Source organism: Sparus aurata, chromosome 1 (assembly GCF_900880675.1).
Source record: "Sparus aurata chromosome 1, fSpaAur1.1, whole genome shotgun sequence".
NCBI lineage: Eukaryota > Metazoa > Chordata > Actinopteri > Spariformes > Sparidae > Sparus > Sparus aurata.
Window position 1 is genome coordinate 28,070,912 of NC_044187.1, and position 53,517 is coordinate 28,124,428.

The following is a 53,517-nucleotide window of genomic DNA, read 5'->3' on the forward strand; positions in this document are numbered from 1 at the left end:
GCTGCCTCCAGTGGTTTATGTTCTCTGTTATATGTAAATACAAGAATGAGCAGGGAGGCGTTTTACAGAGAGATTTTAGATCGATCACAGCACACATACTTTATTGAACATGTGTGCGTGACCAGTACATGATAAATCCTCTGACAACATATTCAATTCAGCGCAGCAACACACGAATGAGTCATTACGATTTCATGTTGCAGTCATCTCCGGTGGAAACCTGCTGATGTTGATTGATAGTGAGTCCACTGATTTTCTCTGTACTCAAACATGATGTGGAATAACTGCACACAGATATGCACTGAGTCATTTCTTTGTCACTTTTTTCAGCCAACGTTGAAAACATTGTCAGGGAAACATTTTAACTTTGGATGTCAGTAATGTGTCGAAGGTGTGTAAGCGATGACTATCCCGAAACACTAATGTCGCTCTTATATGTTGAATTGACACAATTTATGTGATGACACTCTCTTGCTGACATAATTCAGTTTAATTCGATCCACAGAGACACACGAGACACATCAATTCGGCTTTTTATATAAAACGTTTTGCGTTCTCTCACAGCATTGTTTGCTTTGTGAGCCTCCTGACAACTGCAACATTTCAAATAAGAGGACAGGTACAATCATGTTCAGTGAAACAAGAGTCTTTTCTCAAGATAATTAGTGGGAAAACTTTTCATTTATCAGTCACCTGGACTGCGAGCAAAAACACCGAACAACAGCACATCCCTCCAACCAACCATCTTTGTCTTTATCGTATTCACTTTCATCAATATTTACAGCTTCTCATGCTCACTCTTACACTTCAAACAGAATATTTGTTTGCACCATCCTTGCTCTAAAGGTTCATTAGGAATCCCTTTGTGAAGAATCCCCGCTGGCTCCAGTGAGACTGAAATCGATCACATTTGGAAAATACCACCAAACTGAACCTCGTCCATCTTTGAACCGAATCCTAACTTTTTAAAACATGCTAATTTTCTCAATCCAGTGATGATGTAAGTGGTTCTGCGGGCACATTTTTTTCCCACAATTTTTTAAGAGTCACAACCCCCACAAAAATGACTTGTTTCACAATCAGAATTTTTGCCATTTGGTCCAATAAAATGTGTAAAGTCTGGTCACTAAACCAGAAGTTAGTCGTGCTCATACTCGGCACAACAGGAAAGATCCCAGTATTTTCATAGCTGGGAAGTCCAGCTTTTTTGATGTTCAGCTCAAAATGCCACTGAACAGCTTTCATAGAAATAAATGGGGCTTTGCCTCCAATACTGTGTCCAGATTTAATATAATGTCTTTGCCCTGGACACTGTCACATCCTGGTGCTAGCCAGCCATCATGGGTACAAAGCAGGTATATCTTCGGCCTGTGACTCCTGTTTGCACATATCCAGGAGGTGTGGACATACTGTGCACTTCTAATACCATATATACACTTAAATATTGTCTCACCCATATTTCTCCATTGTTCTTATAACATTCAGTCAAGAAAATCTGTTTAAAAAAGGCAAATGATGGAGTTAGTACACAGCAGTGGTTCTCAAACTTCATTAGACCACAAACTCCCCATTTGATGGTTTTGTACCCAGGGTCCCCCATCTGATACAATTTTCCTTTTAGATGTATTTTTTTTTTTTTAAAGAAAGTCCCACAAGTTATTTTCTTACTCATGGATGGAAAGTGAAAATATATATATATATATATATATATATATTTTTTTTAGCTGGTCAGCCCTCTGAACCCCCTTCAGGTCCCTGGACCCCACTTTGAGAAACCACTGAACGAGACAAAGAGGGAGAGCAGGGATGTGCATTAAAGAATGGATATGGTGCCTGATGTACCCAATTGATGTAAAACTCATCCCGGTATATAATGTGTCTCTCGTTTGGCTTTGTTCATTTGAAACCAAGAATAACTTAAACACAACAGCACAGTCTTTCTGATCAAAGCAGCCGACCTCTGCAGCGGTCTCTGTTCAGTCACTCAGTTCTGCCGTCATCCTGGTCTCCATGAGCCAGACAACAAGAGTCACGCATGCTGAAGTCCACTTTCAGTTCATAAACCCCGCCACCCCACCAAAAAAAAAACTGGAAAAACGTACAAAATTTGACACCAAGAGGTTTTTTGTAAGAGAGTACCACAAATGAGCGACCATTGCTGCAAACAGACACACCACAAGCTTGACTCACATTGGCAACAGCAGCATAGATTGAAAGATATGTGTAGGGTCAGTGGTTAAATAGCAGTCCTCCAAATGCGCGCGCGCACACACACACACACATCACATTTAACACATGACATTTAACACATTTAATCATTCCTGATGTCTGAAGTCAATAAGCGCTTTTTGCTCAAGGTCCAAAAAACAATAAATATTCATTTGCACCTGGGCAGATTACTGTGTTTTCCTGCAGTGTTATACGGTGGTGATCTGTTTGGGTCACCTCCTCATTGTCTTCACACATATGCCGTCTCATTGACGCATGATAAACACTGATCCGAAAACCATGATAAGCACAATCAGTGAGAGTTTTCGTGATGAGGGCCCAGAGGACACTGTTCTCAGACATTAGTCTCCTCTCCTTCTGGAGGGTGTGAGCGACACTGCGCCTTCTCTTCCAGACAAACGTCCTCTGTGGCGGTGCTAATGTGACTGGCGGTGACTCTGCGTGGCAGGAAAGAAAACTGCAGGGTGTGCCTGCTCTTGGCGGGCTGGCCTTTCCCCGTCCCGTTGCTGTAGGAGACAACCAGTCGGCGGTTTTCCTCAGGTGCCGCGGAGCAAGAGGGTGCCCTGTCAGCTTTGTTGAGGCGAGGCGAGTCGCCGCTAGGGTCGCTGGTGTTGTTGTCATGGGGATAGGGCAGATTACCAGTGGCTATGCTGCCACTCTTGATGTGCGGCGTGTGGCTGTGGGTATGGCGGTACTCCTCATCAATGTCCTTACCCAGCTTCCACCGCTTCCACTTTTTCAACATCTCGGACTGCACCTGAGGGATGGCAGATAGAAGAGAGACGCTTGAAGGTTAGTGATAAAGATTAAGTAAGACACCGAGCACTTCATCAGATCTACGTCTCTTGCCAAAGACTACATTTCAAGATTTAGAGATTAGCAGAAGGATAACATTGTGTCCGTCCCACTTTGTAGACAGAAGAATCAGTGGAACTAGAACAAAGATAGAGCTTTTAGAGATATAAGAGGGACGACAATTTATCTTCTCTGTGAAGGGAGAGGAAGAAACTGCAACAATGGCAGAGATTAAAACAAGTTGGTGCTCAACATGAGTGCACACCTCTTACCTCTTTGTTGACAAAGCAGTACAGGATGGCAACCAGCAGGCCCTAAAACAGAATGTAGAGTTTCAGTCATACTAGAAAATAAAATTTTTACTATTATTCAGTCTTTACTTTGTATTAAAGTACACAGCTTCAAACATTTAATCTTTTAATAATCAACAAATATAACTTTTGGCTTCATGCTCTAGAACTGCATTGTTGTCCAAAAAGCCAAGGCCAAATGCAAAGGACGACTCAACAGCAAAGCTTTTTTTTTATTTATTTATTTTTTTTAGAATAACTCTATGGACCATTTTGATTACATTAAAGATGCACTGTGTATTTTGGAAAATACATTCAAACTCATAAATACAACATTTAAAATGTTCATATGTAAAGGTTATAATAATACAAACTAAATATTTATTTGATTTGTTTCCATAAATGAATAATGCTCGGTGCTGTAAAAATGTGTGGATTGAATATATCCAGTTTTATATGATCGGAGGTCTATTGAGAGTAGAAATGCATTTAATGATCTTGGATGCTTCAGAAAAGAGACATACAGGGAGAAACCACAGAGAAACACACTGATGTTCAAAGTGTGTGACAGACACTGATGTGTGAAAAAGTGAAAGTTGAGTAAAGTGAGGTTTCACTCCAACCTGGAAAGAGTTGAACAGCAGGTCACAGAAGAGGCGAATGAGGCGCAGCATGGAGCCTTTAGGGACTGACTCGTCGATGACAAAGGTGAAGAGGATGGCGTGAATCCCCAGCAGGGGGATGAGAGTCAGAGTCGATTTTGCTAATCTAGATCAGAGGAGAAAAGGCAACCAGGGAATGGTTGTAAAGATTAAATGTGACAGGAGACCAGACAGGTCTGTGACCTTCATGGTCATCTGGTAGAATTCAGTCGTCAACAGACTTTTTTTGACATTTTGGAGGAAAAACATAAAACTGTACAAACATACAAGAAGAAAAATACACCCATCAGCCATAACATCATAACCACCTGCCTAATATTATGTAGGTCCACCAAAAAAGCTTTGACCCATCAAGCATGGACTCCACAAGACCCCTGAAGGTGTGCTGTGGTATCTGCCACCAAGACATTAGCAGCAGATTCTTTAAGTCCTATAAATTGCGAGGTGGGGCCTCCATGGATCAGACTTGTTTGTTCAGCACATCTCCAAGATGCTTGATTGGATTGAGATCTGGGGAACTTAGAGGCTGAGTCAACACCTTGAAATCGTTGTTGTGTTCCTCAAACCAATCCTGAACCATTTTTGCACCGTGGCAAGGTCCATTATCCTGCTAAAAAAAGCCACTAGGGAATATTGTTTTCATGAAGGGGCGTACTTGGTCAGAAACATCATTTAGGGAGGTCAAGGTTTCCCAGCAGATTGTTTCCTAAAGCATCACACTGCCTCTGCCGGCTTTTCATCTTCCCAGAATGCATTCTGGTGCCATCTTTTCCTGCAGGTAAGTGATGCACAGACAACCTGCCATCCACATGATATTAAAGAAAAGGTGATTCAACAGAAGAGACAACCTTCTTCCAATGTTCTGTGGTCAAATTCTGATGCTCACATGCCGATTGTAGCTGCTTTCAGCAATGGAAAGGGTTCAGTGTGGTGCCATTGTAAGAGATAATCAATCACCTGTCAGTGATTATACTGTTATGGCTGACAGGTGTGTATTACACTTGATTATGGTCTTCAACAAAGTGAAGTTCTGAAATTAAATTCAGGGTGGTAAGACCCTCATTTCTAAGATTTTAAAGCAGCTACAGTTTAATCAGAGTTTCTTTATTAGCATTAGATTAAGGGGCGTTCACAGTGGTGAATAATTATCACGTCTTTCAGCTCATTGTCTTGAGTCCTCATTAAGTATTTTTCAGCCAAAGAAACCCAGTATGCCACCAGCCACACATTTTATTTTTCTTTCAGAGTAAGAAATACTTCCCTCACCTGAACTTGTAGTCAGTGTATCTCATCTGGTGTGCTCTTAGTTTAGACATCAGGATTTTGATAATTCGGATAAATATGACGAAGTTTATCTGGAATAAGAAGAGAAGTCAAATAAAAGCAAAATGATAATGATAACAATAACAATAATCTGCAATAGATCTTCTTTAAGTCTTGAGATGACATCATTTCTAAAAACAGACATTCCCAAAAATGTCTCGAGTCTTTCTGTGCTTTAAACTGGACACACACACACACACACACACACACACACACACATTATGAGCTAGTGCAGAACCCTCTCCAGTGACAGAGAGCATTAATTATTACAGCACTCAAGTTATAAGCGCTCCAAGTTTGGTAACATGTGTATGTTGTATTGAAAGATGTGTCTGTGTGTTTGAGTGCGCCTTTTTTTTTTCTTCTGACGTGTGAATGTGTGTGTGTGTTAGGTGGCGTTGTTTGGATTGTTGGAGGATGACATATTACGTTGCATCTGTTACACAACCATATGGCAACTATTTCTGCGATGACAATAAAGAGAGTTTTTCCACGCGGAGTGCGCACGTTGTGTGACCGACACAATCCAGGAAATGTATGGGCTCGTGAATATTTTAGTGTGTGTGTGTGCACGTACGCCTTTGCAGGAGGTCACAAAGGTTGCAACTGTTACTGTGTGCACTTGTGCTCGTAAGTGTGTCCATCCATAACGTTGTTTGTCTCTATGGGAACAAGAGGCAGGAAACACACAAGGAATTCCACATTTTTATTTGTGTGTGTGTGTGTGTGTGTGTGTGCGCGCGCGCACATGTGCGAACGCCAGAGAGAGGCTGTAGTCCAGGAAAACTTCAGTAGTTTTATGAATTGTCAGTTTAAAATCTGATTCCTACTATGAGCTGTTTCCAGTTTTATTCATGCAAAGGTTTTTTACTCATTTTTGATCGATAGAAACTCCTTCAGGCACAGTTATTGACTCAAATGAAAAACAAAACATACAGAAGACAATGTTTGCACCTGTTTACTCACACTGCTGTTTTCTTGCAGACCTCCAGGCAATTACCAAGAGATGTAGGAGGATTTTTTTGTTTTCTTTTTAATTGAACTTGTCATTGAACAGATTAGTACCTTTGCATTTACGCCTTACACCATTCGTAGGGCTGCGAACGGGTCAAACCATCTACTGTATGAGGGGCGGGGACTGTTTGCGCACACTACTAGTTTGGTGACTTTTTGGGATTTTTAAACTTGCAACAGTATGTCAAGGGCTGCAAAGATTAAAAACAGTTTAAATTTAAATTAAAAAAAAGTATATACATCATCGCCAAGGAGGTTTTGTTCTTACCCGTTGGTTGGTTGGTTTGTCAGCAGGATTACACAAAAACTACTGAATGGATTCCCGCCAAACTTGTACGGAGGATTGGAATCGACCCAAAATAAATCGCAATAACTGTTGGATCCAGAACATTTTTCTCTCACTTTCTTTAACATTGTGCTTATAGCCATTTTGGTTATTTTAGAATAATTTACGAATGGTGATGAAACAAAATCAGTGGGAATTTGGGGGCAATTGGAGAGGAACAATTTGATGCTGATCCAAATAAAAATTTGGATGTAGTGGATCTTAAATGTGTTTTATTTGATATTCAATCAGGCTTGACTGAACTAAAGGGGACTGTTGGGCCTTGGAGGAGGTACGCACTCCATCGAGGGCTCTGTTTTTCATTTCAGTCAATAACCTTGTTAATGGTCATGAATCTAAGAAAAGCAAAATTATACTATGGTGTGCCTCAAGGGTCAATTCTTGGGCCCCTTCTGTTTTTGATTTTGATTAATGATTTTGCTGTAATGTCTGAGTCTTCTCTGCCCATTTTATTTGCGGATGATACTAACTTTGCCATGCTTCACCCTGACTTTGGATGTCTAATCAGAAATGTCAATACCAAGCTGGAATACGCCTCCAGATGGTTTCAAATGAACAAGCTTTCCTTGAATGTAAACAAATCAAATTATATACTTTTTAGAAACAAAAATAAAACTTTTCCTAAGCAGGACTCAAAGCTGCAAATTAATAACACTGAAATCAAACAAGTCTCCTGTGCAAAATTTCTTGGTATATTAGTTGATGAAAGATTGTCCTTGGAAAATGTTGAGCATGTATGCAAAAAAATTATGAAGTCCTATGGCATTACCAGAAGAGTCTCTTCCTTAGTTAATCAGTCCTGTCTTATGACATTATATCACAGTTTAATTTATCCATATCTGACATACTGTAACATTGTGTGGGGTGCTTCATATTCATAATCATAATCAGCTGTTCTCAATTCAAAAAAGATTCTTGAGAATGATTTCAAATTCCACTAATCAAGCACCATCTGCACCTGTATTTAGCAAAAATAATATCTTATTTTATCAATTTTTTCTATTAATATGTTTCAAAGATGTCTTTTTATGTCTAAATTCATTCATCACAAACAAGACATTCCAGGCACTTTTCATAGGTTTTTTTTGTTATCATCAGATATTCACTCTTATTCAGTGAGAGGTCTGAAGAATTTTCATTTACCTCTTTGTCGTACCTCCAGTCATAAATCATTTATCAAATTCCATGGACCCCGACTCTGCAACTCTTTAGATAGGTCTCTTAAACTTATATCATCCTACAAAATGTTTAGGACTAGTCTGGTGAGGTATCTTCTATCCAGGCAAAATAATACTGATATCTAGTATAACTGAAATGAATTTGTAATTTTATGGATATTTTTCACTCTATGTTTATTTGTTTATTGTGTCTTTTCTTTGTTTCTTTCCCTTTTTTGCTTTTTTTCCTCTTTTCTTTTTCTATTCGTTAATCTGTTTTAGTGATTTTGTATTGGGGGGGAGGATTTTATATAAGCCCTTTAGGCTTTATTTCCTCTCCTGCACAAATATTTGCCTTTGTATTATGAAATATGATTCTGTTTTTTTTTTGTTTTGTTTTTTATCATTGTGCATATGAATAAATAAAAAATAAATTAAAAAAATCCTTATCTTCCGTTTTAAACAATAACAATGACAACAGTAAAGCATTGTATCCCAGAGCAACACACAACAAAGCAACACTCTTATCATTATTAAAACATGTCGGACTAATACATATAGTCAACATTATCTACATGCTACGTAAATGAGGTAAACACATTTTTTCAGTGTCTGATCTGCATTTCAGCACATCTCTATCTCTATTCACAGCAACATCTGCCAAGACACAGCTGGAGACACAGACACAGCTGCTATGTGTGTGTGTGCGCGCGCGTGTGAGTGCGAGTGTGTGTGGTTTTGAAGCTCGATCACATGCCAGCACACTCCTGGACTTGAATTTCCGTCATCACATTGTTCAATCGCAAACTGGCAGAAAGAGAATATGAATATGAATATGAACATAGGAGACAGACAGACACAGACAGACAGCCTTACCAGATACGCAAACAGTATAGGAAAACGGATGATCCACCAATATCCCATGTTAATGTTCCTCTCCCAGCACCTACAGGCACACACATTTTACACTGTAATTTCGAATCACGATTCAGATCTTTTCACTCTCACATATTTTAAACAGTATAATATGAATTATTTAAAGCTGTTACTGTACATCCACTGCCTCTCATTTGATGTGACCATTAAAAAAGCCGACTTACTCCTCGTTCTCAAACAGATATTTCACTGTGATCCACGGCAACACAAATATGAGGGGCGCACCTGAGAATGACAGAGGTAAGATGTGAAAGTGATCTGACCTTTGACTGAAACTTTCTCAAGTCTTTTCATCAGACTAGCGATGACATCATATATGTCACGGCTCTCCTGGCCTGCTGATCATTCAAGCCAAGAATTCATTTTGAGTGCACGCAGCAAAGTGTGAATTGCAAATGACAGTTTGCGCCACATTCATTCTTTAATCTGGTTAATATCACATCATACCTACATGATTGTATTAGCCACAATACAGCACCAAACACTGCGATCATTACTTATGATCACGAGTTTAAAATCTCGTCATCTCAAGACGAATATTTCTTCTCTCTCCTCGAACCCGATGAAGATTTGAAAGGTCTCAGCATAACTATGTCATGAAATTGCTGTCTCAGAATAGCGAGCTGAAAAAGTAATCACAGAGGCATCATTTATTCAAAATAATTAAGTTGTAACCTCAAGAAAAACAGGCCTGAAATGACAGGAATAAGCTGCTGCAGGCGTCTGAATGTTGCATGCATTATGTGACCTGAGGATTCTTACGGAATTATTCATGAGGTACAATATTGGAGCTATGAGCAGAAAGTTTAGTTTGCGTCTTAAAGCAACATTATGTAACTTTTTTTTATCTTAGAATAACAGCTTCAGAATGATGTTGATGGTGCAGTGTCTTGCATCAGGGTGGACGGTGTCTCCATCACTTGTTTCTGCACTATGTAGCTTCAGTGAGAGGGTCAGATCACAGCGTTTCAAACATGTTTACTTCAACATACACGTTTTCAACACATGATATTGTTATGACGTAATGAGTTTAGTTTGTAGTCAGCACCTACATTACGTCTGACAAACTTTTACAGACCTGGTAATTGTATTCAAGACCGGGTTGTTGCACTGTGCAACTGTGGGGGCGCCAAATTGCACAAAATGTCAATTTCTACGTGATGATGCTTTAACGTTTGTGTATGCGTCTTATGAAAATGTATCTAATGTAAGTGTATACCCCCTACTCTATGTATTTACTTTGAAGGGGAAGTACTGCATATATATGAAAAAAAAATATTTTCTGCATCAAAAAGGAGAAAAATCGTTATATTTATTGTTCTGCTGCGTGTATTACACATGTATTGTGTAACTAAGAAAAAAAATCTGCCACAGTGTCCCATGCACCATCTCTCACTTTCCCTGTGTCGGATGGTCCCTCAGTTTATCTGTCCACTGCCTCCCCCTATGGTTAAAAAAACATCACTTAGGTGCCATCTTGAAAGCCCCTAACGTATATAATGCATGATTAAGTGCCCTTGTTAGGGTGCCCCCCCTTATAATCCCATTTCTGTGCATTGGTGCCCTGCCACGCATTACAATAACCTGATTAGTAAGTTGCAATGATGGAGCAACATTTCATTTTGATGTTCCAGGAACAACTCTTAAGATGGCGCTATCAGATTGTGCACCCACACTCATCTCTACCTGTTGTTGTCATTTCAGAGCCTGACTGTGTTCCTGTTAATGGTACAGTCACATATATGTGAATGCGGGCGATTGACTACCGTCGGAATCCTGTTTCCTCTCCTCACCAAACAGACCAACATTCAGCAAACAAAGCCATACAACTTTTTAGTATGAACAGCTGTGCCTCTTACCCCAGCCAATGGCCAGGTAAATGTAGAAGTACTTCCTCTCGCTGAACACGGTGATGACCAGCAAGCTGTGCAGGTAGATGCCCTCCACCAGCAGCCAATAGTTGTTGGCCATCACACTGTACTGCATCATCACCATGGCACCACGGCACCACGTCACAGCCTGACAGATGACACAGAGGCGGGGGTGGTGAGGATACAAACAAAAAGCCAAGGTTACTCGGTTACTTCTCCGAAGTTACAAAACAAGTTGAAAAACGTTGTTTTAAATCAGAAGTCTGCTCAGGTCTTGGCTGTATTCCGCTTCAGCTCAGTCGAATCAACTCTGCGTCACACCTCAGCACAATACAATGCTCAAATTGACTCACAACTGCAGTGCAGAGGTCAAGGATTGCTGCCCTGCACAAGTCTCATTTCTCTTTTTTGTTCATTCTCCTTCACAGCAATTGAAGTTACAATATGATCCTAAATACAATCCCAATGTCACTAGTACTTTGGCACAAAAGCAATGAATCACATTTGCAGTACATATGATCGTTTACTGCAATTGATGCAGACACAATGTCATTTTGAAGAGATATAATGTAGATTGTTTGAGTGCAAACGTAAGCAGCTTAGCAAGAAAGGAGCGGGCGGCATTGTCTGACTGTCATTTCCAATCAAAATATTTTATAAGATGAAACTTGGTAAAAACATCAATCACTAAAAGAGATTCAAATAAAATTTGGCAGAACAGCTTCTTCTCTTAATCACAGATTTGATGTGACTAGACACACCCAATCAAAACCTAATCAATATCTTATTAAGCTATATTATGTTCTGGCTTCGTGTCCTGATTTTTAAAACTACACTGAATTGCTGGCATGGTTGTGCAACTTCTGTCATATGAGAATACAGATATTCAAGAAGGATGGACGGGTCTCTGAATATGCAATACTATGTCTGACAATTAAAGGAGCAATATGTGCATTTTTAGTTTCAGAAAATTACTAAAATTACTGTGAAGAAATACCAATTCTGGCAACATGTCAAAGACTGCAGTGTATTGTGTTTCAGAGATATCAATTAAAGTTAGCTTAGTCTGGTAGTAAACAACACTGACCCCCCCCCCCCCTTCTGCTCTGAACTCCCAGTCCAGGCAGAGTCAACTAATAGGACCACTAGTTGCACGGCTAACTGAGCTAACAAGCTAACGCCACTCAGGGTTAGCAGTAAGTAGTTGTTACTCTGGTGATGTGCTGCCCCCTATTTGTTTGGAGTTTGAATTCAGCATGTGGCCAATTCTTACATGTTGCACATTTAGTATTAATATTACAGGATCTTTACTTTCCCTCCTCCGTTTATCAAATGGTTATAATCGTGAAACTTTAAAATTTACGTAGGCCTATTGCTACAAACTGTATTTGTTGGGGGTGATTCAGGCAGCTCCTTCAGACAGAAGATGACAATGGTGAAACCAAGGAAACTTCGTCTTAGTGCCGTACCACCAGACTACAGAGCAGCTCCTTCCCTCAGAATGTGAGACTCCTCCCTCAGTTCATTCATTCTCAGCACTATGCCACTGGAAACTGATTACATTTTATGACTTATCCACCTTGGATAAGTTGGAATCAACCCTGTGACAGCCATTGAGAATAACAACAAGTATGTATAATATAGCCAGTGTTCTCGCTGATGGTCTGGTTTGCTTATGTAGGTCATAAAGAGGCAAACACTGAGACTGTTTTATAACCTGTATAAAGTTCCTCGTACATTTCGCCACAGTGTGTTTGCTCTGACCGGTATGTTGATCCAGGCTTGCGTCTGGGTGTCACCGCTGCTCCTGGGGTCCAGCGTGAGGGTCAGCAGGGCATCTTTAACGAGGATGGACACGGCTCTCAGGATGAAGGAAGCAAACAGGTTCATGTGGATGTTGTTCCTCATGCAGTGGAGCCTCCTGGTGCAGAGGGGACAGTGTGTGACAGCTTCTGACTTTTACAGTTGTGTTAACTACTCTGAATAAAAGGTATTTTTCCTGTTGCGAAAGGTAGCGTGTCGTATATCCTTTTGCGTCTGGTGCAAACTCAACAGTACACGTCTACAGTTATCTTGCTGCTTTTTCCTCAAGTTCGCTATGGCTTGTTTATGAAGTTGGTGCATTGAAGAGCTGCCAAAAATCAAATCCAATATTATGTGCATATGCAGAGCTTTTATAGCCGGCTAGGCTAGCTGACAGGCTAACCTAGCTGTTTAACAACACCTACAAAATCATCAAAAATGCTAAAAACACTTCACACACACAAAAAAACCCTGGTTAATTATTTACAATACATTCAAAGCAAACTGTGAAAATAAGATAGATTAGATATTTTAATTATGTTAGCACTGAGATGACTATACTGTAGAGTTTGGCATCGAAAGCAACAGGACGTGCGGTTGGTTAAGTGGATATATGCCACACTACATTGTGCAAGTTGAGAATTACTTTCTACTTTTTTCTCACTATCTCTAATCTTTTATAGCATGCTGGCATGGTACCCTCCTTCCCTTTGCTCATTTCTTTCCCCTCTCTCATTCTTCCTACCTTCCACCCCTTTCCACCTCCCCACCTGTTTCTTCCTCCTCCTCTTTCCCCCCTGCACTCCTCATACGTATCGTACCTGAAGGTGATGAGGATTCCCAGGGCGAGCAGCAGAGCTCCAAGGGAGAGCGAGTAGCCCACGGTATACATGATCCGTAACTGACTGAGGACACGACCGTAGTGCTGCTGCAGAACCGACAGGAAAGACAGAGTCAGTTACCTCCATGCACTGTCTTCACACACACCCCTGCACTCACACACACAGTTGATGAAATCTGGCACAAAGGATGTAAAAAGGGTCCTCAAGACTGTCTGAACAGATGGGAGAGTTCTCAAATGCAGAGCGATTTCAGACCGTGAAGTTAGAGTGTCAAGTCAGTGACAGTCTCAGTACCATCTGCCACTGCAAGCAGCTTTAAACATGCTAACAGTTATTTCACAAAGCAGGCCTGACACTCTCTCACACACACACAAACACACACACACACACACACACACACACAGCTTTATGCATAGACATGCACACACAAAGTCATTGTACTGTATACACACACCTCCCCGGGGTCGTCCTCACATTCGCTCGTATTCTTTCGCGCCCACTGGCCATCTTCAGTGCAGACTCTGTAGACCAGACCCTGCATAACTGTGCACGCAGGGACACAAATCCTGAGATGTTAATAGGATGGCATTAAAACTGTCCAAGCAACAATTTCTTTACCTCTAAAAAAAATATTCTGTGACATTATTGCATGTGAAACAAACAGATTTGATCATTTCTTTCTTTTCTTTTTTTTCTTTTTTTTATAATCTGCTAAAAAAGAGAACGGGGAATAATTTTCTTGATTATTTTTATAACACAACGTTTGGCAGCACATTAAACATAGATTAACCCACTCAACCCTGGAGCCCACTTTGTCTTTAAAGTTTGTATTTCAGACAGTTGGTCTAGGTATTGTAGCGATTATAACTGCTCTCTGTCTACCAGCATTGTCCCCGACAGTTTAAACATGCCACTCTCTGGATCCCTCTGATCCAAGTCGTTTTGGATCCCATCATTTCTATGGAAGACTTCCACTCTCTCCACAACAAACTACTACATTGCATTCACATTATTAAACTGATCTAATTCTTATGTAAATGGTGCAATTATCTTGTTTTGGATCTTATCAACTTTTATTATTTGCTTTCATTGTGAAACACTTTGTAACTTTGTTTTGAAAGATGCCACATGAACTACAATTACAGCATCTGACGTCACAGTGCATTTATCCTCTGACCGGAGTGAACGGATAATAGATGATTCACACATGATTGTCTTTGTGTAATTTAATCAATGGTAAAAGCCGGTGGAGTAAACAGAGTTAACCAGTGTCAGCTGAAAGGTCAGCCTCAGTTCTGGCAGAGGCTGACAAAGAGCGCCAGACACAGTCACAGTTTATAGCACACTCAGAAATACCTTGAGAAAGATTTGGAGATTTGGAGATTTCACAAAACAACAAACGCTTGTGGAACATTTTAGCGTAATAATTTGGTGACTTCTGAAGTTATGTAGTAAAATGTGTTGTGTGAGGTCACAGTGAAGTCGACCTCTGACCTTGGCCACCTAATTTGAATGCAAGTGGAGAAAAAAAAAATATATTCATCACTGTCTCATGGATTCCAAGCTGAATCTTCAAATGTTTCTTGGGGGGGGGGTTCACTTTACAATGCACATCAGAAGAAAAGCAGACACGGGGGAGGTGGTTTAGGACTTTCTAAAGAGAGAAAAGGAGATAACCAGGCTGCGAGTCCACAGGAGGCAGGGGAAACAAGCTCACTTTCACACCAATTCAGAGCCTCCAGTTCACCTGGAGGGCTTTGGGGAAACTCCACAGGACAGGTGGCTGCTCCCGGAGACACACTGTGAAGTATTAATATCAGTCTCAGATTGCGAGGGGAGTGATAGCTGACTAATTATTTGGCCTTCACAGCCAGTGAAAGCCAAAAGCTTTCATTCTTTCCGTGAGAATTTCAAAAAGCCATTTGATCCATTTTGGTTCAGCTTAAACAGGCACTATGTGACTTTTGGAGAAGAAATCAAAACTCAGAATTCTTACTATTCACAAGATCAATGAGGTATTAACTTTTTTTTCCATAACTGAATAATCAAGGAATTCTTGAAGGAAATATAAAGGAATATAAACAAAGTTGGACAGTATGAAGCTGTGTTGTCCTGTAGGGTCAGTTTTTTTATTCAGTTATTCAGTCGTGAAAACTAAGAGAGTCTGTTAATTTAGTTTGTGTAGGCATAAGGCATCTGTCTCTTATGATCAAAATGTCTTCCCCAAAACAACATACTGCATCTATAAAACAGATGTTTAGATCACACACCCAATATACACTCTGCACACACACACTCACACACAGACCTTTATGGTGCCATGGCAGGAACCATGGGCAGGAGACATTGACAGTAGTTCCTGGGAGTCCATCGGGCCAGCAGGCGTAGAGGTCAAAGGTCCTGTTACACACCAGCCCTGCAGCGGAGACAGCAGCTCTGTGAAATCTGCATGCTCGCCTCAGAGTAGGTCAGACTCTCTTCATTCTCCCGCGTGCATCTCGTTGTGACGTGAGCGAATGCTGGGAGGAGAGGGGCTCACCTGTGGCGGGGGGTGTGGCGTTGATGGAGTCCAGGCACTTGATTCTGTAGCTGTTCCACTTCTCCTTCACAAGCTCCAGGGAGTTGGTAGAGGAGACCTGTAGGGGGGGAGGGAAACTTCAGGTGTGGTAAATCGATGACACAGCTCAGTGTGTGTGTGTATGTGTGTGTGTGTGTGAAAAAGGGAGAGAGGTTGTGGGTCGTACCTTTGTGCAGCTGCAGAGCATAAGAAAGGACAAGAAGAGACACACCTGGGACATCCCACTGATGCTGGGAGGATGGGGGTCGGCTGGGACCAGAACACAGAGGAGACTCGACACATGAGGCGGTCTCAGCCCTATCTCACCGTGTGGCCTACAGACATGATGAGGAGACGCTTGTTAGCAGGGAGAATGTGTGTGTTTCTGTGTGTCCGTGTGTGTGTGTGTGTGTGTGTGTGTGTGTGTGTGTGTGTGTGTGTGTGTGTGTGTGTGCATGTGCGTGTGTGCGTGTGTTGGGGTTTGTTTGAAATGGAACTGAAAGAGAGACGGAGTGAAATAATGAAGACGTCAGGAATCAGATTTGCTGCACGAAAAGCGTCAATCATGGGAGCTCAACAGATGATTGGATAATGGGATTGGACAGCACAGGGAAGTGTGTCAGAGCAGAGGATAGTGCCTTGGGGGGGGGGGGGGGGGGGGGGGAGACACCACACTTACCCTCACACCTAGAATACCTTATTTAGAGGCTGTTATAGTGAACAGCTAGAGATGAGTGTGTGTTGATTCTCGAGGAGAATGCTTTTTTTCCCCCGCGGCATCAGCTGATCCGTCTTTGCCCACGAAGTTGGAGAACAAAACGAAATCTGAAACGTTTCTGCAAAAAACACCTTGACGATGGCAACATTTTTGGCTAAAACGTTTCAAATTCCATTCTGTTCCAGTCGGCTTCCCGTGATGAACACAACACGGAATGTGATTAGCGCCTTCACTTTCGAACGGTGACAGCACAAATGAAGAAGAATGTTTTGTGGTGTTACAGTGACAACATTCCTCTTTACGACTGTATGAAGCTTTTTATCAACTGAGAAGGAAATTGGAAGAAATAAGCTCCCATACACGAATAACACAAAATGCCAACTTCTACATACTGGTGCTTTAAATGTAGTGTGATGAGCAGATTTTGAAGGTTTCTCCGTGGCAGCACAACTGTAACTGCTGCTCCTTATGCTCTTTGTTGTAGGTATCCTTGACTTTAGAGACCGCCTTTAGCAAGTAGCTCAGTTGCTTATTAGCTGACAATTATTAGCTGGTTTGAATTTTCATATAACTCACTTGATCCAATTATATTAAGACAAATGACATGGCTTGATGTGCAGTGACCCTGACTGTCAGAACAGAGTGGGGGGGATGATGCAGGTGTTTAAATTTAATAAGCCACCCTGTAAGTGTTACCCTGCTGGAGCTGATGGGCTCTGGAGGGGACAGCTGGGTCAGAGTCCAGCTCTTCTGTAAGAGCAAACACCAGGAGCTGAGGAGAGTAAAGAGTTGTTGTTGGTTTTTTTATACACTTTTGGACTTAAAAAGAGAATTTTATCTGCTCTGACGCTTCTCAAGCAAACCACAGCAACGAGGCGCTGAGCTGCCGAAATCAGCTCCAGAGTGAGTTAAAATCAAATCAGTGTGCCACACTGTTGCACTCCTTATAAGGAGCCTGGGTACTGTAGTTTATGAAGTGTCAATCCTGCATACAGCGACCTGCAGTTGATACTCGCTAGAACACCAAATGTTTATTGATCCACAGCTGAAAATAGTCCCGATAATAAATGCACTATTTACTCCTAGATAAAGTCTGCCAACACCTACAGTTCCCAGCTGTTTCCACAGATTGTTGAGCCTTTCTAAAAGTGAAACCAAAAACCTTTTTTTCTGTTTTCTCCTCAGTAGGAAGAAATGGTCTTCTCAGTTGACGCTGACAATAACAAAAATAAAGAATACCAGCTGTGTCTTCCCGTATAAGGTATTCTCATGAAAAGTGATAAAATGGAGCTGCTATCACAACGATCTATCCATGTTTGTGCTCTTCTGGGTTTTGTGTTTTACGGGGAACCTATTAATAACTACAATATGCAGCCTTATGAATAAAATAATCAATTTTAAGTCTGATCATTTTTCACCCACCATGTATCTTTGGGTCGAACAGGATCTTTGTAATCTCCAGTTTATGTTATTTCATCTCCTCACCCCCCCTTGTATCGTCACATAGAGACATTTACTTGATTTTCATGGGCAGCCGGGCAGATGAGCACACGTGAGCAATAGTGTGTGTGTGTGTGTGTGTGTGTGTGTGTGTGTGTGTGTGTGTGTGTGTGTGTGTGTGCGTGTGTGTGTGTGTGTGTGCGCTCGTGTGCCACTGGGCTGCTAGCGCCTGTATGTCTGTTTTCAGTTAACCACAAGACTGGGCAGAGGGCAGCACATAATCAAAGGACTGTCTCAAACTGATAGCTTTATCGACCTTATAGGCCGGTTTTATATTACAGACACACACACACACACACACACACACACACACCAGTATGCAGTGGAATGAGGATATCCTAATGCTCATTCCAGCGTCTGTAAATCTCCACAGGCTGGAATGCACCGCAGGTTTATAAGGCGCAGCATAATTAGATGCTCTTCCGAATGTTCTGCAGCGGCTGCTTGTTGCTGCCTCCAGGTGAACTTCATCATCATGTTTGGACGTAATCTTTGTGATCTTTTCCGTGAGGGAAAACAATCGGCCTTGCCTCGAGCATTTTGTTTTCCTTTTCTTTTCACAGCAGAGTTCGCCGTATGAAAGTTATCAAGAACGATCTCTACTGTGGTGACATGTACATTTAGATGGCAACGCTTTTTACGCTCAAGTTTGAATCATTTCTCAAATGCCTTCGTAACAACTGTATAATCACTAGGTGCTCAGTTTTTCAGAGTGTTGCCTCTGTGCTTCATTAGCTATTAAAACCATCCTGCTGGCTGATTGACAGGATGCCCAAATAAATACAACTCTATACCGTGTTTTCACTGCTGCCTTGCACCAAATGACTGGGAGCAACGTGGACCAGTCACTGAAGCGCCGATGCCAGGCAACTGAGGTAAGGTGGGTCAGCCACTGTCATCGCAAAAAATGACATCGAACAAAGACAGTATACCAGGTAGGAGGAAGGGAGACATGACAGGAGAGAGGAAAGGGAGATGGGAAATTCGACTTAAGGAGACGTCTCAGTGCTACTATTACATTAGCTGATACAACTGGGCACTTAACGCTTTGGTGTAAGGTTGTTGTACTTATGAAATCCAAAAAGTCAGTGTTGGTGATTAACTGTTGTACATTCATTTGGAGATTTCATTTGATTCTTTGGATATATGTGATGACTTGTAAGTTATTTTCTATTAAAAATGTATTTTTAACCAATAGAAGAACTTCCCCTCGAATGAAATTGCGAAGTGTAGGCCCACCTCTTTTTTTTTTCGTGCTCAAGTATCGAACCACCCAGCACCAGGATACATGAAATTACATCTACTCCATTCACAAATGTTCAAGGGGAGAACAACCAAACCTTGCCCCACCCACGTATTAAATGCCTACGACGCCCATGACTTTATCACACCCATAAAAAGTAATTTAATGTATTTCATTTTTTGTTCATTCACTCCGAGGGAGACTTTTCTGTGAACTTCTGCTGTTATGGAGCAGACGCTCGCACCCTGTCCTTATTTTACATGACAATTCAGTGGAAACGGCTCAGATAATCATCATGTGATGAATGCGGCCGTATGATGCCATGCATGTTTGTGCATGAGATTAAGTAACGAGACGAGGCGAGGGATGGAGAGAGAGACATCTGCGCAGCCATGCCCGCTGATTCGCACTACCAGCACAATGAGCCCGCGTGAGTCACGATGTCTCCTTTGGGATATTCCTGAATAATGCGCTGTTCATGTAAATGAAAGCACACAAGGCACACACTCCTGTCTCTTTGTGTGTGTACGTGAGCGTGTGGTCACTGCAGCAGCTACATCTCCCCAGGGATATTTGCCTCGACAGACTGAGGTTAAGCCATTATTTGCATTGCTCATTTGCCTCTTCCTCTCTAGCACACACTCACATCCCCTTTTCCCTTCTTTTTCTCGGGGCGATGAAGAGGTGGAAGTGAAAGAGATCATGACTGACTGTGTTTTGCACTAATTATCAACAGATGAGGCCACTGCAGCCTCCTGCTCTCCTCCCATCTACTGCTGAATTAGACTTTCCGGAGAATACGGCCCTTTTATTTGATTCATTAACACACTGCAGATCCCGCCACTCTCCTTCATTCATGTCCGCGATCCCCTTCACAAGCTCAGAGTGCAGCCCTTTTCATGTTTTCCATTCTCAGTCTGTGTCCATTGTTCAGAAGTAAGAATCTCCCCTCCCACACATTTCTATGTAAGTGCACAATACATGTGTTCAGCACGGGAAACAACCCAGAGTCAGAGCAGCAAGACAGGCAGGAGGAAGTACAGCGGGAACGTCTCACAATAAATCATAAGAGAAACCAACAAGATCGACTTTTCACACATCAAGGACAGCATCCTCGAATGACTGATAATGAAGCCCCGTTATCATTAAGGTTATGCAATCCATGCTACACATCACGAGCGCCTCCCAATTATGTCGTTTGAATCGATAAGCCGTCTCCGTGTGATGAGCAGGGGGCGGTCAGGCAGCGCGTGGAGAGTATGTAGGTGGTAGCAGCGGTTGTAATGGAGCTAAACAGAGCTGTAATTATGTTGTTCCTGCCTCGCTGAGCCGCTCTGCCCCACCGGGACACTGACAGACAACTGCTCTCAAGTACAGCATCGTTTCTCTGCGTGACCTTTCTCCTCTTTATTTATTCTAATGTGTTTCTTTATGTCTTTATTTGTCGCTAACTTTCTGTCTGTTCTCTCATATGTTAGGATTTTCATTATTAGTAGTAAAATTATTAAAGGTGCACTATGTAGTTTTGGGGAAGAAATTCTAATCAGAAGAGACGGAGCAACATTGGCTGATTTGTTTTATGCCTAAACAAAGTGAATAAACAAACTGACCTTAAAGGACAACACAGTTTCAAACTGTTTTACTTTGCTTATATGTGGCGGACCCTGCCAACTTTCTAGCTTCAAACAGTGTTCTGGGACCTTATTTCCCTCTGGAAACAGCGTATTTAAGAGAAATATTGTTACCTTAATATTGTAAATCTTGGAGTTTGAATTTCTTGTCCAAAAAGCCACAAAGTGCCCCATTACTGTCCGAGCTCCTCGCTGAATTCACACAAAGTATGAGAGAGACAAAAGCATGTCAGTGCGGTGAAAGCTTGTTTTCCTAAGAAACCAAAAAATTATTTTTGGTTGTTTTTTGCTATTTTTTCTCCATAGTTTGCACTACAGATATTTTTAACTAGTCATGCAACCATCAACTCAATCAAACTGGCCAATGTAAAAAATGACTTGCACATTTTTGCACAATTTTTATGACAATCCTGAGGCTTATGGAAGGCTAGAAGGCAACACTATGGAAGCTCCGAGGGGCAAGTGAAGGTTTAATTTTCCTGTTGCTCCATTTTGTAAGTCTGATCTAACTTGTTTTCTTTCCTGTGTTCACGGCTTGAGAACTGATGGAAAGAACATTTTTGCCATAATCTTTCTAAATTCCATTTTTTGTTTATTTTTCCATCTGGGAATTTGTTTTACGTGTGAAATCAAGTGAAAAAATAATTATTATTTGTGTGGAATCAGGTGATTTATTTCTATCTTCTAAATACATAATATTCCATCCTTGACACTGGCGGCAGATTAGTGACAATTACGACACATTCCTCGCCAAAAGACATACATGACGGTAATGTTACATAAACTGAGAACACACAATAACTGTATCTTGTGTTAAGTGTGCGCACGTAAAAATAAAAAGTAAAATGAAAAAATGTATGCTTTTAGTGGAAAAAAAATTGACTTGTTTCATACATACTTTTTGCCTGAAAAAGAAAATCACCTGGTTTCACACATGCAGAAAGAAACAAAGTAAGGAATTTAAGACAATCCTGTCATAATTGTTCTTTTTTCCACCACTTCTCAAGTCATAATCTCAAGAGAGAGAAATCAGTGTAGCTCAGACTTATAAAATGGATCACCAGAAAAACTAAATTCTCCACTTGCCCCTCAGAGAGTCCGTAACAGGGCTTTGTTTTTATTCAATATTTTTAAAGAGGCAGCGGTGCTTTATGGGGACACAGTACAGCGACTCGTATTCGATTTTTCAATAAACCTCAGTAATAAGAGCAAGAGCAAGGTCAGCAAAAGCGTCCAGGTCTTGAGATATTTTTCCTTGAGATTTCTGCCTGCACCTGAATACAATGGAGGTAAGTGGGATTTAGTTTGAGACTGGAAATACCTGTGACAGTGTTGTTTGGGCAGATCAGCTGTATCTGGCTAGTGACAATCTCATGACTGTGTGTGTGCGAGTGTGTTTGTGTGTGTGTGTGCGTTCAAGCATGTGAAGCTGTGTGTTATGATTAACTGAGGTAGGTGATGGAGGTGACCCAGAATCTGCTTTCTCAGCAGATTTTACGCTTCACATATGGCGCTAAAGCCATCTTTTTTTTTTTCTCCTCATCTCTCTCCGTGTTTTGTCCTCTCATCATAGGTTCTCCTTGTCCTTCCCGCGCTCTCTGAAAGAAAAGATTCAGCTGAAGCCTTCAGAGAATCCTGCCTGGTTTGCTTCATTAATATTTCTTCTGCCTTCCCGAGGGAGAATTATCTGACTGTCTTGTTTCCTGTCAGATCTGGCTCATATGTGGGGACAGCAGCACATGAGAATATGACAGCGACATGCTTCGGTCCTCTGGCCTCTGTCAGCACCAGAGATTGAACAGCAGCTGATCAAATCACAATAATAGTAAAAAGTTCCCATGAAGTCAAAATTGCTTTCTCCATACCTCTCCTGTACATCAGTATCCGGCACGGTTATTTTTTGGTATTTTAAAGTTTGGAACTTCCTGGAAATCATCAAAAATTTTGATGAGTGCTGCACTCAGAAGCGTTAATTAATTCTTCCTCCAATCAATGCTCTCTTTATTTCATGACACTGCCATGGATGTACACAAAGAGCGCTGCGAGAGGAGTGTGTTTCTACAGACTGGAGCTCTCAGATTACTGTACAAAAAAACACAACTAACTTTATTCAAAGACTGTTTGTAGTTTTTGTGCAGTCCAGCTGACAAACCAACTAACCAGCCACCAAAAAATGGACACGGGTGAGACCATAACCTCCTTGGTAATAGGTAATAACCATAATCAATAATGATTGACTATGGGACGTTGTACACTGACATACATAGCAGTGCAGGTCACTTCGCTCTTAAGCATGGCGCGTAAGTACCACCTGCTAATGTGTAATTATTGTGTCTTATTAGTTACACGCAGTGCGAGTTTCTACGTCTACAGAGCTTTTAGAAAAAGGTGCAGGATCATCTCTAAAGAAATTTTATTTTCTATAAAAAACATTATAATTGTGAATGAATGATTTTACAATGTTTGTCAGATCTAAGATGTCTGTTTTGTTTATCACTGCGTAAGAATTCTGATGGTTGTTTGCAGCTTCTAACAAGGTTAGCCAGGAAACACATGGTATCTGTGTTTCATCAGCATCAAGAGTCTTGGTAGTTGCCAGTTAGTGGAGAAATGAAAAAGTAAAAATGGCTGATTTCTACAGTGCGCAAATAGCCTACTGCACTGCCCTAACGTTAGCTAACTAGCGTTAGTGACATAAACGTTAGCTAGCATTAGCAACGTCAACTGTAGTTAGCTGTTGCAACATTAGCCTTATCTAGCTAGATTTAGCAAAGATTGCATTAGCAACAGTAGCGTCAAAACTGATCTGTTAGCTACGTCTGTATGGGGCAGGAGAGCAGCATGTCTGAATTATCCATAGTGTTGGATAATCCTTAAAACCCTCATTAATTGATGGGAATTTTATACCTAATCAAACTTTAGGGTTAAAGGGATAGTTCGGGTTTTTTGAAGTGGGGTCATATAAAGTACATATCTATAGTCAATCTGTTTCCTATCCGTAATCACCGATCAGCGCAGCCTCAGTTTGGAGAAGTAGAGAGCCGCTCCAGCCCAGACCTCCGCTTTGTACTGCAGTGAACGGGGTTCAGCAAAAAAGCGAAATTAACCACCTAAAACAAGGCTCAAGTAAAAAATTTTACACCAGTTCAAGTGTATGTTGTATAGGTAAAATTCACACCGCTTTACATCACTGTCAGACCGCGCTTTCTTTTGGCACTACATTTTCTCAACCGCAGAACCTCCGTATCCCTACGCATTAGCGTAACTGGGCAACAGCTGATCTGCGAGCGGCGGGTGGACAAGAGGTTTATTTTCGATAAAAACGAAACTTAACTCTCCATATCCTTCCGCATTAGCGCTCATGCGTAGGGATACGGGGGTTCTGTGGTTGAGAAAAAAATGTAGTGCCAAAAGAAAGCGCGGTCTGACGGCGATGTAAAGCGGTGTGAATTTTACCTATACAACGTACACTTGACCTGATATAGATTTTTTAGGTGAGCCTTGTTTTAGGTGGTTAATTTCGCTTTTTTGCTGAACCCCGTTCACTGCAGTACAAAGCTGAGCCTCTGGGCTGGAGCGGCTCTCTACTTCTCCAAACTGAGGCTGCGCTGATCAGTGATTACGGTAGGAAACAGATTGACTATAGATATGAACTTATATGACCCCACTTCAAAAAACCCGAACTATCTCTTTAAGGTTACTGTTATCACTATCAACAGTGACATGAGTTATAACCCATCTATTAAGCATTTGTTCACTGTAATACAACACTTTACACTTACAGCATAACACTTGGTTCGTAAATACTGTTTAGTTCATCTCGAAACATTATTTGGATGGCTGTTGTAAATGTTGCAACTGATGTTTAGAAACATTGCTTCATAAATGGTTTGTTTGGCATTTTATTGTTATTGTTTATTGTGAACAGTGAAATAACTTTTAATTAAAGTACGATTAACAAGAAGTGTACCAATTATTAATATTGGTCATCATGAAGTGTTACCCCAAACACCAAACATTCTAACTGTCTCCTCTGCAGTCCCATACAGATGTAGCTTACAGGTCTTTAGTCTAACACATTAGAGAAAAAACATGAGAACTGAACTGTTTTGCGCGTCACCATTTAACGTTCTTGTCATTGTTCATTAAGAGGACAAAGTGTTTTCACCATTCATATAGGAAACACAGCTCTCTCCTTCATGCTTCTCATATTAAAATAGTGGAGATAGTTGGCTCCCAGCGCTGATGAAAATATCATGCTCAAATCATCACCACTTCCACTTCGGAGACATCTGTGCTGGAAAGAAGTTTGGGTACCGCTGAGCTCAGTGGCAGATGGTCCGTGCGGCTTTGAGCTGACCACAACATTCAGAAGAAAATCAAATTGTGGCAAACGCTGCATCCGAGGGCATGTGTCCAGTGGAGGGTGCGGGTGCACCCAGCGGTGTCCAGATGAGCATCGTAAAAGTTGTGTGTGAACGTGAGGAGTGTGCGAATGGAGGAGAGAGGGAGAGCACATGGGAAGACGGCTCGGCCAGTACATACCATTCTCAGAGTCCCGTGGAGAATGCCAAGAGCCAGACCCTAAATCCTCAGCCATGCGCTCCCTGGACTCCTCCATAAAAATGCTCCACTTATACCACAAATATCCGGCTCGCTATATATTCTCCTTCAGCCTCGCATTGTTCCCATCCCACCCTCTCTCCTATGGAAACAGACAACATCACAACCCCCTGCGAATGCCTGCACATGAATACCGACACTACTTGCATAAGCAATCTGGTTAATAAGCTGAAAAATACATGACCTCATGCAACGCGCTGTGGGTTTATACAGCCTGCTGTGGGGAAGAAAATGCGGCAACACATGGCAAACAGGAAAATGCAAAAAAAAAAAAAAAAAAGCAAAAAACTGCCCCCTTCTGAGCAATCAGTGGCGTTAATGAGGTGAATAAATATTACAAAGATGTAGGACTTGATATTTTGGTAAACACACTTGTACACTTTCTTGAGAGGTAGCCGAGAAGATCGATACCACTTTCATGTAGCCGGTTAGCTCAGCTCAGCAAAACTGGCTTGAAAAGGGGGGAAACAGCCAGCCTGTCCAGAGGAAGGAAAATCAGTTATTTGTTCAACTGTGTCTTGGCTTTTACAGCTGATGGCAGCCTCACAGTGACAACAAGACTCCAGAAAGACCCTGCATCCGATCAACCAACAGTCCTGCATAGGGCTGTTACGGCAGCAGATTTTTACTACACAATTTATTGGGCCAAAGGAACTTACAATAATGGTATAATCACGTTATCTATAACAATTTGTAAAAAAAAAGAAAAAGGACCACGGATGGGTTTGGGGCAATGCATTTCGAATACAGTGTTGTTGGACCTCTGTAGTCTCAGTATAATATGGGACCTTTAATTGTGAAAGTATAAATCACATAAAATTGTTCCTTACTGTAGATGTATTAACTCTGAAGCTTCCACACCTACACACGACTGTTAATTAACCCAAATATTAACTTATAATGTGTATAATATACAGAACAACCAAACTGACCCCAAAATGTCAAAGTCATGGAACTGTAGTGAATCCCTTACACTGAACAAAGTAATCGCATTACTGTTAAATGTTACCCAGTAGTGTGTCACAGCTCAACACTGGTGGTTGATGTGCATACTGCGAGGACAAAAGAACAAAAGGACAGATGAACCTGTTCTGACTCACAGCGTCAGTCCCTGTGGGAGAAATGTCACAGGCGAGTGTGTTAGCATGTATCATATCCAAACTAACCACCCAGCCTGCCTGTTATGCATGTGCCAGAGGCGCATTTGCTAAACTCTTCCCGACACACACCATCACACCTGTGACAGCTGCAAACATGAGGGACACACACTGGTCTCCGCCAGGAAAACACACCTGAAAATATAGCATTGACAGCTTGCGATAACATACAAAACACAAAGGGAACATGAAAACAACCAGCTGCTGCTTTTAAGGACGAAAGTCCGAAACATTAACAATCCTGTACCTTTAAAAAAACAGTTAGGTAGCCGCTCAGTTTCCTAACTGTCCAATGTGTGCGCCTGCATACGTACGGGCGTTCATGCATGGCACCCACACTGTGACCATAGTACATGAAAACACACGCAACATGGTGGGTGTGGGTAAACACAAAATTGTCTGGTCCCTCTGAGCAACACAGAAACTGAAAAAAGCTGAATAAGCATTTGTAAATATGTAATTGAACCTGTAGCAATCGATCCTGCATGGAAAGGCTCCATAACAGAAATGTTTTCTTTACTCTGTCTCATGAAAGTCTAATTGTCTGACAGTCTAATTCGGAGGTTATTGTGATCTCAGTCTCAATTCAGTGCTGAAGTCTTTGAGTTCTCAAAAAAATAAAAAGGTGGAAAGAATGACTGTTAAAAAGCAACAATTTGGGAAACCAGGACAAAGCAGTTACCAAGCACAAAATGCCACCTGCATCCTCCAATCAACCTGCTAAAAAAAAAAACCTCTGCATATAAGGAGCCTAAAATAGCTGATGCTGACACAGTTTTGATGGAATAAGCTCAGTAATGACTGAGAAACAAATGCTGTTTAGAGCGTCTGTAGGCAGAAAACAAGGTGGCCAATTTATTTCATTACAGTACAGAAAAATGTGAAGGCTTCAGGGGAAGAGCACTTGGCCTCCAGAGCTTCACATTTCACTTCACAGCTTCAACAACCTTGGCTGTTGTTACGGCGCAAAATGCATCGAAAGCGCCGGAAACGTGGTAGAAATTAAAAAAAAAGAAAGAGAGAAAAAAAAAATTTAGTCCATTGTGAAATAACACTCTGAACACAAACCTAGCCTTGAGATATATTTGCATTTTTTTGAGGCTGATGCGAGCGCCTTTACCGTAGTTACCATGACAGCAGTGAACCAGATCCCCTCACATAACACGGCATCTCTTCATGGGATTAAAAGACCTTCACTGGATGATTTTTAACACAATCACATTATTCCCTTAGTTTAAGATTCCATTTCTTGTTTTTCCTGGCATTAGCTTTTATTCTTTTTTGCCTTCAGAAACACGTAGCAACTTCCTTGAAAAGTGCTGTTGAATCTATGTCTTTTGTATGATTTATATTATTCAGATATCCTAATAACTGCACTGTATTTCTGTCACTAGATGTCATTTAAATAGCATTATTAAGATTATGTTAATTCATACTTAAATGACTGCTGTTTATCATGAGGTGCACAGTTTACACTGGGGTAGAAGCTTGTAAGAATGATGCAAATTCAGTCGCTGAAGATTTTACTGAAATGGAAAGCTGTGTTTTTTTGTGGCTTTGGACAAGACACTTGGGAGAGTTGACAGTTTATCCTTATCTGTGACGTCAGAACCTCTAAGCTTGTTGGAATTTGTTTGATCCATCACAGATTAATCAGTAAATCCTCTAAATTAAGCAACAAAACATATTATTTGCCATCCAGAATGATACAAAGAAGCATTTGCTGATCTGATGCCCCAATCAGCACGATAACATCATTTGTCTGTGTTTGCTTCTTACAAATCCCTGCTGGACAAATAATCTGTTTCAGATGTGACACGGCTTTGATCAAGGTTTGGTTAGGATGAGGCCACAAAACCAATTTGATTAGGTTTATTGAAAGATCATGGTGTAGCTTCCAATTACTGCTCCATAAAGGGTTACGGTTGGGGGACCTTCGTCATCATGGTGACAATAATAGCCACGTAGTGAAGGTTATGAAATGACCAAAGTTATGGGTTAAATAAACATCCATACAAAAGTCCTTAAGTCCAACGTTTTCTTTGGCCCATCCATTCAGACCGACTTCGTCCTTATTTGGACTCCTAACTGATGTCATTGCGCGTCCTCCTTTGCTTCCGAGGCTCGAGGGCTTTGCCACTTCAATGTAAACATTTTGTATGTGTTTTTTGGTATTGGCCGATGAAAAAAGTCTCCGATTAAAACTGTACAAGAAGTTGATCCCAGCACAATCAACGTGTTCTCACTCAAGCACAGAGTGGAGAGTCTAGATTAGAAGCAGACCCCCTGAAGCGTAAACACCCGGAGTCATTTCTGATCCATTTACAGACGGGAGGAGAGCTCAGAGATTACTTTTAAACCTTTTGGATCTATCTTCATTCCTGTTTATCAACCTGACTGCAGCAGTGATCTACAGAGGTGACTTTGCGTGTTTTATGTAAGTACTGCATTCAGCGAGCGTTGTCCTGAATTAACCACACACTCTGTGTGTTGTTGCTTGCTAATGTTAGCACAGAAAAGCTGGCTGTTTGGGGTCAAACTCGCTTCAGTGGTGATGTATACATCATTAGATAGGTTAGACTATCAACATAAGGGTTCTGTGGTCAATTCATCGATGGCATGTTAAATACAACATGTAGTTACACTTTCAAAAAAAGCGTGCTGACAAACACATCACAAAGTATGACACATAATAAATTGCGAACTGTTATTAACAGCTGCAGTTTGGTTAGGTATAGGCACCAAAGCTATTCGGTTAGGTTTAGGAAAAGATCATGCTTTGCGATGACTTAATTCAGTCCGGTAATGTAAATGTGAAGTTACATATGTAAAGTTACATATGTTAACTCGCTTAAGTTTCATAAATTAAAAATGCTCTTTTTATGACTGCACTAGACGGGCACCTCAAGAGGTGATGCCGGAGGGGTAAGAACAGTGTCAAACTTGGAAGCGTAGGACCACCGACCAAGCTGCTGTTGACTCATGTGGATCATGATACAGCATAAGTGTTGGTTTTAAAGGCGGCATAACAGTAAAGTGGCTTCAAATGCGTTTGATAGAGAGATTTTATATGCGACAGAGCTAACTGGGGCGTGATGGACCTCCAGAAACATTGTGCCGGTATCAAGTAACTCTCTGTAGCTGAATCAGCGACTTAAACACAGCAGAGATCTGGATGACTGGGTAGTGACTGATGGAGGGAAACAAGTTGTTTTCATCACCTCTTCTGAATAGAAATAACTGATTTACATGCTGTTTAGAAATGCTGCACTTTTGGACAGATCCATTCAACTCTGTTGTTGATTTCCTTTCGCTGCTATTTAAATTTTCCCTTCCAGACAAAGAAGACAGAAAAACTCGCTGCTCCACTCGATTCTACTTCGTCTTGAATAAATCCATGAAACACACTGAGGGTTTCACTGTAATTAATTCTACACCCATTCAAAACGATTTCTCTCTTTCCTCATTACAGTCTGACGGCTCTATTTGTTACAGGGAATCTGTGTAGAAGAGCGAACCAAGTTAAAAGATGAGAGAGAGTTTGGGTCCATTTTTCTCTGTCAGATTAAATACAGTTCAGATTTAGTGAAGAAACATAATTAGATCATTCTGTTAAAGCTAACTAGACCCACATGTGCCAGAGGCATCTAGAGACACAGAGCTTAATGTTTCTGTGAGTGTGTGTCAGAGGGAGAGGGGATGGATTTGCATCCCGAAGAGCCGGCCTTATTACTCAACTGAGTTTGTTTGGTTGCAGTCCACAGCCTTTAAATCATATTACAGATAATCTGATTTTTATGTTATTACGTTACGTCAAACTACGTGTCCTGATGAATTCAACAAATGATCCTTGTTTTGTGAAAATAATTTAATGGTTTTGGTTTCAAAGTCCAAGTGTTTCCCAAATGGTCAGAACATGCCTCCAGTCTTCATCAGGGTTTTCCTTACGTTGATGTTTTGGGTCGCAGATGAAGGTGTGCAGCAGTCATAAGCTATGGCTTCTCAAGGCAGAACGGAAGGTTCAATATGGCAATGGAGGTAATTGTTTGATGAGCTAGAGGAGAGGATCGGGGCAGTTCTGTAAATTCTAATCACTTAAGCAAACACAATAAGTCTAATGAGATTAAATGGGCTTCCCGAGCTTAAAGGTTAAGTAGAAAAGTAAACATATTGTAACGCAAAAGAAAAGGTCTTCATTTTGCCGTTACATTAGGTGATTAAAGTTGAGCTCCTCTAACAGAAACACAAGAATAACAACTGTGATTTCCTATAATCACCTGTTACTTCTTGCCTCCTCGTGCCACTGGCTGCGCACTGTGTGGTCTTAACTCTGTGAGCTGCTCACATGAGGTGTTTGATGGAAAGGACACCACAGACAGAGAGTCGGGGGTTCATCGGGTGTATCCAACTGTTCACATTTGTTCATGTGGTGTTTCATTTTCATCCGAATCAACATTAGTAATGCATAGGCCCACAGACCCTGACAACTGTGCACACGCGTAATTCCCGGCGAGACGCTCTCAACATGTTTTGTAGAGAGACATGTAACCATGCATGCAACAAATGAATTATCAACCCTGCACACACACAGAGATACAAAACCCCCACTTATCAGGCGTGAAGTGTCTGTGCACCGACTGGGTGACTCGCATTGTAATACATCGTGTGACAGAGATGGGACTGAGGACGGAGAGCTGGATGACAGAGTTAAAGCCCCAGAGGAAGCAGGATGAAAGAACCATATGTTGTCTGTCATATTAAGAAGATCTGCGCCCCTCTTCATTAAAAGCAAACTCAAAGGGAGCACCAGGAGCATTATAGGGGCCATGACATAATTGCAATGTCAGTTATATGGTGCGATTTAGGCCTTTAGTTAATTCATCTGAATTAATAGATAAACAGTCAAACAACTCCCCCTCCCAGGAATCATCTAATCACAGCTTAGTTCTTTGTGTGACTGAGATGATCACAAAACACTTTTTTTTTCTTCACTCCATTATCATCATTTATCAGTACGTTTACTCGAGGTTACGGGTGCTTTACTTAAGTATTTAATAGAGCTTTGTACTTCTACTCCACTACATCTCAGAGGTATATAACACACTTTTTAATCCACTACAGATTACTACAGATTACAGATTACATTCCTGCCCAGTGAAAACCCACAAATCTCCAGATGTGGTTATGTGAATGTTTGTGAAAAACTGACTGAGAGTACCCAGAAGTCATACTCGAGTAAAAGCCTTTAGCATCTGATGTTAAATGTACTTAAGCATCAAAAGTACAAGTACAAGTAATTGATACATATACAGTATTTACATGTATGTATATACTGTAGAGCTATGTGGCGACTGATTATAAGAATTAGTGTTTTTTTTATTGTTAATAAAATACATTAATTCCAAAATGTAATCTGCAAAGCAACAAAGTAACTGAAGCAAATAAACGTGGTGAACTACAAAAGTCCAATGTTTGCCTCCAAAATGTGGAAGTGTAAAGTAGCAGAAAACGGAAATGCTCAAGTAAAGAACAAGTACCTCAGAAGTTTTATTTAAGTGCAGTACTTTAGTAAATGCACATAGTTACATTCCATCACCGGTTGCTGAGTCCCGTCCCTACAGAGTCACAGTCCATGTAACCTGAGTGTCAGAGCTGGTATGTTCAGTCCTACCGTTCCTTCCATAATCCCCGTCTGCCGCTCGCTCTCTCCTGTCCAAGCTTCATCCCACTGTCCATTGTTAATGGAGCCCAGCCTGCTCTGCACAGAGTCAGCCGCTATGACAAACTTGCCACTACACACAAATATTTACACTCAACAGGCTTAGTGTGTGTCTGCATGAGTGTCTGAGTGTGTGTTGTGGAAATTGCCAATATACCGTAGGGCTGCCTCCAATAAGCAGGGCTGCGTCTGTGCATGCAGCGCAGAGCATTGATACGTGACAAGTTCTGCAGGATCATTGCTTTGTCTACAACACCAATCAGGGCGGATCAAAAACAGGACTGGCACCTAACTATCACAGAAAATTACTGCGGTGTGCATAAGAGCCAAAGAAAAGGAAACGCATCAGAGGGAGACAGGAGTTTCTGACACAGCCACAGATCTGGCAGGTGTGAATGACAGCACTCTCTTCTCGCTGTCTTTCTGCTTCAAAGCCAAATATGATAGAGAGGACAGTGAAGGAGAAACATTGATATGAAAAAAACTGGACCAGAGAGCTCCTTTGGGTACAGGTTGGCAGACTTTGATAGATGTCAGTCACAGCGTTGTAGCGTCAGTGTTGGAACGGAAAGAGATGAGATGAGTTTCACCAAGACATCAACACCACGCCCCGGCCCTCTCCAGCCAGCCTCAGGCTCTTTCTGTCACAAGATTAAGAAGCAAGGCGATATGACAGGAAATCAATTATGGAGAGGGAAAGCGAGGGAATGCACACATGCGCGCACACACACACACAAATGAACACACAAGTGTGCACACACAGATAAAATAAACTGCTAACAGAGGAGAGGTGAGCGGCTGAGGTGGAGGACTGAGGAGGTGGACGCCCTCGGAGTTTACTGGTGCTGGCATATAATAAGCATCTAATCTCCTGTTATTCTTTGATTTGATCAGCTGTGTCATCTGGGAAAAAGATTTATGGGCCTGTAGATAACACACAAAGAAACAAACCATAAAATAGTGCCTCAAACCAAGACCCTTTTCCTTGTCTTGTATTCCAAATAAATTAAATAATTCATAAAGGGCAATATGAAGCTGTTTGCATTTGGAAAATTCATCATACTGTCCGTCAACACTCAATGCCCTTTAGATGAGACTGTAAATCTTTCAGCATGCATGCCTACACGTTTTTGCATTTAAATTCTATGCATTATGGCTGGTTGGCAAGTTTCAGTTAAAAACCTGGTGAAAGTCAGCGGCCCTCCCGCAGACACTCCGGCGAGGTCACCAAACTTTACACACACAGCTAAGCAGGTGGGCAAACGCCTCAATTACAGTGTATAGTCTTGCTATACATCGTTAGAAAGTTTAGATTCTCGGATTTTATCCATGCAAACCATTTCAAGAGAAAAACAAACATCCGCAATGTACAATCAACAAACAAACAAACAAACTGTGTTGAAGTTTACAAAGTTTCCAACACGTGAAAAAAAAAAAAAAAAAGGTCTGTGTGTTTCAGTAGTGACTGACTAAAACTGTCTTCTCTTATTCCCAAATGTCCGGTAGATCCACTTCAGTAACACATTTAATCCAAAACACAGTATTCCATGATTAAAAGGTGACACAACAAACGGTGACAGTGGATGCTTTTTCATGCTTTTATCGGTCAAGAACTCCCATTTCACAGCAGACGTCATTATCCCTCAAACACCTGAGATCTTCAGATGGCAGTCGTTTGATTGACAGCTCATTTCAGCAGATATGAGCTTCTAGGCCCGTCCTAAGGCCTACAAGAGCCAATGAGTCATCAGCATTTAAAAAATGCATAAAACTACATAATAGTTTTATGAATTTTGTTTTTTGAAGAGGCTGTTTTTAGACATAAGCACTTGTTTTTGACTATTTCATGCACACAAAGTTAGTGTAAATTAGGAACTAGAATCACCAAAAATAAATCTGTACTGTGTTCAACTACGTATAGATTAATGCCAGAAGCACTAACAGAGCTTTGAGGAATTTCAGAGCTTCGAGGGGGAATTTCGAGGAATAAGGTTAAAACCATACACCAGAACATCTGATATAATGTATACTCCCAGCCAGCAGTTTAACTTCAGTGACTCTCTCCGTGACAACTGGATGGACGATCCTGTCATACATACACAATTTTCTTTACTTCAAACTTTAAAACAAGGAATAAGCATGCAAAAACTGCTTTACTGTTGGTTTTGAATGTACACTCACTACGAGGGAACAAAATAATCGATCTGCAAATTAAACTGCAGAGATCCTCTCCGTCTTGTGGATGTACAACTCTGTCAACCAAGTCAAGTTGCAGTTTATATCAATGTCTGTCCAAGCTCTGAGCGTTTTAAGTAATTCAACAAACGATCATTTGTTTTTTTTATCACGTGAAGTGACGACAACCAACCAAAGCTCTATATCATCAAAACCAATAAACTTGTGTTGTACTACTGCTGTAAGTCTATTAGTGTATGGGTTCATTGAGAGACAAAAAGACCAATTCAGTTCTTTCATTTCATAAATCCTTTTCAAATTCACAACATACATTTTCATCAGCTACATTTTCTCAAATGTGCATGCTTCACACACATGTTCAACCCCACGCAAAGGCATACAAATAGTCTCCTAAAAAAGGACTGACTGAAAATGTGTGTGTGTGCATCAGATCTAACATTATGACTCAAAGTCACACTCATGGCTGTGTGACTAACAATCAGGCTAAAATAATGTTTTTTTTTTCATTGTGCTGAAAAAAAAAAAACACCTACAGGCCCTACTTTAAAGAACGATTTTCAGCAGTGTGGTTCCAGCGGTGAGGTAGCTGCTGTAACCACATCCAAACAAGGTTATGTTAACCAACACTGCGTGAGAAGACTTAACCTCCTCGTTCATTTCAGTGAGGCCAATGTGTTGGCCCTGATGAAGAAGCATGGGGAAAAAACACTGGGTCATCCAACATGAAAAGAAATTCAAAAACCGTAGTCCATCTCAACTCGCACCAGTGTCAATGGAAAGCCGGGTAAAGTTTCGTAGTCCACAAACAGTTTCTTTTGTTGTAGCATTTCCCTAAAAAACTGAAGGAGATGGGGAATTTTTTTTTAACTTAAAAAATAATCAAATATAAAAATTAAATGGCTCAATACAGCGTATCCAGTGTAACCTTGTTGACTGACTTAAAAAAGACACTATTTACACCACTTAGCTACTAAGCTAAAAGCATTAGCGTGCAACACATCTGAAGTGGCTCAGCACTCAATGAGGGTCGTAATACTGTCTCTTCAAATCAATTTTGTATCTCAGTTGTTTAGGAGAATGCTGCATTGGAGCTGTAAAGCTCCACAAATGTTTTGTAGACCATACATGAAAGTCATTTTTTTTTCACCTTCAGTGGACTGGGTGATGTTGAGGTCTTGTTTGTCTTCTGCTGCAGATATTTTCCTCAACTAGGTGGAGGAGGTAAATGCACGGTGACATTGGGGACATGTGAGATTAAACAGGCAGGAGGCCCTTGTAGATCTTCATCAGCCTCTCAATCCACCATGCTTAAGGACCACAGCATATTGATCGGAGCGGGGCAGGCGCTCTACACACCAATGATCATGACGACGGTGAGCTGTGCTGCTGAGGCTGATTGTTCAGCTGATCTAGGTGAGATTGTTCTTTAGGAGTGGGTAAGACCAACACAATAGACATCAAATGTGATTTAGGTCTGTAATTAGATAACTTGTTGTTATTCAAGAATCAATATCTTCGCTGTTCTGTGTTGGTGTCCTTGAGCACTCGCTACTAGGACCAGGATTCTCTCTAATCATATGAAAACCAAACCCGAGCACAGGGCAGCAGCTACAGTGGGAACAAGAGTTTAATCTGTGCAATTCTGTCAGACTGGAAGCTGGACAAAAATTACATTTCACGTTCGGTCGACACCTGGAGACTCTCATTAAAGGTGTATGGAATGTGTGTGAGCCTCTAGCGCTCAATACAAAAAGAGTTAGAGAAATATTTCCAGCATGTCCCCCATTCATCATTCCCATTCCACTTCACACTCGATCCCAAAATAGATCAGATTTCAACAATATTCTACTTCCTCTGACTGATACTGTCTCTTCCTTTTTCCAGTTTCCCTTGCTTAAGTACACTTTACTAATCCTGGGAACTATTACACTCTGAGAAATAAAAGAGCTAACAAGAACCACAAAAGACTCTGGCGTAATTGTTGCACCCAGAACTCTCTCTTACTCCTTTTCAACCATGATGGTCAGGTTCTGGTTTGGAACCTGTGCCAATTTTGCAAATAACCATTTGCATTTTGACAGCCAAAGAATTTTGCTTGCCAGGAAAACTGGTTTCAGAGGGTCAACAAATCTTTAGGGGGCTGGATTTACTGTGACCATGGACCAGCTAAAACTGCTTATGACCAATAGTTTTCAAAACCCAGAGCTAGTGTAGCGTGTTCTGATTTATCCATGAGAGAATACAAAAGGTTTAAACAATTATCACTAATCGAAGCAACAGTCGTCCGACAATTTAGGCATGCAAAGCCAGGAGCAACATTTGTAAAGAGTCAATATAGTCCGACATAGTTTTTCCTAGCAGTGCGGGGAAATTAGAGATGTATACAGTGACTGAAAGACGAGACTCTATGGTGTCTCTCATGGAAAAGCAAACCGGTCCAAGAAAAGGTTCACAGGTTGAACCAACTTTGAACCAGCACTAGGTTTGCTTTGGTCAACAAAGGGGAACTGGGGTTTCTACCCAGAACCATTTCAGCTTCTAAGTGTGCTAATAAGAATCCACTTAATTGGTTCCACTGAGAACCCTTTTATATTCTAAGGTTTCATGTAGAACCCATTTTTTAAAATTGATAAAACATTCAAACACGCTGCATTAAAAAAAAAAAAACTTTCAAAGAGGGTTCTTTGGACGGAAATATTTCTAATTGGAAAACTCAATCTGGCAAAGAACCCTGAAGAACCCTTTTATCTCTTCTGAGGAAAAAAGTTTGGGTTATGGCCTCAGCCCTTCAGCAAGAACCCTTTCGGGAACCCTTATTTCTCAGAGTGTAGAATTAGTAAATAAGCCAAGATCCTGTAAGGAATGACTTAAATTATAGCTCATAATCAACTACAGTTAGTACACTTGTAGGATTGTAAAAATTACACCTAAGAAAACAGACACCACTGATCATTCAATATACACAGAAGTCACTAGTTGGGACACATCAAAGAACCTGATCCAGAGCTGGCTTACTGAGCTGGAACCAGCCTCAACCTCTCACTTACTTGACGTTAATAAACAGTGTTATCCAACACCTTCAACTGGAAAAGCTCCATGTCAGCCAATAAAGATCTTCTTGACTCTTCGCTGCAATAAGTGGGTTAATTGAGATGTCAGTTTCTGACATGTGAACCAGCTTTGTACCTTGGTTAATAGTTAGACTGTATATCTTCTGTCCCTGTGTCTGTGTTTTGTGCGTTGTTGTTTTTTTTTTCAGGTTGACTTATGCAACTTTAATATCACGTATGCAGTAGTTCTCCCTAAGACCTGCAAACAGACTTTGATTTGAAGTTTACCTTAAATAAACCTTATCGTTTTTTACATTCTCCTCACATTCTTCTGCCACTGTCACTCTCTAAATGAACCACAGCGTCACTGCTCTGATGCCAGGCTGCATGTTCTTCAATCAGAGGATCAGCACATTAATGAACAGAGACTGGTGAAATGTCACAATAACACCCAATCAGGTAAATGTGAGACTCATCCTGTCAGTCTCACTCACACATATTATTTAATCAGAAGATCTGAGGATGAGTTTGAAAGAAAAAAGAGACATTTCAGATGTTAAATTATATTTGGCAGAACATGAAATATTTTTCCTGCCTTCTCATGTTTTGACATATGTCTCAGAGAAAACATGGAAGATTTCTTTTTTAAAATGTAAATGTCAGATTTAGAGAGAACGTCATTTTCTGGTGACACACTTTGTCTAGCTCCTGGGAAAAGTGACTTTATGTGTCGCATTTGCTGTCCATCACACACATTCCCACAGACCTAGTATATTCCACACCCATTTCATTCAAGGGCACTTAATATTGGTCAGGGTATCACATAAGGCTTGTCTGAATCCCGTTTTCAAAACTGAAAGTTTGATATGAGGTTTGTTTGTTGTGATGACATACTGCTCGATAAAAGAGAAAATTGTCCATGCGTAGTAATACTGAAGTATATAATAGTATAACACCGTTGGTCTCACGTGTTGGCTGTGTTTCGTCAGTATCAATGTTCTTGGTAGTTGACAGTTTGCGAGGAAAAACAAAACAAAAAAATGGCGTTCTATACGATGTGCCCAGCATACTGTGCTGCCCTAATGTTAGCGCGCTTATGTTAGCAAGCTTACAGTAGTAAAGTTTAAATTAGCTAGTGTCAGCATCGTTAGCATTAGCAACGTTAGGGTAAGCGATGTTAGTGACGTTGGGTTAGCATTAGCTATGTTACAATAAGCAACGTTAGCAACATAAACTACAACAAACTGGTAGCCACTCGAGGGGAGCAGATGCAAAGCTCTCAAGTCGCATTTTAACCTATTCACACGCTAGCACGCCACACCTCGTATTTCTCACGCAGAGAAATTACCAGGATAACACCCACCAAGTTGCGCCATTATTTTTTATAACAGTGAAACAGGTTTGAATCAAGTGGGTTCCCCATAGAGTTCAGAAGGCGCCTGCCACGCACCAGCCAATCAAATCAAAAGAATGTAGCTACAAGACAGCCAATCAAAAAATAGCATTGCTGTATCCGGGTAAGATTTAGATATTCCCGATTCAGACGCCCGCTGAAGTAGATACAGACAGCTGTCGCATCAATCCACGTCTCGCTGAAGTAGCTACAGACTGATCGACATGGGAGAAGACCATATCCTCTGAGTACAGTAAGTCACCTCATCATTTGATTTCTGTTGCTGGGGAATATTGTGTCCAGGCAGCTGGTAATCTGTAATGTTAGCTAATTGTTTGACCAGAGTGTGTGAACTAGCCTAGCTAGCCAGTTGAATCCCTGCTAATTTCAGCAGCTATTCTGACACTTAGGTAATATTTTTAAGTCTCACATAAGGAGATAAACCTGTATGCTCATTGACCTCAAATATATTTTTTGGGAAGATAGTTGTTATGAGTTGGGTGATATCGCTGATGTGATGGAAAAGGCTTCATCATGCTGGTCCCATTAATTATGCTGGCTTACCAGCATAGTCTTGCTGGTGACATTGCAGATGAAGCTAGTCACCAGCATCCCATGCTGGCAGGGAACAACTGTGCCTGAATCCTAGGGCTGCCCCCAAATAGTCGACCAAGCACTGGTTGACCAAAAACTCATTAGCCGACCAAAATTTCATTGGTCGATTGGTCGCAGGAAAAAAAAAAAAAAACAAACATTTGGAGCTGTGTCTTGTCAAAATTAAGTAAAAATCTATGTGACTGTCCTGGCCTGTGTAAAAGGCTGGAGGGCTTTTAATTTGAAGGGCCAGATACAGGAAGTCGTGACACTCACTCACTGTCAGTGTTTGTTTTTTTAACACGGCAGGTCCCTTCGACATCGCGGTTAGACAGTTAACAATAAATAGCCAACCATGTTGGGAAAGACGTCTAAAATATGGGATCATTTTGAAAAGAAGAAGAATGACCCCAAGAAGGTGACATGCAAACTTTGCAAGAAAAACTTCACCTATCACTCCTCCACGACGAACATGATGTACCTTAAATATGTAAGTAGCCTAGCTACCTGCCCATGGCGACCCGAACGTTTGAAAGTAGAGATAAATACATTTTATTATTGTTATATGCGCTAGTATTAGACTATTCGTGTGTACTGGGGAAGCTAAATTATCCAGCTCACTGTGTTTTACTTATTGTGTAAATCTCTCTACAGGCGCATCCACTTTACTGCGCACTTTACATATATATATATATATATTAGGGCTGGGCGATATGGAAAAAAATGTTATCACGATATGTTTTTCCATATTGATCGATCTCGATTCTTATTAAAATATATAGTTTTTCCAGATGCTGCCAGTGTGAGGGACATCCTGAAGCTTGAAGAAACAAGAGATTCACTGTAACTTTATAATAAAGTTTAATAACATAAAAAATAATAATATGCCTTCCAATAATGAGCACAAAATGTTTTGTTAAGGTCTTCATGCAGACAAAATTCAGAGCAGCGCTCTTTTGCTCATACAGAGTTTTATATGCTTTCAAACAAGTGCAAACTAGTAAGTGACTGGTCACTTTTCACTATATTTTACATGTTTTGATTTTGTAAACAACATATTTAAACAACTTAGAAAAAACAATTATTAAATAATAATAATCTCAAATATTTGTAGAGGCAGCACAAAACCCAATTAAGTGAACATGTGGGTCACACCCTCTGACACATTCAAGTGCTTAACTAAGACAAAATAAATGTAAAAACTAAACCACTATAATACTATTATACTGGTTTACCTCCCAGAGATTTTTTGGAGGTATTGAAAAATGCAAAAATAAAAGGTTGTGCACATCATTTGTAATTGCAAACATGAGTCATCTCCCTTTACACAATAATACAACCTTTTACTTATTGAAACATTCTATATAAACTAACAGCTGAGCTGTGACAACTATCACATCAAATTGCTTTGGCTGGACAGTGAACATCTCAAGTACAAAAAGAGTAAACATGGCCCTGGCACAAATACTACCTGAAAGATTAAGGTAGATCTCTAGAAATGTTTTATAAGTAGAATGAAATCTGAGCCAGAATTGCATGATATGTAAACATAGTAAACAAGTCACAGTTATTCTACATCTTGTGCACTAGTTTGTACCTGGGGTCTAACACTTTGATCAGTTTCCTGAAGCCGTCTATTTCCACTGTGCTCAGGGGAATCATATCTTTAGCGAGGCAATAAGTAATAGCGTTCGTTATATTTTTGCTCTGCTTTGATTGTTTTTCATACGGGGCAATGGCTGTAAAGCACGACTGGATGGATTGTTGTTCAACAGAGCCGCTCCCGCTATCAATGCTAACGGGAGACGTAGTGCTCTTGCTTGGCTGTGTGTGTGGTGTCGTGCCAGCTTGAGCCCGCAGAGTCACACTCTCATTGTAATTACTGGGGTTTTGCCCTCTCAGGTGATGGAAAAGATTTGTTGTGTTGCCCGTCCTTGCTGGTACCAACCGCCGGCATATTTTGAACACCGGCTTCGCGTGCTCCTGGTCGCTTTTGCTGTATCCAAACCACATCTACACAATTGACGTCGTGTTACCTTTTTTTTCAACATTGTCTTCGGTCTCGGGTGATGTAGTGATGTCGCTTTCAAGTTCGGCATTATTTTCACTGTCCTCGACTTCAGTTTTGCTAATTTTTTCTCCTTTTTCCAACTTCTTTCCCTCTCTCCCTCTCTCTCAGTTTCCCTCTGTTTGCAACTGTAGCCACGCTGCTCGCTGGGAAGTGGGCGCGTCCTACCGGCATACGGCAGCCAGCAGGCTCTGATACTGTTGTTGTTGCGCTTATTTTTTCATGTGATATCGAATAATATGTCCCAAGCATATTATCGAGATCGGTCCAAATTTTATTGCGATCCCGAATCGAGATCGAATTATCGCCCAGCCCTAATATATATATATATATATAGCGATTAGTCGACTAATCTACGCATATATATATATATATATATATATATATATATATATATATATATATATATATATATATATATATATATATACATATATATATATATATATATATGCGTATATATATATATATATATATAAATATATATATATATATATATATACATATATATATATATATATATATATGCGTAGATTAGTCGACTAATCGCTCTAAATGACGACCACTGGTCGACCAAGAAAATCCTTGGTCGGGGGCAGCCCTACTGAATCCTGTTCTATCAGCATCTTGATTTGCCACACCTGTCAGGTGGATGGCTTATCTTATTGGATTTTAACAAATGTGTGCTCAACATCTGAAAGAAGTAATTATTTTGTGTACATACAAAAGAAAAACTTTATACAATTGTTTACTTCAACTTGTGAGAGAAATGGGAGCAACAAACAAAGTGTTGCATTTATATTTTTGTATATTTGTGCAGTATTTACAATTTGTTTCAGGTGCCCTCAAATGACCCCAAAATCTTGCAGGTTTGAAGCTTGTGTTCAATAAACTTGGTGTACTGTGATGACATCACTGACCCTGTGTCCTGTATTGGACTTTCACAGCCAACTTCACTCCTCCTCATAAATAAGTTGTTGACACATCCCATGCTGGTGGCCAGCGTACCAGCACCCAAACACAACATATGCTGGTCATGCTGGTCACCAGCTATGCTGGTCTATGCTGGTTTTTTCCAACAGGGCTAGATCAGACCCCCGTCCCCACCCCAACAGAACCCCCACCACAGCCGCCAAAATCTCACTTTCAAAACTTGAGAGCCCTGCAGATGATTCGAACAACAGCTAATTAGCGGCTGAATGTTATCAGTCACACCGTTGAGGGCTTTGAATCATGGCGATTTCTTTTTTCTTATAGTTAATAAAAGCTTGCAAGTCTCATCATTGTTGTAAACTCAGACAAATGCATCACATCAAAACACACTCAGCAGTTAAAACACACTCAGGGTTTCATCTGAGCTGTCGTTGTTACTGTTGAAATTTAGAACTTTTGAATGTAACACGTCATTCAATCGTCAGCACTAAACATCAGTTCATCTCTGATGTGACGGATGGGAAGTTTGCACCAGACTGGACTGACATTAGGATAAACTTCGCTGTCCCATACATAGTGGGGATAATGGTTGTCCCAACAACAGACAGACAGCATGACTAAAACATTAGTTTGGAGTCGATGACAGACACAGAAGGGTAAGTGATATCCTAGAGGGTAAATGTTCACCTGTCTAATTATAAATCCAGTCACCGCAAGCACTACTGTCGTCCACATAGCTGCACACACACATGCAGGCACTACTAAGAATGCATCAGTACACACGAGCCAGACACACCCTCATTCGGTAAAGCTCAGAGGGACACCACCAGTCTGCCAGTGTGGCCTCTGCACTGACCCGAACCCATCCACAGCGATATCTGTCATTCCTTAAATTGTGGGGATGTGCACGTATCTGAGAGACAGAGTTGGCCAAAAAACAAAACATTTACATGCCCACACAGATTTGACAAAGCACTGGACAGTGAGCCAATTCATCATCCATTTTTTTACCGTCTATTTATGCAAAGTAATTAATGGGTCAGTCGCGTGGCAAGTTTGTCAGTGGGGACTCATCCCTGCCAGGAAACAGCAGCGACAGCAGATCTGCGCTGCTGGTGTCAAAATGTCTTGTTTGACTCTTGTTTGACAAACCCCATCCTTCTTTCATCCCCCCTCTTTGACTTTCCTCCCAGCTGTGTACAGTAGATCACATTATATATTAGCTCTTCATGTATAATAGATCAGCTCAGAGGGAGCGGATCGCTTCCCTTCACTTTGCTCCCAGCCTGACTCTGGTTAATTTGCTGCACTTAGTGAAAAACCTACATGGGGCAACGCGGGCGCCGTGAGAAAGGCTGTCTGCATATTCTGAGCTGGAAACTCCTTTCTCTGTTAGATTCAAACTTTTACTTGGTAAACTAATCAGAATTTTTTTGTCTATTCAGTGCACACTTACTTAGACTTAAAGAGGCACTATCTGATTGAAGCTAGAAAGGTGGCAGGGTCAGCCATATATGAACAAAAGTTTGATACGAGGAGAGAGGGGAGGCTGGTGAGTCACCAGTCTCGAGACTCACCATGTTTCAACCTATAGAGGGCAATCGCTGTGCATATTCATTATGACATGATATGTAGAATTCCACACCACCCAGCCCCACTACTATCACAATGACACACACACACGCACACACACACACACACACACACAGACTCACAAGGTGGAAACATTAACACTTAATAGCCATAGTTCAATCAATCAATCAATCAATCAATTTTTTCCTCTAGCGGCAAGACTTCCTGTCCTCCTGCTATCTGTTCTTGTCTTCCCTCTCTCTCTTTCATCACTCTCTGTGTCTGCACAAGTTTTATTCTCAGTGGAGCTCATCAGACATCATTTGTCTCTGAGCTTAGAGAGAATACCAATTTGTCCGAACGTACATAAACGGCTCACGGCGAAACACTGAGGAAGTGCGGGGTCAAATGAAAGACGAGCGGGGTGAGCTGATCACACGCATATACCTGCACAGTCACACATATAATGCCATGAGTGGGACGGGCAGAGGTGGGAGAGGTTTAATTTTACGCTTCAAGAAAGAGAAGGAGAAAATATAATAACAGGGAGATTAGGATTGGGACACTTTGAGAGCGAGCACCGCAGAAAGAGTGGGAGAGTGAAGTGGGAGGACATGTTGTGGAGGACACAAAGGGGGTTAATGCAGAGCGTGAGGAGATAATAAAATAAAGAGGAGGGGAGGAAGAAAGACATAGAGCTGAACAACAAAGCGAGTGTGTTTAACCGGCTCCCTTATCAGACTGGCTGTAAAAAGAAAGGATTATTACCATTAAGAGGGGAAATGGGTGAGATAAGAGACCAGGAGCACTAAATGTCAGCGAGCGATGGGAGACGCAGGTACGTAACGACTGTGATGGACTGATTCAGGGTTTCAAATTTCACCGTCAGTCTCAGAACCTCACAGAGCAGCGTGACAAATACATTCATCCAGATAGTCATGAATGAAAGTGCACACATCGCAGAAGAGATTTATGAAAGCCAATAGCTGATCCCGAAGAAAGACCACCACTTAGAACAATCCCTGAAAGTCCCTGGGAAGCTGAGCAAAATATTGGAATTTGTCTTCAGTCATAGACCTACTATATGTTCTTGAGTTATGGCCAAAAATGTGTTTTGTGAGGGTAGGGTGACCTTGAACTTTGACCTTTGGCCACCAAATTTTAATCAGTTCACCCTCAAGTCATTGTGAAAATGTATACTAAATCCAATGAAATTCTCTTAAAGCTTTCTTGAGATATCACGTTCATAAAAATGGGAAGGATGGACGGACAACCCAAAAACAAAATACCTCCGCCCATGGCTAATGTAATCCAGGATTTTCCAGCATTGCCTTATACAGACGTTATGTTTAGCAATAGGGCTACACTTATCATGAGTTTTGAGTTTATAACTAAGCTCTTAATGATTAGGGGACAAAATCAAGTGTCAAAGTGTAGGCTTAGTTGATAGATGCTGTCGACTCAATATAAATAGAGGGCACCTAATCACTAGAGTAACCGCTAACTGCTTCTAACTAACTAGTTAGTTGCTAGTTAGCCGTGCAGCTAAAGTTTTGGTTTTTACACAGCTTGCACAGGAGCTTTGGACCAGGATGGGCCAGAGCTAGCTAGTTAGCATGCTAACTTTAGTAGATATCTCTGCAACATGGTACATAGATGTCAAAATGTCAAGCGTGGTATTCCCTTTCTTGAAAATTTAGCGAGGTCTTTTAATGTTTTCGACAAAAATTCATACATGTTGCCCCTTTAATTGAATTTGCAATATGAACATTCATCTTCTCTGATGTCCTGTGTAAAATATAAACATATATGTGTTACTTGTCTACAGACTGCAAGAACAGCAAACTCAGTTATACGTGCAGTAAAATGTTAGTATGTGTGAGAGAGATTCTTTGTGTGCAACGCACGTTTTCGACCAAGAACTTTACTTGTGTATTTTACGAGGACATAGTAGAAGTCTAACATTTATATCCATAGAGAAAAATCAGCAATTAACCACATCTGTGATGCCTCATGTCCCGCTGCCCCGCAGCCATTTGCTTGATTAATTAGCCACAGGGGTGTCTCACGCTGATGACATCAGCAGCAGACTGGGGATATTAATGAAAGTGAATTCAGCTGACAGATAAAATGTCTCTGTTTAACCAGACAGGGGCAATCTGTTGCTCGTGTGTGTGTGTGTGTGTGTGTGTGTGTGTGTGTGTGTGTGTGTGTGTGCGTGTGTGTGTCTGTGACCACAGCATGCGTCAGAAACCAGCCTGGGTCAATGTTGATTAAATAAACAATTGTGTTTATAGAGCAGACCTTCTCTGAACAGCCATGAATAAAAAACATACACACACAGACACGATACACCCGTCAACATCCTGCTCTGTCACACCACAGCGCTTACTACACTCATGACAAAGAACCGAATACTGGGGCTTCTTCAGATGAAGACTGAACGATTGATCATCAAATGTAATGCAAGGAACTTCTATGAAACATTTTACACTGATGCTTCTATAATTCCAACATAAGCCGACGAGACTATCAGCGAGTAGAACAGCTATTTCTTTTTAGTTATTATAGTTATCAGTAATGGCGTCACTGGGTTGGATAAGTCAGAAAATTAATTAAAAGTTTTAAAAATGATGGCGGAGTGCTGAGGATTAAATGAGAAGCGTCACCTTCTGAGGAAAGAAGCTGCTCTGTCAGCTGGTGGTAAAGCACTACAATAAAGTGTCATTTGTGTCTTCATGTTGCTGATACAATCTAACACATCACTCACATAGCCTTGCATCCTGCAAGCTGATTTTAAGGAAAAATAAAATAATAATAATAATCAATAAGTAATACTGGAATGGCACTAAGTAGGGCACGTACCTCTGCCAAGGCCCAATAGTCCTCTTTATAATTCAGTCAAACCTGATCTTATATCAAACTCTCTGTATGAGTTTGACCGTCAAAGTATTTATAAAATTAATCAAACCTCCCATAACTGCTTAACCATGTAGAGTACTGCTGTACTCACTCGTGGATACCTGCCACCTAAATACACCTCCTTTTTTTTCTTTCATTAAGACCTGTTAATAATCCATGAGAAATTAGTAACATTTTGAAAAATCTTTCAATGTAAAGAAAATTCCTGGATCCTTCCATTTGTTCAGACCCGCATCAAAAGTGCAATGGGGTCCATTCTGGGCCAAGACCCATCCTCCATCCATGTTGCATGTCAATCTGTTGCGTAGATTTTGTGTAAGCCTGCCGACAAACCAGCCAACCAACATACAAACAAACAGACATGGAGGAAAACATAACCTTCTTGACAGAGGAAATAAATACCTTGCTTTTTTCTTTCACTCACATTTTTTTTAAACAAATGCAAACACAAGCCGATCAAGGTTCTTACCCGACCGCTTCTGTCCACGGGGCTGCCAGAATCATCTAAATCTGAAAGTTCCCCATAGCTGCTTTAATAGACATCATCTGAATGTGATTTTTGACCAACAATCTGAAAAATTAACTTCCAACAAATGCACACAAAATCCAACAAAGGGCAACAAATGAACTTTCTGAAGAAAGACAGTTGATTGCTGAACACTGATGCTTTGGGTTAGGAGCTTTGAGGCGTGCTTGACGACCTGGCGATGAGACTCGACAATCGGCTGTCTCTCTCCAGAAAGTAACACTGCTTTAACAAAGGACAGCAGAAAGTGTAGAAAATCCCCAAATTTCCTCCCAGCTCACGGCGAAAGTTCAAAATCTCCTCGTACTTCATGTTGAGTTTTTACAACACCAACAGCGGCTGGGGAGGAAATTGAAAGATTTGGGAGCCGACCCAGCGCTTCGGATGGGTGACAAATCAGGGAGGGAACCTTTGAATTAGGTTTGTAGCTGCTGCCGCTGGACGTACGCATGCACGTGTAAGGTAAGTTCAAGCTCCTGTGTGTGTGTGTGTGTGTGTGTGTGTGTGTCTGTGTGTGTCTGTGTTTGTGTTTGTCGGTGATGTTGTGTGCAGGGGAGTGACTAATGTGAGGCTTCCTGCGTATTCGCTCGCCCTGTATACCTCAACCCACCCTCATGAATAATTAACAGAGAGATCATAGAGAGGAGCCTAACAAAAGAAAGTATGCATGAAATATGCAAGACCAGCATTTACATAAACCTTCTTTTTCTTTCTGGACATGTCCGAAACTGACCTCTGCTTCCTATGTGCATCCGTCTCTTGTGAGTCTGTTCTGGTCCGACTGTAGTGGACCGTGTACTAATGGATACGTTACAGATTTTGGAGATAGCCGCCGTTGTCTTTACTTAAACTTCATCAAATATGGCACTATCACATACCAAGCCTCTGTTTGTCTGCAGATAAAAAGACGGCGACAGTGAATCAAGTTTCCTGGCAGCACTGAATCATGAGCGTTTGTGTGTTCACATCACTGTTCTCCTGTAGCAAGAACATGAGTAAAGACTCTGTGTCCCTGTGGATCATGCGCTTTAATTTACAGCTGAGGAGAGATCGACTTCATCCAGCGGAAAAGACACGAAGAGGAGGAAAGACGTTTCACTGCAGGTGCTCCGATTCAACTGTTCTTTGTCTTATATAAACAGGACGCTGTGTCTGGAGGTGAAGCATTTTAAGTCTTGATTAAAGGTTCCAGTTCAACAACAGGTCCATTAAAAATGATTACCTGGATGACATTAGTGCTGGAACACTTGTAAAACAAAGTCCCCTCCTTGTCCCTGGATGACTTATTGATGCCCTGAGTGACATGAGAATATATTCTAGAGATTTTTATCTGAATAGTGTTGCTGGGAAGGAGCTTGAGGTACTCAGTATCCTTGAGTGTATTTTGGTCCTCATTAAACACCTGCAAAGTCGTTTTTGGTCATTTTCATACTGCTGCATTTCAGTGTATTGGTGTCGTCATTGACGTTTAATCGAGCAGGCAGTGTCTTCCAGAAGGAAGTGGTCCAATTTATTAATGAACAGAAAGTCATTGATCAAAGCGATCACTTCCTTCCAACATCCCCCCAAAGACTCCAGCCGCCGTCCTGCTGAATGAGCCTTGCCCAGTCTTGTTTCAGTCTCTGTCTTTGTTTGCGTATCGACTGAAAAGAAGTTTCCCCACTGAAACCTTGGGCTTTTGACAATAGCGATCGTGTTAGGGGGAGGAAGTTAATGGAAAAAAGACATTAGTTTACTTTGCCTGCTTTCATGTTTGAAGACCAACGTCTGTGAATCAATATGTCTCCTTTGTAAACGCTTCCCTGTATGTGCGCCAGCCCATCCTGACCAGGCAAATCAAATCTCTGGTCATCATACTATTACAAAAGAGAGGTCTGATGTCTGGGGAAGCCACGGAGCCCGGAGGCAGGACAACTTAGGATATTACTTCTTGGAGAGCAGACAAAAACAGGGATCGGGGGGCGAAAGGACACAGAGGGAGAGAAAAGGCTCGGGTTTCCAGAGATTGGTACAAGCACCAACTTTGGGGCAGAGGTTGGGACAGGATTCAGTAACAGCCAATCACATCAGCGGCTCTCATCTCATTTTAAAGCGGGAGGTGGACTTTTAATGGGATGAGAGTTCACCTCAGCTTTCTGAGGAGGAACCTGTCAGTGAGGTGCAGAATGCAGAGGCACCGATACAAAAGTGGAAACACAGAAACAGAAATTGAAATGTCTTCAATTTTAATTTCAGTTTTACATTTCATTCAGCACTGACAGCTACTGTTGGACTATCAAGTCAGGATTTGTGAAGATCATTGTCATTTACAGTTCTCCAAGTTATTTTCAAACTACACATTTTTTAGCAACAGTTCTATAAACTTCCTGATGGGCAACATGCTCTGTTGGTTGATTTTGATGACTGAAAAGTAAAGTTTATTTTGGAAATGGACAATTGTAAATATATACATCCCACATGAATACCCTGAGAATACATCACATTTAGTATAAAACTCAACGATCATCAGTTTACCATCATTTGCAAAGCTTGAATAAGTACTTGACATTTTTGCTTGAAAAATTACTTAAACGTACGACATGTGACTTCTGCTGCTGGGGGGCACTCTATCAAGACAACTCCCCGGGCCGAGCGTGGGGCAAGAGCCGCTGCTCAACTGCTTAGAGCCGACTAGAGATTCAGGATTACAGCCGGACTCTGTGGAGAATAAACACCCGGAGTCAGATTCAGATTCTGCTCTGATACTGAAACGTTTAACATCGGGAGGAGAGCTTAAATATTACTTTAAACTTCTGGGATTAAAAAGTGGATTCATCTTCACTCCTGTTTATCACTGCAGCAGCGATCCGCGGAGCCGACCTAAGTTTTTCGTGCTCTGTAACGCTGACTGCCGACTGGAGCTGGAGGGGAGACGTGCCGACTCAATGCATAGTATATCTTTAAACAAATAACCGATGATCCAGATAGATGGCGATTAATCGGAGCGTTACCATGTTTTTTACCCCTTACAAGCCTGACAAGGGACATGAACAGGGACATGATATGAAAATACATTTTACTGGTTGCATTTTATTCAGATGTAACAACGCTCACATGTCACCAGATTAATTACAAAATAAATATGATTCAATCAGTATTCTGCACACGAGCAGTCCCTTACAGAGATATGACAGTGATGTACGGCTAATGTGGCCACTATAGGCTACTGTTTACCAACTGCTGATGACCGCAGGTCCACTCACAGACCCTGAAGGCACACTACAGAGTTGCAGCTGCGTTGGGCTACAATAAATCTCCTCTGCAGAAGTCAGATGTCCAGCAGAGATTTCCTACTGTGTGCTGATTCCAGATAATTTCCCAGAGCAGCCTTTACACAGTGATCACAAGGCAACACGAGGCACTGAGGGTTCATGAAAAGGAAATGTTGTTTCGGGGGGAATGAGAAATATTTCGCTCCAGTATTGACGCTAATGTCACCATCACAAAATAACAGTGTTGTAAAAAAAAGTATCCAAAAGTCACACTTGAGTCACACTCTTTTCCCTCACACCATTATCACCATTTACCAGAACGTCTAACCAGGAAAGTAACTTGGTACATTTACTCGAGTACTGTAGGCTACAGGTACAACTTCAGGGTCCCTTACATGAGCATCTCCATTTTATGGCACTTTGTGCATCTGGCGACACATGTACTTAAGTACATCACATAGTTAAAGTACGCATTAAGGTAAATTCAGCATTTACATGTATGTACACACTGCATCACTAGTGGCCTGGCCTATAATGAGGTCTGATGGTCAGCATTTTCCTGACTATCAGATTCAGAGTATTTTTTTTTTTTTTCCTTCACACATTTGTCTCCAAGAGTAGGGTGGAAGCATAGAGTCGCATGAAAATTGAATGAATTAAGTAAAGTTACAAGTTTGACAAAGCTGTACTTGAGCACAGTACTCACAGTGGAGAGAGAGAGAGAGAGAGAGAGAGAGATTAATTACACTCCAAACTTTTTCAATTTCCAGTGATCATGTGCCTCTCGTTCATCATGAGCAAACACACTGTTACAGCCAGCACATTACTGTATACATGCACTTATACCCCGTGCTCTATTCCAAAGGTCTTCACTGGCTCAGGGAACAGACGAAATAAAAGCCAAAAAGCACTTGCTGCTAGACCCCATGTCTGACCCATCACCTCACCCAGTGCCTCGTCACCCCCCGCCAACACACGCTGCGCTGCGGATGGAGACGCCACAGTCACCTCAGAAAGTTGAGGCTGCGCTCTCCTCCATGTCCTGTCTTAAGACTACACTCACACCTCCACATGAGCAGAAAGTTATAGCCCGTCTTGGAGTGAGTGGGACGGACGGACACACACACACACACACACACACACACGGTTCTTACCTAAGCGTCCAGACCTCCTCTTGCGCCCCTGGCACCCCCACACCGCCCGCTGCTCATCTCCCGACCCGGCCCATCACCGCGGGTAAAGTCCAGAGAACACAGCCAGCACCATGACCGGGTCCGGAGACAGAGAGAGGAAAAAACAAACAAGTAGAGGAAGGAAAGAAAGAAAACAGAAAAGAAAGAAAGACAGCGAGACGGACAGGCAAAAAGAAAATGGAAAAAAAAGAAGAGAAAGAAAAGGAGAGACTGGACTTGAAAGTTCTCAATATTTGCCCCTGTCCATCTTTGACAAGGCTCACTTTTATTTAGTTTAGTCTCTTTAGCTCTCCAAGTTAAACCTCGCTCCTGCCGCAGTGGACTGACGCGCGTCTGACTGAGAGGAGCTTCATGGTCCGCTGTTCGTGCTCCGCGCTCCGACTCCTGTCAGCGCAGCCACCATGTAGAGGCTGACTTCCGGCGGAAAGTTTCAAAATACAGTTCACAAAGTTGAACCCCGCACCGGTGGGCAGAAAGTTTTGATATATTTATTGTGAAGAGACGGCACTTGATTGCATTATGCCCACGGAAGGGGCAACTGTCATGTTTTATCTACCACAACCACATCCAAGAGGGCACCTTGGTGACTCTGCCCTTTGTTTGGGAATGAATGTGACACTAATTCGTACATATTGCGCTTATAAAACTAAAGTAACGTGCCTGTTTTGAAAATGTAAGGACCAGATAGTACAGATATTTGTGTCAAAATGCAGGGAGTAGGGGTAAAAAGTTGTCAGAAAAATAAATAGTAAAGTAAAGTAGAACAGTAGTACAATAACAGAGTATTTCTCCATTGTAAGTTCCCACCTCTGAATCAATAAAAGACAAGTGCAATAACATCATCTATATAGCGCAAATATGTCAGTGCTGTATTTACGTGACATATAATTGAGACCTGGTCTGGAATTAATGCAAAAAGGCATCAATAGACCTGAAGAGGCATTATGAATGTATATGTATATGTTTTTTAAAGCCAGCCAACTCCCCTCCAGTTAGTTGTTAGTTAGTTTATTATTAAGGATGAATTTCATTGTACAGAGAAACACGTTGGTTTGTTTTTTACTGTGCATATGACAATAAACACTTTAAATCGTGAATCTCTATCTGAAATGTCCTATCCTGGACACAGCACATGCACTGAAATGTTACATGTTTCAATGTTACTATTATCTTGCTGCACATGGATTAAGGGATGAAGGGAAGCGGGAGCAGAGCCAACAGATGCTGAACAGATCAGTCCAGAGCACAGGAATGTAACTGCAGCACCAGTCCTGAAGCTGTCCTAGCAGGAGCTCCCTGCTGAACCCTTGAGAGACGAGGCAAATGTTAACCTGTTCCAGAGCGGGATGAATTCTCCGTGAAGGGGTCAGGTTTTAACTTTTTTCTGTCAATGTAATGCAGTC

General features: G+C 41.3%; 1 protein-coding gene across 5 annotated transcripts; it reads right to left on the reverse strand.

Moving 5' to 3' along the window:
• Positions 1-471: 471 nt before the first annotated feature.
• On the reverse strand, positions 472-52,495 carry gcgrb (glucagon receptor b). 5 transcript variants are annotated; one of them, XM_030411632.1, is made up of 14 exons: positions 52,076-52,495; positions 16,058-16,160; positions 15,808-15,904; positions 15,577-15,684; positions 13,723-13,811; positions 13,248-13,354; positions 12,388-12,544; positions 10,612-10,771; positions 8,917-8,977; positions 8,693-8,762; positions 5,243-5,331; positions 3,938-4,082; positions 3,297-3,338; positions 472-2,986 (listed from the first exon to the last, which is right to left on the reverse strand). In XM_030411632.1, the coding sequence occupies exons 2-14, from the start codon at positions 16,064-16,066 to the stop codon at positions 2,564-2,566; spliced, it is 1,557 nt and encodes a 518-aa protein (XP_030267492.1). In that variant the 5' UTR covers positions 16,067-16,160; positions 52,076-52,495; the 3' UTR covers positions 472-2,563. The 5 variants fall into 5 exon arrangements, with proteins under 5 accessions (XP_030267492.1, XP_030267275.1, XP_030267558.1 ...); XM_030411415.1 differs by having other exon boundaries at positions 16,013-16,160; XM_030411698.1 differs by lacking the exon at positions 52,076-52,495 and adding an exon at positions 32,369-32,384 and having other exon boundaries at positions 16,013-16,160.
• Positions 52,496-53,517: the final 1,022 nt, after the last annotated feature.

Excerpts from the sequence above, each read along its gene's own strand:
- gcgrb (XM_030411415.1), bottom strand. The coding sequence starts at position 16,066 with ATGTCCCAGGTGTGTCTCTTCTTGTCCTTTCTTATGCTCTGCAGCTGC. Across the intron at positions 15,685-15,807 it reads CGCCACACCCCCCGCCACAG|GGCTGGTGTGTAACAGGACC; the intron begins GTGAGCCCCTCT and ends TCTCCGCTGCAG. Across the intron at positions 3,339-3,937 it reads TGCTGTTCAACTCTTTCCAG|GGCCTGCTGGTTGCCATCCT; the intron begins GTTGGAGTGAAA and ends ATTCTGTTTTAG.